At 40.4% G+C, this 72,089-nt stretch overlaps 1 long non-coding RNA gene across 1 annotated transcript; it reads left to right on the top strand.

Annotated features, from left to right (window-relative positions):
* Positions 1-9,826: 9,826 nt before the first annotated feature.
* LOC124619859 lies at positions 9,827-33,233 on the top strand. Its single transcript, XR_006980151.1, has 2 exons — positions 9,827-9,948; positions 32,783-33,233. It is a non-coding gene; the product is annotated as an uncharacterized LOC124619859 (long non-coding RNA).
* Positions 33,234-72,089: the final 38,856 nt, after the last annotated feature.

Genomic DNA, 72,089 nt, shown 5'->3' on the forward strand with positions numbered 1-72,089 from the left:
GGAAAATATTTCGAGTAAATTTCCCCACCATGTTATAGTTCTGGGCGGAGATTTTAATTTGCCGGATATAGACTGGGAGACTCAAATGTTCAATATGGGTGGCAGGGACGAAGAATCCAGTGAAATTTTTTTAAGTGCTTTATCTGAAAACTACCTTGAGCAGTTAAACAGAGAACCGACTCGTGGTGATATCATATTAGACCTTCTGGTGACAAACAGACCCGAACTATTTGAAACAGTTAACGCAGAACAGGGAATCAGCGATCATAAAGCGGTTACTGCATCGATGATTTCAGCCATAAATAGAAATATTAAAAAAGGTAGGAAGATTTTTCTGTTCAGCAAAAGTGACAAAAAGCAGATTACAGAGCACCTGATGGCTCAACGCAAAAGTTTTGTCTCAAGTACAGATAGTGTTGAGGATCAGTGGGCAAAGTTCAAAACCATCGTACAATATGCGTTAGATGAGTATGTGCCAAGCAAGATCATAAGAGATGGAAAAGAGCCACTGTGGTACAACAACAGAGTTAGAAAACTGCTGCAGAAGCAAAGGGAACTTCACAGCAAACATAAACATAGCCAAAATCTTGCAGGCAAACAAAAATTACGCAAAGCGAAATGTAGTGTGAGGAGGGCTATGCGAGAGGTGTTCAATGAATTCGAAAGTAAAGTTCTATGTATTGACTTGGCAGAAAATCCTAAGAAATTTTGGTCTTATGTCAAAGCAGTAGGTGGATCAAAACAAAATGTCCAGACACTCTGTGACCAAAATGGTACTGAAACAGAGGATGACAGACTAAAGGCCGAAATACTAAATGTCTTTTTCCAAGGCTGTTTCACAGAGGAAGACTGCACTGTAGTTCCTTCTCTAGATTGTCACACAGATGACAAAATGGTAGATATTGAAATAGATGACAGAGGGATAGAGAAACAATCAAAATCGCTCAAAAGAGGAAAGGCCGCTTGACCTGATGGGATACCAGTTTGATTCTACACAGAGTACGCGAGGGAACTTACCCCCCTTCTTGCAGCGGTGTACCGTAGGTCCTTAGAAGAGCGTAGCATTCCAAAGGATTGGAAAAGGGCACAGGTCATCCCCATTTTCAACAAGGGACGTCGAACAGATGTGCAGAACTGTATACCTATATCCCTAACGTCGATCAATTGTAGAAGTTTGGAACACGTTTTATGTTCGAGTATAATGACTTTTCTGGAGACTAGAAATCTACTCTGTAGGAATCAGCATGGGTTTCGAAAAAGACGGTTGTGTGAAACCCAGCTCGCACTATTCGTCCATGAGACTCAGAGGGCCATAGACACGGGTTCCCAGGTAGATGCCGTGTTTCTTGACTTCTGCAATGCGTTCGATACAGTTCCCCACAGTCGTTTAATGAACAAAGTAAGAGCATATGGACTATCAGACCAATTGTGTGATTGGATTGAAGAGTTCCTAGATAACAGAATGCAGCATGTCATTCTCACGGAGAGAAGTCTTCCGAAGTAAGAGTGATTTCTGGTGTGCCGCAGGGGAGTGTCGTAGGACCGTTGCTATTCACAATATACATAAATGACGTTGTGGATGACATCGGAAGTTCACTGAGGCTTTTTGTGGATGATGCTGTGGTATATTGAGAGGTTGTAACAATGGAAAATTGTACTGAAATGCAGGAGGATCTGCAGCGAACTGACGCATGGGGCAGGGAATGGCAATTGAATCTCAATGTAGACAAGTGTAATGTGCTGCGAATACATAGGAAGATAGATCCCTTATCATTTAGCTGCAAAATAGCAGGTCAGCAACTGGAAGCAGTTAATTCCATAAATTATCTGGGTGTATGCATTAGGAGTGATTTAAAATGGAATGATCATATAAAGTTGATTGTTGGTAAAGCAGATGCCAGACTGAGATTCATTGGAAGAATCCTAAGGAAATGCAATTCGAAAACAAAGGAAGTAGGTTACAGTACGCTTGTTTGCCCACTGCTTGAATACTGCTCAGCAGTGTGGGATCCGTACCAGATAGGGTTGATAGAAGAGATAGAGAAGATCCAACAGAGAGCAGCGCGCTATGTTACAGGATCATTTAGTAATCGCGAAAGCGTTACGGAGATGATAGATAAACTCCAGTGGAAGACTCTGTAGGAGAGACGCTCAGTAGCTCGATATGGGCTTTTGTTGAAGTTTCGAGAACATACCTTCACCGAAGAGTCAAGCAGTATATTGCTTCCTCCTACGTATATCTCGCGAAGAGACCATGAGGATAAAATCAAAGAGATTGGAGCCCACACAGAAGCATACCGACAATCCTTCTTTCCACGAACAATACAAGACTGGAATAGAAGGGAGAACCGATAGAGGTACTCAGGGTACCCTCCGCCACACACCGTCAGGTGGATTGCGGAGTATGTATGTAGATGTTCTTCTACATATAGAAAAATGTATGTTCATGTGAATGAATAGGAAACACAATCCCGTTGTTATTGTTGTTTTCAGTCCAGAGACTGGTTTGATGCAGCTGTCCATGCAAACCCATAATGTTTAAATACAGCACTAGTAATGTGCTGCTTAACACAGTTATGCCAATTAAATATCAAGGTGTACTGTTTCACAGTGATATGAAATGGAATGTGCATATGATAGTAGCAGGGATGGTGAAAGGTCGACTTCCATTTATTTGCAATAATTTTAGTAAAAGAGACGGCAAATAGAACCCTAGTGCAAGCAATTCCTGAGTGCTGATTGAGTATTTGGGATCCCCACCAGATCGGATTAAAGGAAAACATCAAAATAATTCAGAGGCAGGCTGCTATATTTGTTACCAATATCTTCAATCAACATGTGAATATTAAGCCTAGCAATACCAATGCATTTTTCATAATGTGTAATGCCAAGGGAGGATGGGGGTACTTAATGCCCACCATAAAAAAATAAATAAATAAACTACATTAACTGTTGTTAACTTTTATTAAAAATGTGGATTTTAAATAGTCACTGACATGTAAGTAGGGTCCACGACTTGTAACTGACTTTTCCCACAATTTTAGCAATATCAGCATATTTTCTGTAATATGTACACTGAACTAGGGGCATCTTATGACTGCCACCAAAAATTAAAAATACAAATTTCAATAGTTGTAATTGATTTTCATTCACAAAAGACTTGTTAAATATGAAAAGCTGTGTAAGAAGAGCCCTGAAACTGAAAATATGAATATGACATTTGTAGCAAAAATTCACAGTCACTAGTCTACTAAGACTTAAATTTTTGGGTTGTATTTTACTCAAAAATTTAAAATAGTACGGTGTCTGGTATAAGAAATCAGCAAAACCAATAAAAATTATTTTCTAAATTTTAAAATATGAAGCATATGAATAGATTACAATATTTTCAAAAGGTACCCCTATCCTCCCTTTGGTATTGCGAGGGCTGAGATGCTTCATGAACTCAAATGGGAATCCCCTGCGGAGAAAATGACATTCTTTTCTCAAAACACTGTCAATAAAATTTAGGAAACTGGCATTTAAAGTTGACTGCAGAATGATTCTACTGCCAGCAATGCACATTTTGTGTAAGGGCTGTGACACACACACACACACACACACACACACACACACACACACACACACACACCTGTGGCAACAAGATTTTTCACTTGTGATATATAGTCTGTGATTGAGACTGCATATCTTTGAATTTTGTAGCTTGTCTTTTGTTCTCTTTGGCACCGGCCTGCAATTAGACACTGCAATGGCATGAAGCAGTTATCGATGTATATTTTATAAATATTTAATACACATTAATTTTTCACTGGCGCCTCATTATATGAATATCTTTTATTGTGGTTAACATTCTCAAAGACTCGATACTCTATCCCAAGGAAGACTCACCAGTACATTTCCCATCCGATAATTGTTTTACTACAAATTTATCATCAGCATATGATCACTACCTTCTGCAACTGTTAGCTTATTCCTATTACACATTGTTGTCCTTTTTTAGATTTTATTACGCAAATCCAGATTTGCAGCTAGTAGCTACTAGCCACAAATCTGGATTTGCGTAATAAAATCTAAGAAACGATGACTGACTGCTGCACTCTATAATTTATAAATCTAAAAATATGCCTGTAACACAGCCATCTTCATCATGAGATTCAGGTACCACTTTTGGGGAGTCAGTAACGGCTGATACAGTACACTGGCCTGTCATGACTCACTGGAACTAGGAGAATGTCTCGACTGAATGCATTCTGGTGATCATGACTGGTTGTGATAGTTGCACAAATGAATCTTTAAACAAAATGACTGAGCTTTTTATGCACAACATTGTCCTCAGAACATCGAGTTACTTAACTGTCTCCTTGCTTTACTACCAACACAACAGTTGTTAACAGTGCTATTTTCAGGAGAAGCTAGTTGTCCTTGAAGCTTACTGGGAAGTGAATAAGTTCCGTATTTTTTTACCAAGACTGATGTTTCCCTAAAAGAATATATTATTACTATTTGAGTAACTTGAAAATTGGCCAACATTACAATTACCATACATCACATTTCTATTTCATGAATATATCTTTTGTATGCTGTATTGCAGCTACAAATTGTATAAAATGCATTGTAATGATACGCTCGCCATACAAAGAAATTAGTCAGCCCTAGAGAAATCATTACAAGCATCATTTAATACCATTTAATTCTGCCTCTGGACCTCATAAGCATCTGGATTTGCTTAGGAAATGAAGCCACAAGTTTGTGCATGTATATCACATCCAGATTAAGCCATTCACTGAGGATTTGGCTGCACAATTCCACCAAATTGGTGTTTTACCTGTTGTTCCAACATATCCCACAAATTTTATATGGGGTTCAAAGCATGTGATTTTGTAGGTGAGTTGAGTGGTGGGGAAGTGTTCAGAAAGCGAGTCACATATTCTTCCAGTCTGATGAACTTTCCTGTTACAGTCTTGAAAAATAGGGATGAGCACAGGCCTCGTTCATAGTGTTCGTGCATGTAGTTCCTGACAGACCTTGGTTCCATGCCTGCAGCAGTTACTGTATGCTTTGGAAGCGATTTTGACTCACAGGCCATGAAACATGTCTCTAGTCCCTCTCAGTCAGCATCTTTCTTTAATCATGATTCTGAGGTCGTGTTTTGGGGTCAAGTGTGTTACACAAACGCTTAAATGCACACTGAACAGTACACCACGAAACACAGACATACACAGCAACTTCACACCATGTAAGGTCGTGGGGCATGACCAAATAAGATTTCCCGTATTTGCCACTCTGTCACGTCCTTACAATTCGCTTGACACACTGATGTCTCAGTGACTGCTACTGGTCAAATGCCTAATGCTCACATAAATACAGTGCACATGCAGTTGAAATATGGTTCTACTGCTGTACCACCCGTAAAAACTTAACAGTTCATCTATGCGTCTGCAATGGGGTAGCTCATTTTTTGTGCAATGATCTTAACCACCAGAACTGCTTCTTTTAATCACACTATTATCATTACAGATTGACCCAGTTATGATCCTAGCAAACAAAGCTGTAACAGAAAGAAACCATTTTGTTACAGTGACCACTGAAGATGCTTCAGAACAAAGCAAAACGCGTTTGATCTTAATAAGATTTTCATTACAGTTGCAAAAGAGGGCATTTAACCATACAAGAAACAAGGACCACGTAAACAAAAATTAAAATAACCTCTCCATTTTAGTTTGCATCTTCGAGAACATCAGCACACTACAATAGACATAAATACTAATTTTTCAATTCTTCATAAAGCCGAAAGAGAAAGCTACTTGAGCATTTAGGAGGAAATAGAAATCTACCAGTAGATCGATCTGATCTAGAATGGGGGTAGTCTCCACATGACTCGTTTTTGTTTGTGGCACGTTCTTCAATCTTTCGGTAGCTGTTGTAGTCCCCACGTTCTAGTAGTACCGTAAAGGTAGTAGTAGTAGTTTATTCATCCAGAGACAATGTACATTGCATGGATTTCGTCAAAACATACATTATAAAGGGTGAAAATACTCCACACAATACAAATGTGCATAGTAGACTACACAACATCAGATCACATTGAAATAGCATGTACAACTTTGATTAATTACATTAATGTATGAGAAAGACTTTTTACATGGAATACACAATTAATATTTAAATATGACACATAATAATTCTAACACTTTTTGTACATATTGTTTATTTAGATCACAGCAACAGTAAGATAAAAATTACTATTGGCACAGAGTACATAAATCTAATTGTTTTGTATGAAGCTATTCCAGGTATTCGTTTAAACTATAATAGCTGTTGGTCATTAAAAATTTGAATACTGCTTCTTTAAATGAAAACAATTTTTTTATTTCTTTTATCTTTACTGTTAGTTTGTTATACAATCTACTTCTTTGTATGTTTGTTTGTTTCTGCGCCAAAGCCTTGTTAACTCTTTTAATATTTATGTCATTGCACTTTCTTGTGTTATAAGTATGTAGATTCGAGTTGGATTGGAAATTGTCAATATTTCTTTTTACATTAATTACGCTTTTTTGTATATAGAGGCACGGTAGGGGTAAAATATTTAGCTGTTGAAATAATTGCTTTGAAGGAGTTAGCCTTGAACTGTTAGTAATTATTCTAACAGCTCATTTTTGTAGAGCGAAGATGGTTTTGAGATTTTTCTTATTATGACCTCAGAAGGTGAGGCCATAGGTAATAGCAGAATGTATATAAGAAAAGTAAACAGTTCTGCTACATTCCCTACTACACACAAAGCTAATAACACATAATGCAAAGCAAGCAGAGCTTAACTTATGAGAGAGATACAGGATGTGAGATTTCCGGTCTAAATTTTCGTCTATATGTACACCAAAGAATATTGTGGTAGCAACTCTCGCTATTTCTTTATTTTGTATTCTGAGACCCAGATCAGAGTGTGACTTTGTTTTCCTGTAATGGATATAATTAGTTTTAGAGATATTTATGGTTAATTTGTTCATTTAAAACCAATTTTGCAAATATTCTATAACTCTGGTTGCAGATGTTGGCAATACCTGGTTTATGTCAGTTACTACAATGTTAGTGTCATCCAAAAACAGGGTGAATACCACTTACTGGAATTTTGATATCATCTATGTAAAGAAGAAATAGGAGAGGTCCTAGAACACTCCCCTGTGGTACTCCAATTGGCACAGTCTGAATATCCGATCCGTAAACAATACTTTGGTTTTTACTGTTTGTTGTTGCAATTTCTACTACCTGTTACCTATTATATATGGAGATATGACTGAAACACCTTTTTTGACACTCCTTGTATACCGACATATTCTAATTTGTCTAGCAGGATATCATGTTGGACAGTATCATTACTTCATGTTTACACATAATTGATTGTAAGGTAAGAATTTTACTTATTCTTATAAAATCATCTTTGCTTGTGGAAGTGTGAAGAATTGCAGTTGGTTGAAACATAAAATTTATAATTACCATTTATTACAGATGCTAAGTGCTACGTGTAATAATAATTGTATTGGGTAAATATCAAAAAATCTACGTCCTGTAGAAACCTCTTCAAAGAACTGGGTATACTAACTACCGCCTCTCAGTATATTTACTCCTTAATGAAATTTGTCGTAAATAATTTATCTCTTTTTCCAACAAACAACTCAGTTCATACATACAATACCAGGAACAAAAATGATCTACACAAGGACTTAAAAGCACTTACTTTAGTTCAAAAAGAGGTCCACTGCTCAGGAACACTAATCTTCAATAATTTGCCAGCAAACATAAAAAAATTTGTTAGCCTAAAAATAAAGATCGGTTTAAAAGGAGCCTGGAAGACTTACTAGTGGCCAACTCCTACTCCATTGACGAAATTTTTAATAGAAACAAATGATGTATTGTATTTATTCATACTATTAGTATTGTTATTTCAGTTTAAAAAATTGACATGTTCCACATCCACGAGGATCTCCTCAGCACGGATCTATGGAACGAAAAACTAATGTAATCTTGGTGAAGCCGTGGATTTTACGACGACACGGTAAAAGCATTCAACAAAACTTCTTACGTGAGCTTACAGTGGAAGACGTCAAGTGGTACATAAATTACTTAAGAATGGATGAGCATACATTCCTGTATGTGCTCAGTGAAGTGTATCCTCATATCACAGAGCACAATATTCACTTAAGAGCTGCTACATCTTCAGAAGACAGGCTCACTGTAACACTCCGATTCCTTGCTACATGAGAGAGTTATGTTATGTTATGTTAGGTTAGGTTAGGTCAGGTCTCGTGTCGTCTCCAATCTTCTTATTTTATTTTTTTATTCAGAGTGCCTCACGTTGTAAAGCACCTCATCAGCTTCATACATCTCTATTAATTTTGTAGTTTGTCGGCACACACCAATTGTATTTACCGGCAATGTTTATAAAAACCATGGAGGTTTACCTCCATGATAAAAACACTACAGACGACAGAATACACTGCTGACTGCAGCGATGCTAGCGCTCCATGTGGTAACATGTCACATTGCAATGAACAAAAGACAAGCGATTTCTTTGATCAAATCTACAGCGTGGGACGAAGTTCCTATTACACCATCAAATATCTTTGACAAAGATATTTGACAAAGAAATTTGATAGTGTACCTCCATGGTAATACCGGCCTACCAATCTCAAACTGCCTCAATTGCGCATGCGTGGCTCCATGAGAGTTGCAACCGTCAGAACGCGTATTTCACAGTTCACATCTTCGTTGTTTCATCTTTGGCCTGTGGCCACCCGTCGGAATTTGCTCGCTTTGCATTGTTCAATGTCAAACATTTCCGATTTCAGTCGTGCAACACTACACCTGGCACATATTTTTGTCATGCTTATCACTACTCGTTTCGAGAAAATATTCTCATTGTGAAGTGCAAATATTTACATATGTATCATGCCTGACGTTGATGTGTCTTGTGCTCTCTTGCACTGTACTGTCATTTTTTTTGAGGTTATAAGGTACTGTGCCTCCTCCATTATACAGGAAAGGAAACCACCCAAAATGTGAAATTTCATGGACTGTGTCAGTGATGGTTTGCGTGTATGTGTGCTTTTCTGCTTAATGGAGGAGATATACTAAGACGACCACAGCGCAAGAGGGCAGCACAACACTCAAAATATTGATATAGACAGATAGGTATATAGAAATTTTCGAAGCGCGTCCTGCTTAGCAAGAAAAAAGTACGTAAGTGGCACACTGTTTCATTACTTAAATAAAGAATGACACAATTGCAGCCTTTCCAAAAATCATCGATTGTGACGACTGTCGAACGTTTCTGCGCCTCACTTGTGGTCGTCACTTATTGGGGGAACAGTGATACAAAATGTTAACTGAAGTAGTTCGGACATATTCCTGACACCACTTTCCGTGATCAACATCCTGTTTTGTTTTACAAGTTTTGTTTATAATGGCAAATTTGATGAGCTTCTGTCATTGATTTTGACAAATTTTGCTGCTGGCTGACAGTATATAGCAGATAATTAGCGCCAAATCAATAAAATATTATGTAGGAAATGCCGATACATTTCAAATGTTGGAAATTACATTTAGGGACCGCTTGAAAATGAACCATGCTCGTTACCGGTAACAATAAATAAAAAAAAGTAAAAAGGCAGCTCTGGTGGAATATATAAATTTTATACATTTCTGTTTAAGTTGTTTAAATTGCTGGTGATATTTTCCGCTCACATATCCACTATAGATACTTGTATTTCGTTAGTAATACACGTTCGTTCTTACAGAAGTATCCAGATACACTGTAATAGGGTTGTGTGCTTGTGCAATTTGCCGTCCGCAAAGTGTCCCTGAAACGCGTGTTACATTGCTTTCAAAACTATGACCACCATAAAAAACAAAACAATATACAAATTTCGTTAACTGTCGACTTATGTTTACGACGTAATAACTTTTTTAAGTTATACAGGGTGGTCCCGAATTCATGGTACAAACTTTAATGGTAGGTACAGGACATTGTAACAAGGATTTATTGTATAGGAATGTATAGTCGCAGGTGACGCGGTGAGGCGTAAACAGGGGAAAGAGAAATGGAGTGATCGGTAGAGGGCAGTAGATGAACATGATGTATCGCAGTAGGGACAAGCGCCATTCACAGTTGTGCTGCCGTAGACGATGGGTGACTTTACGTATGCAGAAAAAGCAGACATGCATTACATGTACGGCCGTGCAAATGGTAACGCCAGAGCTGCGTTACGAATGTATCGCGCGGAGTATCCTAATCGACGAATGCCGGATCATAGAATTTTTCAACGGTTACATCGTCAACTTTGTGAAACAGGTACGTTCGACGTCAACAGACATGACGCTGGTCGATTAAGAGCTGTACGCACTCCAAGACTGGAAGAACGCATCTTGAACATAGTGGCTGATAGACCCGAGTCAAGCACAAGAACTGTTGCGCGTGACGTACATGTGAGTCATCAGACTGTATGCAGTGTGTTAAATGACTGTAAACATGACACTTGTCAACAACGATTTCAATAAAATCTTTCGTTTTCCTTTCGGCCGTTATTTCCCCTGTTTACGCCTCACCGCGTCACCTGGGACTATACATTCCTATACAATATATCCTTGTTACAATGTCCTGCACCTACCATTAAAGTTTGTACCATGAATTCGGGACCACCCTGTATACTAATTTGTCAAGTACAGTACAGGACCTGCAAAATATTGAATGAGATGCTCGTTGCGAAAAGTCACATCTGCTAGTAAGACTTAAAGGTTTGGTTAAGTTAAACTGAAAAACTTGGAACAGTAGTGGAACCTGGTAAAAAATTCATGAATAACATTAAAATAGTAAGATTTTTCAGAATTTTAAAATGTAAGATAGAGGAATAGGTTACAATACCGGTATGTTAAAAAGGTGGGCATAAGGAACATAGGGCACACCCCCATCACTGGTAATAATATGGCTAATGTTTGTTGCTAACGATCATTTGGTGTCGAGTAGGGTGCTTTCAAAAGGAAAGGTAACGTTATTCTATGAGGACTGCATAGACAGCTATTTGTACACAAAACTATAACTGCAAGTCAGAATTTGGTTGCAGCTGAATCCCCGTTCTTTGTGTGGCAAATCTTTTTATACATTTCCAAGTGGATTAGTTTGTCATCCTGTCGTCGATGCAGTAGAAGGCGTTTCTTGTTAGTGTTACTGTGCATATGAAATGTAGCAGTAATAATTTTTAAGTGCTTGCTTTTAGTTACATTTTATGAGAAACTGTGGAATTTAAATTCACCCATATATCCTAATCTGAAGTACCTGATATAAAGTCTTTGAAGAATTTAGTCCTAAATTCTGTAGGCTGGGATGAAATTTCTACAAAAATAATAAAGCCAGTCACCCATAGTATTGCACATCCTCTGTCCCTTACAATGAATCAATCTTTCAAGGAAGGATGTTTTTCCGATATTATCCAGAACAATCAGCATGGTTTCCAAAGAGTACACTGCACTGTGTAAGCTGTTAATGAACTTGTTACAAAAATTAGTAGTAGTCTACATAAAAAATATGAATGTATTGGGCATCTTTTGTGACCTAAGTAAAGCCTTTGACACAGTAGATCACAAACTACTACTTCACAAGCTACAAGCATATGATTTTAATGATAATTTGCTGAGAAGGATGTCATCTTACATATTAAACAGGAAACAAAGAATAGTAAGAAACTTTAGAGATTCTTCTCAAGTTGGAAAAAGGCAGAACAAGGTGTGCCACAAGGATCTGTCCTTGGGCAAATATTGTTATTGTATCATATAAATGACCTGCCGACTAACATAAATTCAGACACTATTCTTTATGCAGATGACTCTACAGCAATAGTCTGTTGCAAGAAAAGTGAAAATTTAATTAGTCGTCTTCATCAGTCTCTGGCTGAAATTGAGGCCTGGGTGAGAGATAATGGTCTGAAATTAAATCTAACAAAGATGCAAATCATTCACTGTACCACAAAAGAAGCTGTACAGGATATACTAGAAATATCATATGAGAAATCACCTTGCCACCACAAACTGTACCAAATTTCTGGGTATAATGCTGCACAAGAATTTATCATGGACAGACCATGTTAATGCCATGTGTCACCATCTAAATAGTCTAATATTTGCAATGAATGCTATAAGCAGTATAATAGAAACACCAGTCAGAAAACTTGTATATCATGCATATTTTGTATCTGTGATTAGATATGGTACAATTTTTTGGGGATCAGAGAAAACAAACTTACGGAGAGTCTTTAGGTTACAGAAAAAAATCATTAGAGCCATGGCAGGTGCAGAAAAAAGACAATCGTGCAGACCTCTGTTCGAGGCCCTTGATCTTATGACTGTTCCTGGACTCTATATCTATGAGACAATTAAGTTTTCTAAACATAACCCACAACTTTTTGGGGATAAGCTATTTAAGCATGATTATAAAACAAGAAACAAATATCAGTATAAGTTACCAACTCGTAGGCTAAAACTGCTGGAGAATACACCTTACTATATGGGTATGAGGCTGGGAAATAAAGTATGTGAAAAATTTAAAAATTTTAAACCAGAAGAATTTGCACGTATAAAAAATACCTAGCAAGTAAATAATATTACAGTGTAGAAGAACTTATGACTGACTGTCACAAATAACTATGCTTCATGTTACATTTTATTCTGTCATGCTAAAAAAGTATTTTAAGTAAATACTTATTCTTAATTTTATTTTATTTTCAACGTGACTATTTTAAATAATTTTGTTGCACTTAAAATTACAAAATACCTGTAATTATTCTGTATGCTTACAATTAGAAGTAGCTTTAAATTGAAAAGTCACCTATGTCCCAATCATCTGATTGTACATGACATGTTATGTGACAATATAGTTTCTGTTCTATTCAATTCTAAACATTTTTATAGGCCCTAATAGTGAGACACACTTTAACTCACTCCTTTTAAGCATGTTGTTACTCTTTTATGCCACACTCATCGGTTATTGTTTCCATTTGCAAGTGGGGATAGTAAAACATTGCAGGTAACGCATGTTGTCTTTTATCATAGTTGTGTGAGATCAGATTCTTGGTAAACTGATAGTTGCATCTAAGCTCCATGTAGTCAACTGAGGTAAATTGGCACCAGTCGTACAAAGTTCGAAATGTGTGAATCATTTCACATGTACCTGATAAACTCGTGTTTGATAATTTTGAATTATATTTTTGTTCCCATCATCAAACAGTTTTGTAAGCTTCATTTCCATAGCTGCGGAGGTACCTGCCATATATTACATTATTTAGCTTCTGTAGAACTATTACTGACAAAATCATGTATCATACTTTGCTTGGATTACATAAAATATACCTAGTTGAAGGTATTTGGTGCATTTTTTGTACAATCATGCATTCATTAACATTTTGTCATTCAGCCTCATCTTTATAAAGGATTCTCAGTCCCTTTTTTTATTTATTTTTATCATAGCTCACTGTCAGATTGAGAAAGTGGTAGTATTTTTCTTTAATCAGGCACTGTTGTACATTTATTGTGTTTGTAGAATTTAATTGATGAAAGGAGAAAATATAAAAATGCAGTAAATGAAGCAGGCAAAAAGGAATACAAACGTCTCAAAAATGAGATCGACAGGAAGTGCAAAATGGCTAAGCAGGGGTGGCTAGAGGACAAATGTAAGGATGTAGAGGCTTATCTCACTAGGGGTAAGATAGATACTGCCTACAGGAAAATTAAAGAGACCTTTGGAGATAAGAGAACCACATGTATGAACATCAAGAGCTCAGATGGAAACCCAGTTCTAAGCAAAGAAGGGAAAGCAGAAAGGTGGAAGGAGTATATAGAGAGTCTATACAAGGGCGATGCACTTGAGGACAATGTTATGGAAATGGAAGAGGATGTAGATGAAGATGAAATGGGAGATACGATACTGCGTGAAGAGTTTGACAGAGCACTGAAGGACCTCAGTCGAAACAAGGCCCCCGGAGTAGACAACATTCCATTGGAACTACTGACGGCCTTGGGAGAGCCAGTCCTGACAAAACTCTACCATCTGGTGAGCAAGATGTATGAAACAGGCGAAATACCCTCAGACTTCAAGAAGAATATAATAATTCCAATCCCAAAGAAAGCAGGTGTTGACAGATGTGAAAATTACCGAACAATCACTTTAATAAGCCACAGCTGCAAAGTACTAACACGAATTCTTTACAGACGAATGGAAAAACTAGTAGAAGCCGACCTCGGGGAAGATCAGTTTGGGTTCCGTAGAAATAGTGGAACACGTGAGGCAATACTGACCTTACGACTTATCTTAGAAGAAAGATTAAGGAAAGGCAAACCTACGTTTCTAGCATTTGTAGACTTAGAGAAAGCTTTTGACAATGTTGACTGGAATACTCTCTTTCAAATTCTAAAAGTGGCAGGGGTAAAATACAGGGAGCGAAAGGCTATTTACAACTTGTACAGAAACCAGACGGCAGTTATAAGAGTTGAGGGACATGAAAGAGAAGCAGTGGTTGGGAAGGGAGTGAGACAGGGTTGTAGCCTCTCCCCGATGTTATTCAATCTGTATATTGAGCAAGCAGTAAAGGAAACAAAAGAAAAATTTGGAGTAGGTATTAAAATCCATGGAGAAGAAATAAAAACTTTGAGGTTCGCTGATGACATTGTAATTCTGTCAGAGACAGCAAAGGACTTGGAAGAGCAGTTGAACGGAATGGACAGTGTCTTGAAGGGAGGATATAAGATGAACATCAACAAAAGCAAAACGAGGATAATGGAATGTAGTCGAGTTAAGTCGGGTGATGCTGAGGGTATTAGATTAGGAAATGAGACACTTAAAGTAGTAAAGGAGTTTTGCTATTTGGGGAGCAAAATAACTGATGATGGACGAAGTAGAGAGGATATAAAATGTAGACTGGCAATGGCAAGGAAAGCGTTTCTGAAGAAGAGAAATTTGTTAACATCGAGTATAGATTTAAGTGTCAGGAAGTTATTTCTGAAAGTATTTGTATGGAGTGTAGCCATGTATGGAAGTAAAACATGGACGGTAAATAGTTTGGACAAGAAGAGAATAGAAGCTTTTGAAATGTGGTGCTACAGAAGAATGCTGCAGATTAGATGGGTAGATCACATAACTAATGAGGAAGTATTGAATAGGATTGGGGAGAAGAGAAGTTTGTGGCACAACTTGACCAGAAGAAGGGATCGGTTGGTAGGACATGTTCTGAGGCATCAAGGGATCACCAATTTAGTATTGGAGGGCAGCGTGGAGGGTAAAAATCATAGGGGGAGACCAAGAGATGAATACACTAAGCAGATTCAGAAGGATGTATGTTGCAGTAGGTACTGGGAGATGAAGAAGCTTGCACAGGATAGAGTAGCATGGAGAGCTGCATCAAACCAGTCTCAGGACTGAAGGCCACAACAACAACAACAACAATGGTGTAACTTGATGTTTTTGGCTACCATTCCAAACAGTAGGAGAAAAAAAAAGTTTCCACTGGAAAGCATTTTGGCAGCATATGATTCCTTATCAATTAGATTGTGCTCTTTAACTGCATACAAATGCCATAGGTATTTTTCAGCTGAGTTGACTATACCAATGACAAATTGTACAAACTCCATTGTAGAAACAGAAATGACAACACAGTTCACAAATAATCATGTTTTCCACTCAGTACAGCTACACATAGTGCAGAGGTTGGGGAAACAAAGTGATAGATCAGATCTACCAGGAATGCAGTCCAGTTTATTTTGCACTGGAGCTAGCGACCGAGTGAGGTGGTGTGTTTGGGAGGATGGTGGCTCAAACGTGGGTCCGGCCACCTTGATTTAGGTTTTCCATGATTTCTCAAAATCGCTTCAGGCGAATGGCGGGATGGTTCTCTTGAAAGGGCACAGCTGACTTCCTTCCCCATCCTTCCCTAATCCAAGGAGACTTTTGACCTTGCTGTTCGGTCCCCTCCCCCTAATCAGCCAACCAACCTATAAGTCATTAATGAGTGTAAACTGTACCATTGATCAGAAACTAAAAGACTAGAAATTTTGTGTATGTAATTAAATTTAATTCTCTTATTGCTATCATTGATCTGGCCCCATTGCATTGATAAGTATTCATTAACAATATTTTATACTTGTGATTTGTGAATGAAAGATATCATTGCACTTCTGCCTGAAAAACTTTAAGAGTGCTATAGTACTGCAAAATTCAGGGCAGATGATAAATCCAGAAACATAAATTCTTATATACAGTGCCATCAGCTTACTTGTTGATTGTAAGAGTAGATGTTACAAGTGAAATGTGAAAACTCTGAGACTGATGTTAATAATCTAACAGACTTGTACCAAAATCGTGACAAGTAACATTTAAAATGAATGTAAGAGTTTCAGTTCTTAGACAGTACTAATACCTTTACAGATAAAATGAACTTCATGGTACCAACCAAACATGAAACAATAATAATTGAGAAATAAAAAACCATTTACAACTTAAGACCTGTATTGTTATATGCACTTACATTGTGGTGACAAGTTGTGGGATACCTCCTGATATTTTTGCCTGGCATAGTGTGGCATCTCAACATGGCATGGACTTAACAGATTGCTGGGAGTTCCCTGCAGAAATATTGAGCCATGATGGATGTGTAGCTATTGACAATAGTGAAAATGTTGCTGGTGTAGGACTTTTGTGCATGAACTGACCTCTCGATTATGTCCCATAAATGTCCGAAGAGATTTGTGTCAGGTGATCTGGGTGGCCAAATCATTAACTTGAATTGTTCAAAATTTCTTCAAACCAGTTGTAAATAATTGTAGCCCAATGACATGGCACACTGTCATCACAAAATTACATCACTGTTTGGGAACATGAAGTTGATGAATGGCTCCAAATCGTTTTGATACGTAGCTGAACATAACCAGTGCCAATCAGTGACTGGTTCAGTCGGCCCAGAGGACCCAGTCCATTCCATGTAAACACAGCCCACACCTTGCACAGTGCCCCTTGTTGACAATTTCTGGCTGTGGCTTCGTGGGATTTGTGCCACACTCGAACCCTATCATCAGCTGTTACCAAGTGGAACAGGGACGTAGCTGGCCAGGTCACAATTTTCCAATCATCTAGTGTCCAACCGATACAGTCAAAAGGCCAGGAGAGGTGCTGCAGGTGTTGTTGTCTCTCAGCAAAGGCACTTATGCCTCTCATCTGCTGCCAGAGCCCATTAATGGCAAATTCCACAGCACTGTGCTAATGGATACATTTGCCGTATGCCTCTCATTGATTTCTTTGGTTATTTGACACAATGTTGCTGTCTATTAGCACAGACAACTCTACACAAATGCTACTGCTCACATTTGTTAAGTGAAATTGTCACCCTCTGTGTTGCATGCGGTGAGAGGTAATGCCTTGAAATCTGGTATTCTCGCCACGCTATTGACACTGTGGGTCTCTGAATATTGACTTCCCTAACAATTTCTGAAACAGAATGTCCCGTGTTTCTAGCTCCAACTACCATTTCACATTCAAATTCTGCTAACTCCCATTGTGCAGCCATAACCACTTTGAAAACCTTTTCACAAAAATCACCTGAGTAAAAGTGAAAACTCCACCAATGCACTGCCCTTTAAACTTGTGTACACAATACTACCAACATCTGTATATAAGCGTATCTCTATCCCATAACTTTTGTCACCTCAATGTAATACAAATAGCTAAAATGACTGCCACATAACCACCAAAGAACAATATTTACAAAGAAACAAAATAATATGCCAGTTTTATAAATGCGTGTTATGGTATTATTTTGCACCCGATTAGCCCGTCTAGGGTCAGAATGTGGTAATTTCTACATATGGTATCATGAACTTCAATTTTTTTATGTATAGGGACAATAATGCGCCCACAGATTATGTCCGATGTCAGTTTGCAACAAGCACTCACAGGTGACAGAAGGCAACACTAGCAGTGGAGAGTGTATAAGGTGTGTTGGAGGGATGCGAGAATGGAGCGATTTATCTGGCGTCCGAAAGAGCATCACCATTGGCTTTTGGCCCAAGGGAGCAACCATTTCAGAAAAGGCTAAGTTTGTAAACTGTCTGTATGCTGCCACGGTCAAAATATACCATGCTATCTAAAACTGGTGCTGAGAAAACTGCGATGCACTACGAGGCACAGATGACAGGGGTGAACACCTGTGGAGATGTGTATTAGTGAATAGATGTGCAACTTTTGAGCAACTGATTGCTCAGATCTATATGTACATCTACATCTATACACTGCAAACCAATGTGAAGTGAATGGTGGAGGGCACATCTTATTGTTACAGTTTTGCAGTTTCTTCCTGTTCCATTCATGTGTGGACCATGGAAAGAATGATTGTTTGATTGCCTCTGTGTGCTGTAATTATTCTAATTTTATCCTCATGATTCGAATGTGAGGGATACATAGGAAATTGTAGTATCTTCCTAGAGTCATCATTTAAAGCTGGTTCTTGAAACTTTGTTAGCAACCTTTCTCAGTATAGTTTATGTCTGTCTTCAAGAGTCTGACAATTCGTTTTTTCAGTATCTCTGTGACACTGTACCATGGTTCAGATAAACCTGTGACTATTCAGGCTGACCTTCCCTGTATGCATTCAATATCTGCTGTTAGTCCTGTTTGGTGCAGGTCACACACACTGGAGCTATATTCTAGAACCAGTTGCACGGATAATTTGTAAGTGATATCCTTTGCAGACTGATATACCTTCCTCAGTGTTCTATCAATAAATTGAAGTCGACAACCTGCTTTACCCATGAATTTGCCTATATGATCATTGAATTTCATGTCCCTACAAAGTGTTTGACCCAGGTATTTATGTGAGTAGGCCGATTCCAACAGTGACTCATTGATGTTATAGCCATAGGATACCACATATTTTTCATTTTTTGAAGGGCACAATTTTAATTTTTGGATATTTAAAGCAAGTTGGCAGTCTTTGCTCCACTTTGAAGCCTTATCAAGATTGACTGAATTTTTGTGCAGCTTCTTTCAGACCTAGTACTTCATTACAGATAACTGCATCATTGCTAAAAAGCCTGAGGTTACTATTAATATTGTCTGCAAGGTCATTAATATACAACATGAACAGCAAGGGTGCCCAAGTTTCACTTGATACCCCATGTAATCGTACTTTTGACAATAAGTGTAGGCATGGTACTGAGTCAAGTGATTTCCAGAAATCAAGAAATACTACATCTACTTGTGTGCCTTGATCCAAATCTTCCAGTATGTCATCTGAGAAAAGTGAAAGTTTGTTTCACATGATTGATGTTTTCAGAAACTATGCTGGTTGGAGTGGAGGAAGTCATTCTGTTTGAGATATCTCATTTATGATTGAGCTCAGTATATGTTCTAAGATTCTACAACAAATCAATGTCAAGGTTATTGGATGGCAGTCTTGGGGACCACTTCTATTACCTTTCTTGTACACTGTTGTGACCTGTGCTTTTTTCCAGGGGGGGGGGGGGGGGGGCACAGTTTTTGTTCAAGTGATCTGTGATAGATTATAGTTAGAAGAGGGGCAACCTCTGCCCCAGATTCAGTATAGAATCTCAGAGAGTCCACCTGTCCCAGGAGCTTTGTTCAGTTTTAACAATTTGAACTGTTTCTGAACACCATTGACACTAATACTCATTTCATTTGTCTTTTCAGTGGTACGAGGATTTAATTGGGGACTGTTCTCCTGGTTTTCCCTTTGTAAGGGAACATTTGAAATTGGAATTAAGCATTTCAGCTTTTGCTTTGATGCCCTCAGTTTCAGTTCCTGTTTCATTTGCTAGGGGCTGGACACCAACTTTGGTGCCACTAACAGCCTTTATATGTCATCAGAATTTTTTGTCTTCTGTGGAAGATCATTTGACAGTATTCTGCTGCGGTAGTCATTGAAGCCATCACGCAACTCTCTCTTGACAGCCAAACACATTTCATTCAACATCTCTTTATCTATAGCCCTACACTTTGTTTTACAGCTATTATGCAGTAATCTCTGTTTCTTCAGAAGTTTCTTTATGGTGACTGTATACCATGGAGGTTCTCTCTCATTGTGAACTGTTCTAGTGGGTACATATCCATCCATTGTATGGTCAACTATTCTTTTAAACTGGAGCCATAGCTCCTCTACATGCTTCTGCCCTGTGCTGAAAGTTTCAATTTCCTCATTGAGATATGATACTTCTGATTTTTTACCTAGTTTACTGATAAAAATCATAGCCATTATTGCCACAACCGCATCGTGGTCACTGATACCATTTTCGACTTGGACATCCTCAAAGAGGTCAGGTCTATTTTTTTGCCATTAGATCCATTTCCCCCAAAAATCTCACTGCTGTCAATTTCAGGTTTCAACCCACTTTCTGTACCTAGTATTATTCAACCTTCACTGCTTTTCACGAGCCCTTCAAACTCTGGCACTTTGTTGCGAATGCTTTTGGCAGTTAACCATTAGGATGTTAATATTCTCACCTGGGGGGGGGGGGGGGTACTTCTTCTGACCTTTCACTGATACAAGGTCTGTTCAAAAAATTCCAAAACATTCATAATTTCATGCAGTGGCGTGTTTGGAATGACATTGGTTGGCACCTCTGCACACATCTGTGTTTAAATATATAGCTGTTGGAAGTTTCATTGTTGTATGTCTGTTAGTTATTGTTCAGTGCTGTATTGAGTAGAACATTGTGTTGCACACTTTGCGAATTTTGAGAGTTAGAGGAGCAATGTGTCTGTATTAAATTTTGCATTAAAGTCAAGAAATCCTTTACAGAGATGTGCCAAATGATGCAGGAAGTTACAGGTGATGAGTGCTTAAGCCATAATTGTTTTGAATTGTTCACACAGTTTAAAAATGGCTGGACAGAAGTTAAAGATTACTCTTGTTCAAGGATGCCCTTAGTCATCTACAGATGATGCTCATGTCAGGAATGTCAACGAAACTATGCATACCAATCAAAGACTGACTGACTGAGAGATAGCTAAAGAATGTGACATGTCAGTTGGATCATGTCATGATATCCTGACACAGCGTCTTGGAGTGCATCGTGTTGCCACCAAGTTTGTTCCATGGCTCTTGAGTCAGGACCAGAAAGACCGTCGCCTCGCTGTCTGTGAAGAGGTTTTTATCACGTAAATGAGGATGAGATGTTACTTAAGAGAATGGGTTGGCAAGGTTCTCCAAGACCAAAAAAAGCTTGTCAGGTAAGGTCAAATTTTAAAGCCTTGCTGATAGTTTTCTGTGACATTGAAGGATTAGTTCATCATGAATTCATGCTTCAGGGACAAACTGTTAATTGAGGATACTATTGGGACACCTGTGAAAGACATGCAGTGAGACAATTCATGGCTCTTGCGTCACGACAACGCACCTGCACATTCATCCAAGTTGGTGCGTGACAATTGCACAAAAAACGAAATCACTGTGCTACCTCATCCTATGCACTCTCCAGACCTGGCCCCTGCAGACTTTTCTTTATTTCCAAAGTTGAAAACCCTATTTAAAGGACAAAGATTTACAATGTAGAGATAAAATAAAATTCTTAGATGGCACTTCGTGCGATCAATCAAGTTCAGTTGTGGAGGTGAGTATTTCGAGGGAGACCTCACACAATAAGTAAAAGGTAAGTGTAGAAACATTTGTGGGAAAAGTTCCACATTTTTTGAACAGACCTCATACTTCTTGTTTTACTACGGCTATTATTATCTGGGTTGGATGGAGAGTCACATAATCTAAAAAACCCTTGTGCGCACTCCACACACAGTCACCTACTTGAGTAGCAGCCTCTGATGTGTAGTGTGATCCATTTAGGGGAACCATACAGTTCTCAACCCTACGGTACAGGTACAGGAAGTTGCAGCCTAGCTTGTTACAAAACGTTTGAGGTCTCTGGTTCAGTCCATCCATTTGACTCAGAAACATAGGGCCTTGATCAGTTCTGGAGACAAGGCTGGAAATTTGAGCTTCATTGAAACTCTAGAAACTATATGTGCATGGCTGGTCTTCTCAACCTTCTTGGATCATTTGTTCCATCATGTGCCTTAATCTGCATTTGGTTGCACTCTGTTTCTTCAATGGCTGCTGGGATGGTCTCTTCAAGATATACACACTGAGTGCACCTGTTGTCATTTGCTGTCCCTTGTTGCAATTTCCCTAAGGGGTACATTCATTTGCCATATGTTTGAACTATTGATGATCAATAGACTCCTACCCTTCTGTGTTTTCTCCCTCTTAAAACCAGACAAAATAAGATTACCCAAAACAGGTGAAGTGAGTCCCACTGGCTCAGTTTCAGTTCCAGTGAAAGACAGTGCCTCAGACTTGTTGGTTAGGGGGATTGATGCAACCTCTGTGTCCTCCCTCGTCCCCGTCCACACTTTACAGGACTCTTGGCTATGCCACTGAAATGTCACTCGCAGTCAAGTGGACGAGTAATGACAGATCACGTACTTTGCACAAATGAGCCAGGATCCACAGGAGTGGATAACACTTGATGTACCCTCGTACTAGTACCACAGGTACATGACTCTCGGGAGCTCTTTCAACACAACAGGTCGTAGCAGCTGCCAACCATTTGATAGTGGCCAGGGCGATTTCCAGTTTCTTATGAATGTCACTCCGTGTTTGAGAACAGCATTCACAGTTGGTATGCATTTTAGCTGGTGTGATGTGTTACAAGGCAGTGAACAAGTACCTTTAAATTAAAACCACTGATTATCTTTTAATCTCTTGAGCTACAAAGTTGTTAATTCCCTATAAGAACTGACGCAAATACACAAAACAAGATTTCTGTTAAGGCAACAGAAAAAGCCTTTGGTAAACATTTCTAATTTCCTAAAACTTTGTGAGCTTAGTTATAGTTATTAGCAAACTAGAAAATAGATTTAATTTATGATAAATGTGTATAATATATACTCCTCTTTAACGGAAATATAGCTGTAACACAATATGTTCATTGGAATATCTGCAACAGTAACTAAATCACAAATGCCAATTTACCAGAAACTGGATTATGCGCAGGATAATGACGGCCTCTGAAAATTCTCAAAACTGTACATGTTTCAAAATATATCACAATACAAATAGGTATTGATACAGTGAATGATAGATTGTGCTGAAGCAACACAAAAAGTTAAATATGCGAATTTAGAATTTCAAATCGATACACTTATTTTGTATAAACAGTCTCTCACAGAGGATGAACTAACGTGCTATCAACTTTGTCTTCTCAACAACTGTCCAGTGGAAGTTGCTGCATGTGGGCCTCTACAGCAGGCATCTTGTTCATGCACCCATGCTGACTGCTGTTCATTGGCAATGAAAGCTAGGTTTTCATGCCAACATGGCAATTGGACATCTACCAAATGGTGACAGTTGGCCACTTGAGCTCCGTCATACAGATGGCCATTGTTATGTATGGTCCTGCAACAATAGTCGTAAGGTTGTAGCTTGGAAGAGGAGGGAGCATTATGGTCTGAGGAATGTTTTTTTGTGGCATTCCCTGGGTGACCTCGTCATTCTGGAAGGCACAGTGGATCAGCACTAGCATGCATGCCTCCTTGCGAGTCATGTCCACCTCTACATGCAGTTTCTTTTTCCTCAGCATGAAGGCACCCACCAGCAGGACAATGCAACTTGTCACACAATTCACAATGTTCATGTGTGGTCTGAAGAGCACCAAGATGAGTTTATTGTACTCTCATGGCTACCACACTCCTTAGATTTAAACCCAATTTAGAATCTGTGGGACAACATAGTTGTAAGGTTGTAGCTTGGAAGAGGAGGGAGCATTATGGTCTGAGGAATGTTTTTGTGGCATTCCCTGGGTGACCTCGTCATTCTGGAAGGCACAGTGGATCAGCACTAGCATGCATGCCTCCTTGCGAGTCATGTCCACCTCTACATGCAGTTTCTTTTTCCTCAGCATGAAGGCACCCACCAGCAGGACAATGCAACTTGTCACACAATTCACAATGTTCATGTGTGGTCTGAAGAGCACCAAGATGAGTTTATTGTACTCTCATGGCTACCACACTCCTTAGATTTAAACCCAATTTAGAATCTGTGGGACAACATAGGTTGCCTTGTTTGTGCCATGGACTCTTTAAGTGAGAAACAGCACAGCTGGCCGCAGGACTGGAGCCAGCCTGGTTCCACATCTCTGTTGGTACCTTCCAGAACCTCACTGACTGTCTTCTTACTTGACCACACTGCAGAAGGTGGTTATTCATGCTTTTGACTGCTGGTCATATTAATCTGGCTGGAGATGTGTGGTGCAATGGAACACACATTTATATATTCACAGTAATTACAAAGTCAAAACAAACACATATTAACAACATACTTACCAGTCAAAAAACTCTAGTTTCATGAAAAACAAGAAATTAAAATACCATCCAATATACAAACCAAACAACAGAGTAGAATGAACACAATAAAATAAAATACCTACCCCATCTGCTTTACCCCAGCCTCATCTGCTTATTCCTAAAAAGAAACTCCTTTCAAAATAAACCATAATAAACAGAAAACATTTAATAATATAAAAATTCCCTCTTTCACCTTCCTAACCACTCAATAACGGAATCATTACTCATTTTCAGGAAGCCATGTGGATGAGTGATACCAAACATAAGAAGTCAAATAAATGATATTGCAGATCATCGACCTAGATTTTTCAAACACAGTTACCACACAACAGCATCAAGTCCAACTGTAACTTCTGCAGGATGTGACTTAACCATTTTGATAGGCTTTCCACATTTATAGCATTTAACATATACTGGTATTATACCATACTTCCAATTAAAAGCTATAGTGCTAGGCATGTCATGCAGCTCCTCCATCAAAATGTGTATATTAAACTTCACAGTTCAATCCATCACACAACTGACATGTGCAATGATCTCTTTGCAATTAGCAATACTCTCAAAAACATTAACCAAGGAATTGCCACCTCAAGTGGCACACCTGCTTTAAAATACTCTCTTCTCACCCACCAACTTTCAGATACACTATCCCTATATGACATCTTATGTCACATCATCATCTACGTCCGTTCTATGCAAACTGATGTTAAGTGCATGGGAGAGGGTATGCTCCATTGTACCAGTTGCAGGGCTTCTTCCCGTTCCATTCACGTATGTAGTGGGAGGAAAAATGATTGTTTGAATGCCTCTGTGTGTGCTGCAATTATTCTAATCTTATCCTCATGACCCCTTTGTGAGTGATACCTAGGGAGGTTGTAGTATATTCCTAGAGTCATCACTTATAGCTGGTTCCTCAAACTTTTTGTAGACTTTCTTGGGATAGTTTATGCCTATCTTCAGGATTATACCAGTTAAGTTTCTTCAATATCTCTGTGACACTCTCCCATGGATCAAACAAACCTTTGACCATTTGTGCTGTTCTTCTCTGTATACGTTCAATACCCGCTGCTGATATTTACCCCATACACTTGAGCAGTATTCTAGAACCGGTCTCCAGTGATTTGTAAGCAATCTCCTTTGTAGACTGGTTGCACTTCCCCATTATTCTACAAATAAACCAAAGTCTACCTCCTACTTTACCCAGGATTGAGCCTATGTGATCATTCCATTTCATGTCCCTACAAAGTCTTGTATTTCGGTATTTGTATGAGTTGGTCAATTTCAACAGACTCTTTGATATTGTAATCATAGGATACTAATTTTTTTCATTTTGTGAAGTGCACAATTTTGCATTCGAAGCAAGTAGCTAATTTCTGCACCACTTTTATGTGTGTGTGTGTGTGTGTGTGTGTGTGTGTGTGTGTGTGTGTGTTTTTTTTTTTTCACATCTCCTCCTATACCACTGGATTATTTTCAACCAATCCAGGTACACACATCCCTTACTGTCAGGCAACAATCGCTGTGGGGGTAAGAACCAACTACCTGTCATAGTTTAGGAGATATAACATCATAACCAATGGGATATGTGAAAAACTGCTGCATCATGCATGAAGTTTTAACACATTTATTCTTTACTACTACAGTCAAGTCAACTTAAGGAAATCCCTGAAATCTGGCAGCACTTTTGATAGCTTTCACCTCCAAAGTGCATACAGATGAAAATGAAAGCTGTCTATAGAGCTATCAAGAAGCATTGCCGTGGAAATATTTACAAAATTATGTTGAAGACATGCGAAGCAGCTGCATCCAGCATACAGAAACTGTCTGGTATCATGTTTCTTAATTTTGATATACTTTGTGTTATCCCAGATAGAAATGGTACCACACTGCTGTCGAGTCACATACCTGTTATAACCTAGACCTCAGGCAACTTTACTACTGTGACCATAAATGATAATTGATTTGATCTGTGCAAGTGCTAGTTGCTGGTAGTATATATTACTAACTTATGAGGGTCATTCAGAAAGTAAAGAGCGTTTCGTTTTAATGACAATGCTGATGTCAAAAGCTTGGTGGAGACAGAGTATGCAGAATGCATATAAAAGCTGGTAAAATGGTATGATGAGTGCTTAAATTAGAATGATGATTACGTAGAAAATCAACTCTTGGGTATAAAACTGTATGTAAAATACAGTTACATGTAATTATATCAAACAGAAATATCTGTGGAAAAAATTCTTTGTTTTCTGAATAACCATTATGTAAGCGTTACATTCATATGGAGGTTCAGAGATGTAGGTAAGTGTACTAGCAATGTAATTATAGAATGAATTATGTTTCAGTCATTGCCAACAGTCAAGGTATCGATATACTCACACATAGCCCTTGAATAGAGATACATAAATATTATTATTATGCCTTGTCTTGGGAAGACAGTTAAGTTACAATGGCCTCCACCTCCTACCAATTTTAACTTCGTCTTTGGGCAACACTCCTATTGACACTGATATGACTACTATGACTAAATCTCACCTATGTATTTGAGAAATTGCATAAAGCCCGAATGAGTAAGGTTTTTTGTCATAAGAGTGGGAATTTCAACCATGTGATAGAGTATGGTAGAAATTTAGTGACAAATACATATATTTTTGTAAGTTGATGTCAAGCAATGGTACATCGAATGTTGAACATTATGATAAATTTCAAGAACCTAAGTATTGTACTTTTATTTGTGCATTTGGTAAGCATGTAGCCACAGAACTAAATACTGTTTTTATTATTTTTTATTTCATAGTCTCTTTATATTACTTGCATTTTCATATATTTTGTACTTGTAAATTGAATCTATTAAATTGAAAAGTGCAAAATATATGACAATGCAGGTAATATACAGAGAGATTATAAGAGAAAAAAAACAATAAAAACAGAAAAATTTAATCTCCTCCTCCCATGAACCATGGGCCTTGCCGTTGGTGGGGAGGCTTGCGTGCCTCAGCGATACAAATAGGAGATGCAACCACAATGGAGGGGTATCTGTTGAGAGGCCAGACAAACGTGTGGTTCCTAAAGAGGGGCAGCAGCCTATTCAGTAGTTTCAGGGGCAACAGTCTGGATGATTGATTGATCTAGCCTTGTAACATTAATGAAAACAGCCTTGCTGTGATGGTACTGCGACTGGCTGAAAGCAAGAGGAAACTACAGCCGTAATTTTTCTCGAGGGCATGCAGCTTTACTGTATGGTTAAATGATGGTGGCGTCCTCTTGGGTAAAATATTGTGGAGGTAAAATAGTCCCCCATTTGGATCTCTAGGTAGGGACTACTCAGGAGGATGCTGTTATCAGGAGAAAGAAAACGGGCGTTCTACTGATTGGAGCGTGGAATGTCAGATCCTGTAATTGGGCAGGTAAGTTGGAAAATTTAAAAAGGGAAACGGACCGGTTAAAGTTAGATATAGTGAGAATTAGTGAAGTTTGGTGGCAGGAGGAACAAGATTGGTCAGGTGAATACAGTGTTATAAATTCAAAATAAAATTGGGGTAACGCAGCAGTAGTTTTAATAATGAATAAAAAATAGGAGTGCGGGGAAGCTACTATGAACAGCATAGTGAATGCATTATTGTAGCAAAGATAGACACGAAGCCCATGCCTACCACAGTAGTGAACTTTATATGCCAATTAGCTCTCCAGATGATGAAGAAATTGATGAAATGTATGATGAGATAAAAGAAATTATTCAGGTAGTGAAGGGAGACGAAAATTTAATAGTCATGGGTGACTGGAATTCAACAGTAGGAAAAGGGAGAGAAGGAAACGTAGTAGGTGGATATGGATTGGAGCTAAGAAATGAAAGAGGAAGCTGCCTGGTAGAATTTTGCACAGAGCATAACTTAATCATAGCTAACACTTCGTTCAAGAATCATAAAAGAAGGTTTTATACATGGAAGAAGCTTGGAGATACTAGAAGGTTTCAGATAGATTATGTAATGGTAAGACACAGATTTAGGAACCAGTTTTAAATTGTAAGACATTTCCAGGGGCAGATATGGACTCTGACCACAATTTACTGGTTATGAAATGTAGATTAACACTGAAAAAACTGCATAAAGGTGGGAAGTTAAGGAGATGGGACCTAGATAAACTGAAAGAACCATAGGTTGTAGAGAGTTTCAGAGAGAGCATTAGGGAACGATTGACAAGAATGGGAGAAAGAAATACAGTAGAATAAGACTGGGGATCTTTGAGAGATGAAATAATGAAGGCAGCAGAGGATCAAGTAGGTAAAAAGATGAGGGCTAATAGAAATCCTTGGGTAACAGAAGAGAGCGAGAATTTAACTGATGAAAGAAGAAAATATAAAAATGCAGTAAATGAAGCAGGCAGAAAGGAATACAAATGTCTCAAAAATGAGATCGACAGTAAGTGCAAAATGGCTAAGCAGGGATGGCTACAGGACAAAGGAGTACGTAAAGGGTCTATACAAGGGCGATGTACAAGGTGCGCTCCATAAGTAATATGACCAAATTCATAAAAAAATCATTTATTGAATATATTTGTACAAATGATCAAAAATTTTCAACATAGCACCCTCTTACATCAATACACTTCTGGAGGCGGTTTTTCCATGCCTGGAAGGCATCCTGGAATGCCTTTTCTAGAATGTCCTTTAGAGCTGACGTAACATGTGCCTGGATGCTTTCAATCGTGTCCCAATGTTTTCCTTTTATGACTCCTTTTAACTGAGGAAACAAAAAAAAGTCAGTGGGAGCCAGGTCAGGACTGTAGGGAAGCTGGGGAACCAATGGGGTCTTGGTCCTGGCCAGGAAGTCATTGACAATGAAGGCGCTGTGACTCGGCGTGTTGCCGTGGTGAACTTTCCACATGTCCTTGATGTTGCTTCGGCAGCGCGAGACCCCCCTTTTCATTCTTTTGAGCACTTCCAAATAGAAAGCTGAGTTCACTGTAGTCCCAGTAGGTACGAATTCATGGTGGACAATGCCTCTTATGTCAAAGAAGACAATGAGCATGATTTTAATCCTGGACTTGCTCATGCATGCCTTCTTGGGACGGGGTGATGATGGGGTGTACCCCTCTGAACTCTGCCTTTTCTCAGGGTTGTACTCAAAAATCCATGACTCATCTCTAGTGATAACTGAGTTTAAAAAATGAGGTTAATTTTCACACATTTCCAACATTTCTCGGCACTGAAACACTCAAACGTGCTTGTGTTCATTGGTCAATACTTTTGGGATGAGTCTGGCACACACCTTTCTTATGTTCAAATCTTCGGTCACAATGCAGAAAACGGTTGTTTTTGACATGTTTAGAGTTTGTGCTATCAATTGAAGGCTCAGCCGTCTGTCAGAGTTCAAACAACCATGCACACGTGTCACATTTTCGTCGACTCATGCGGTTGATGGCCGTCCACTGCGAGGTTCGTCGGTGATCTCCTCTCAACCCTCCAAGAACAACTTGTGCCATCGGAAAACTTGTGATTTGGACAAGCAATCAGTCCCAAAGGCGTGCTGAAGTAATGGAAATGTTTCAGTGGCAGACTTCCCAAGTTTAATGCAAAATCTGATAGCGTACCATTACTCTACAGAATGATTCATTGTGCAGTGTTACATAAACTCAAAATGGGGTTGACGGAAACACACATCCTGACACTCTGGCAGGTCGCAGCTGAATGAGACAAAGAGCGTTTTGAAGCTGACACCCCCCTCCACTTAGCCCAGCTGGTTACAACAGGCTGTGGTGTACAGTTGCGTCAGAAAAAAATTGGTCGCAATACTTATGGAACGCACTCTGTACTTGAGGGCAATATTATGGAAATGGAAGAGGATGTAGATGAAGATGAAGTGGGAGATATGATACTGCGTAAGGAGTTTGACAGAGCACTGAAAGACATAAGTTGAAACAAGGCCACGGGAGTAGACAACATTCCCTTAGAACTACTGATAGCCTTGGGAGAGCAAGCCCTGACCAAACTCTACCATCTGGTGAGCAAGATGTATGAGACAGGTGAAATACCCTCAGACTTCAAGAAGAATATAACAATTCCACTCACAAAGAAAGAATGTGTTGACAGGTGTGAAAATTACCAAATTATTAGTTTAACAAGTCACGGCTGCAAGATACTAACACGAATTCTTCACAGACGATTGGAGAAATTAGTAGAAGCTGACCTCAGGGAAGATCAGTGTGTTTTCTGTAGAAACGCTGGAACACACAAGGCAATACTGACCCTACAACGTATCTTAAAAGATAGAAAACCTACATTTCTATCATTTGTAGACTTAGAGAAAGATTTTGACAATGTTGACTGGATTACTCTCTCTCAAATTCTGAAGGTGGCAGGACTCAAATACAGGGAGCAAAAGGCTATTACAATTTGTACAGGAAACAGATGACACAAAAGGAAAGCAGTGGTTGAGAAGGGAGTGAGACAGGATTGTAGCGTATCTCCAATGTTATTCAGTCTGCATATTGAGCAAGCAGTAAAGGAAAGAAAAGAAAAATTTGGAGTAGGAATTGAAATTCATGGAGAAGAAATAAAAACTTTGAGGTTTGCCGATGACATTATAATTCTGTCAGAGTCAGCAAAGGCTGGAAGAGCAGTTGAACAGAATGGTCAGGGTCTTGAAAGGAGGTTATAAGGTGAACATCAACAAAAGCAAAAGGAGGATAGTTGAATGTAGTTGAATTAAATCAGGTGATACTGAGGGAATTAGACTAGGAAATGAGACACGTAAGGTAGTAGATGAGTTTTGCTATTTGGGGAGCAAAATAACTGATGATGGTCAAAGTAGAGAGGATATAAAATGTGGATTGGCAGTGGCATGGAAATCGTTTTTGAAGAAGAGAAATTTGTTAACATTGAGTATAAATTTAAGTGTCAGAAAGTCTTTTCTGAAAGTATTTGTATGGAGTGTAGCGGTGTATGAAAGTGAAACATGGATTATAAATGGTTTAGACAGTAAGAGAATAGAAGTTTTCAAAATGTGGTGCTACAGAAGAATTGTGAAGATTAGATGGGTAGATCATGTAACTACTGAGGGGGTACTGAATAGAAATAGGGAGAAGAGGAATTTGTGGCACAACTTGACTAGAAGATGGGATCGGTTGGTAGGACATCTTCTGAGGCATCAAGGGATCATCAATTTAGTATTGGAGGGCAGCATGAAGGGTAAAAATTGTAGAGGGAGGCCGCAGCATGAACATACTAAACATATTCAGAGGAATGTAGGTCGCAGTTGTTACTCGGAGATGAAGAAGCTTGCATATGATAGAGCAGCACGGGGAGCTGCATCAAACCTAATCTCTGGACTGAAGACCAGAACAACAACAAACTGAATCTGTTGTTATTACCCAGTACCAATGCTAAGAAATAAAAATTGCCTGACATTCTTTTGACCTCTGTTATGATTCATAATGTTACAGTGGCTTGCCTATCAGTGAAGCTCCTTAAACTATAGTTTGTTATTAAGGCATTTACCATAATATGTTTTATAAAATGCAGTTCTTTTGTCATGTTCATTGTCACACATTTTACATTCTTTTCAGTTTAATAAATTGTATGATTTATATTATTGTCAGTATGATGGAAAAAACTGTCCTTAGTTCCACCTCAGCTGTGGCTCTTAATGTTGCATGTTAGTGACGTTCCTTATAATGTCATTCAATTTGTAGACATGTATTAAAAATAAAAATATTTTGAGACAGTCATTATGGTCAGCATTCCGTGGTCAAGCATCAATGTAATATAAAGTATTACATAAAATTATGTCACTTGGTTTATACAAAGGTAGCAGATTTCTATCATGCTAGTTATTATTGTTGAAGTCCTATTGGTTTAACTATAAGATGAGCTGTACTAATCTCAGCTGTGGAATTTTAATTACATTTACATCTAGTTCCTTAAATTATTATTAGAATATGCAGATTTTATGTAAGTTATATAGCCAGTCATTAATGCACCTTGCAATCTTTGCCTCAAGCACCATGTTAAAACCTCCCTAGTGTCCGTCGGTCACCATTTTGCCACAGTACCAGCCACACATGTGTATAATATGTATATGCCAAACTTTGCATTTCTTATACATTTTAATGGGCATGTGCTGTCATACTATTCACATGTACCACATCATAGCAACATACATATCATGATCTCTGTTATGAAATGATGTAATATTGGTTGTGTCAGATACGTGATTGTAATGCATAACACTTTTGATAAGAAAATGTCATTTTACATTTAGTTTTTACATTTAATTTTTTTGGTGGATAGTTCTATATGCAAATACTGTTTTATTTTCACTGGGTATTGTCTATATTAATGTATATTTTCAGATTTATGACTAGCATTCCATTACATGGCCACAAAAAATGAAAAGTTTTTTAAATTATGTCATATATGGATGCTATCATTTTAAGAAAGATTTTAGTGATGTGTAAGCTGTAATGATACCAACATTATTCAGGAAGACTTTATGGTATGTAGTCTGTAATTGAAACTTCCTGGCAGATTAAAACTGGGTGCCAGACTGAGACTCAAACTCGGGACCTTTGTCTTGCATGGGCATGTACTCTGCTGACTGAGCTATCCAAGGACAACCCACGACTCATCCTCACAGCTCTGTAATTAATTTGTGTAAATGTTCTTGAACCCTGCTACAATATAATGTGCACTTGTATAAGTTGTTTTATGTTACTGACATGATAAAAAAAATTGGTTTTACATCTAAATGTGAAGATGGACATGTTGTTAGCTGGAACTAGTAATAAATCCAAATAAAGGTGATTTGATGTGTGATTTTAACTTCATGGATTTTTAATCCCTAATATAAATAAAAAAAGGGTTTTGTGGTGTTGCATTTTTTCTAATCAGATCGTTTTCAAAGTTAGCATGCCTATACTTGGTAAGTTAATGAAAATTTGTCATTCAATATTTTTTTATTCTTATCTCTTCCACCTAACAAAAGAACAGGAAAATAATTAATCTTATCATCAAATTTTAATTAGAGAGACAAAAGCGACATTGTCTTACAAGTTTAATTTTCTTCAGTTTAATGGATTTATACATTGTTTAGTTAACTTAATTTTTAACTTTGACTGTGTACTGCTCAGTGATTACACTAGTGAAAGAATTTAATCTTTTTTTCTGCAACTGGTTGGTAAATGGGTGGATTTACACACTTTTGGAGTGCTGAAGTCACTGGTGATTTCAGGTTTTCTCTGTCGCGTCACATTTCCTAAATACACAGCAGAATTACAAACAGTACTGGTGACCATTGACAAAATTAAAACAAAGAAGAAATACGTGTCAGAACTTTAGAACTCAACACTACTTAATACTTGTGTATAGACATGATATCAATACAAGGTCCACATTAGTTTTCAACATATTTTCAAGTTTAATGTTCTACAGTATTCAAAAAATGTGACAGTGATTCTCTTCTTTTGTTTGCCATTCCACCTGGGTTAGCCACACGGTCTGAGGCACCTAAACTGTATTTTTTTTTTCAGGTAAAATAAAAAGTAATGCTAAATTGGTGATACAGTTTTATTCCTTACACTTTTGTCCCTGCAACCGCTACACCAAGTGGAAGGACCCCCTTACACCCGGAATATTGGTCATCGGCAGGAGTTCCCGAAGTCCTCCTCCTAGGCCTTGAACATAATAATTTCGTGTAAGTAATTTTCAACTATTTTCTATCAGAATAGGATAATTGAAAAATATCACCTTCTAACAAATTGGTGACATGTTGAAGCAAATGTCATTTTTTTCGCCCAACAAAATCGAGATAAAAGTGCGCACCGAAAATCCATCCAGATGCTAAAGGTGGTCCCCCTCCATCTTCTTGGGGTCATGGTTGTCCTGCAGAATTATTGAAGCTTCTGTCATCTGTTGCTCTGCTCACTCATTATTCTTTTCGTCCACTTTGAGCAGAAGTTGTACCAGGCTGGTCTGATCTCAAGTTGGAGCACATTCATAATTTTTCTAATGCCTGTTACGTTGGCGCTGAAATTACATGTTGACTATTTTTTCCTCGCTGTGAATGGTTTTCGGAGACACTTTTCAGCAAATCACCTTGTAACTCGACAATAGAGTTTATGGCGAACTTGGGATGAACACAACTAAAAAGTAGACATTCCAGTGAACATTGTAAGCCAAAAAATAATAAATTGAGTTTTGACATTTTTAAAGAGGACCATCCCTTCAGTAGTAATAAGTCGATTCCGTAACCAGACTTATGCCTCCTGGCTTCACAAAGACACTAATCATTTTCAACACCACACGGATGAATACATGTTCACTTTCGCAGTTCATAGGAAGTTTGGCAACACAAATTAGTGAAAAGGTTATCTGTGGCATGCGAACACCTCAAGAATAATTTAATACAGTAACCTTGCAGATGAAAGATCCTTTCGGGCAATCACACTAAATGAAGGTATCCAACCAAGACTGCAAACCTACAACAGGTGCCTCTAATACCACTACGCTATCAAAAGTATCCAGACACCGCCAAAAACATACATTTTTCATATTAGGTGCATTGTGCTGCCACCTACTGCCAGGTACTCCATATCAGCGACCGGTAGTCATTCTACATTGTGAGAGAGCAGAATGGGACACTCCGCAGAACTCACAGACTTTGAACGTGGTCAGGTGATTGGGTGTCACTTGTGTCATACGTCTGTACCAGAGATTTCCACACTCCTAAACATCCCTAGGTCCTCTGTTTCCAATGTGATATTGAAGGGGAAATGTGAAGGGACACGTACAGCACAAAAGCATACAGGCCGACCTCGTCTGTTGACTGACAGATGCTGCCGACTATTCAAAAGGATCATAATGTGTAATAGAGAGACATCTATGCAGACCATCACACAGGAATTCCAAACTGCACCAGGATCCACTGCAAGTAAAGTGAGAAAACTTAGATTTTGGGGTCAAGCGGCTGCTCATACGCCGCACATCATGCCAGTAAATGCCAAACGACACCTCACTTGGTGTAAGGAGCATGAACATTGGACGATTGAATAGTGGAAAAACGTTGTGTGGAGTGACGACTCACGGTACACAATGTGGCGATCCAATGGCAGAGTGCAAATATGGGTAATTCCTGGTGAACATCATCTGCCAGCGTGTGTAGTGGCAACAGTAAAATTCAGAGGCAGTGGTGTTATGGTGTGGTTGTGTTTTTCATGGAGGGGGCTTCCACCCCTTGTTGTTTTGCATGGCACTATCACAGCACAGGCCTACATTGATGTATTAAGCACCTCCTTGCATCCCACTGTTGAAGAGCAATTTGCAGATGGCGATTGCATATTTCAACATGATCGAGCACCTGTTCGTAATGCACGGCCTGTGGCGCAGTGGTTACACGACAGTAACATTCCTGTAATGGACTGGTCTGCAAAGAGTCCTGACATGAATCCTACAGAACACCTCTCGCATGTTTTGGAGCACAGACTTCGTGCCAGGCCACACTGACCAACATCAGTACCTGTCCTCAGTGCAGCACTCCATGAAGAAAGGGCTGCAATTTCCCAAGTAATCTTCCAGCACCTATTGAACGTATGCCTGTGAGAGTGGAATCTGTCATCAAGGCCAAGGGTGGACCAACACCATATTGAATTCTATCATTACTGATGGAGGGCGCCACGAGCTTAAAAATCATTTTCAGCCAGGTGTTCGGATACTTTTGATCACATAGGGTATGTACACACTTGAAGTACCAGGAACGAGCGTCGTTTTTCAAAGCTACTGGCCAGTGTGCACTCTACCTGCTTAAGCGCTGATGGGTCAGTATGCCCACAGACTAGTGACCAGAAGGTTCCCCCGAACATCAAAGGGAGAAACGTCAAAGGTCATGTCGGTACTGGTTACAGAAACAACTTTGCAAAGTATAAGTGAAGGCTAGTTCACAAGATAAAGAAACTGAAAGTGACTGTTCAACAGACAACTTCCAAGTTATAAAACTTGAAACAACAAAAACAGAGAGGTTTGAAGGAATGTGTGGGATATTTGATTCTGACTGACTGATAACTGGACTAAAAAGAGGATGAGCCAGCCGCTTTGCAACCCACTAAAGCCTCCAGCCTGAAAACTTAAGGTGCAGTCCCGTGCACAAAATTTTAAAAGTTTTACTACGTTGTGGCAGTTCCACCTGCTTTTCATTTATTCGCCGATTGATGATTGTCCTCGATGTCGACGTACTGCGTTGCTACACTGGCTGAAAAATATGGGTTGTGGATTCCGACACAGACTACTGTAAATTATGTAGCTGACACAGTTGTGTGTCACAGTACTTTAATTTCACTATTCACAACCCACCAATAATAAACAGTTATATGGCCAGCGCACTATTGTTTAATCTTCGATAAGCCTCATTAATAGTTTGCAGGAGGAACTCCACATAGTCCTATGATAGCTTACTGTTGAACAGCTACGAGCAGTAAAACCTAATCACAAAGTTCACAGTTCTTGAAGAATAATCAGGTACGTAGGGAGCAGACACTGTCACTGTTTTTGTCTCGTGACCCAAAATCGGGCCCTTATATTGTTGTTGTTGTGGTCTTCAGTCCTGAGACTGGTTTGATGCAGCTCTCCATGCTACTCTATCCTGTGCAAGCTTCTTCATCTCCCAGTACCTACTGTCTTCAGTCCTGAGACTGGTTTGATGCAGCTCTCCATGCTACTCTATCCTGTGCAAGCTTCTTCATCTCCCAGTACCTACTGCAACCTACATCCTTCTGAATCTGCTTAGTGTATTCATCTCTTGGTCTCCCTCTACGATTTTTACCCTCCACGCTACCCTCCAATGCTAAATTTGTGATCCTTTGATGCCTCAAAACATGTCCTGCCAACCGATCCCTTCTTCTAGTCAAGTTGTGCCACAAACTTCTCTTCTCCCCAATCCTATTCAGTACCTCCTCATTAGTTACGTGATCTACCCACCTTATCTTCAGCATTCTTCTGTAGCACCACATTTCGAAAGCTTCTATTCTCTTCTTGTCCAAACTAGTTATCGTCCATGTTTCACTTCCATACATGGCTACACTCCATACAAATACTTTCAGAAACGACTTCCTGACACTTAAATCTATACTTGATGTTAACAAATTTCTCTTCTTGAGAAACGCTTTCCTTGCCATTGCCAGTCTACATTTTATATCCTCCCTACTTCGACCATCATCGGTTATTTTACTCCCTAAATAGCAAAACTCCTTTACTACTTTAAGTGTCTCATTTCCTAACCTAATTCCCTCAGCATCACCCGACTTAATTTGACTACATTCCATTATCCTCGTTTTGCTTTTGTTGATGTTCATCTTATATCCTCCTTTCAAGACACTGTCCGTTCCGTTCAACAGCTCTTCCAAGTCCTTTGCTGTCTCTGACAGAATTACAATGTCATCGGCGAACCTCAAAGTTTTTACTTCTTCTCCATGAATTTTAATACCTACTCCGAATTTTTCTTTTGTTTCCTTTACTGGTTGCTCAATATACAGATTGAATAACATCGGGGAGAGGCTACAACCCTGCCTCACTCCTTTCCCAACCACTGCTTCCCTTTCATGCCCCTCGACTCTTATAACTGCCATCTGGTTTCTGTACAAATTGTAAATAGCCTTTCGCTCCCTGTATTTTACCCCTGCCACCTTCAGAATTTGAAAGAGAGTATTCCAGTTAACATTGTCAAAAGCTTTCTCTAAGTCTACAAATGCTAGAAACGTAGGTTTGCCTTTTCTTAATCTTTCTTCTAAGATAAGTCGTAAGGTCAGTATTACGTCACGTGTTCCAACATTTCTACGGAATCCAAACTGATCTTCGCCGAGGTCAGCTTCTACCAGTTTTTCCATTTGTCTGTAAAGAATTCGCGTTAGTATTTTGCAGCTGTGACTTATTAAACTGATAGTCCGGTAATTTTCACATCTGTCAACACCTGCTTTCTTTGGGATTGGAATTATTATATTCTTGTTGAAGTCTGAGGGTATTTCGCCTGTCTCATACATTGTGCTCACCAGATGGTAGAGTTTTGTCATGACTGGCTCTCCCGAGGCCATCAGTAGTTCCAATGGAATGTTGTCTACTCCGGGGGCCTTGTTTCGACTCAGGTCTTTCAGTGCTCTGTCAAACTCTTCACGCAGTATATTATCTCCCATTTCGTCTTCATCTACATCCTCTTCCTTTTCCATAATATTGCCCTCAAGTACATCGCCCTTGTATAAACCCTCTATATACTCCTTCCACCTTTCTGCCTTCCCTTCTTTGCTTAGAACTGGGTTGCCATCTGAGCTCTTGATATGCATACAAGTGGTTCTCTTCTCTCCAAAGGTCTCTTTAATTTTCCTGTAGGCAGTATCTATCTTACCCCTAGTGAGATAAGCCTTAGCCCTCGTCTTTTTACCTACTTGATCGTCTGCTGCTTTTCCTACTTCATCCCTCAGAGCTACCCATTCTTCTTCTACTGTATTTCTTTCCCCCATTCCTGTCAATTGTTCCGTTATGCTCTCCCTGAAACTCTCTACAACCTCTGGTTCTTTCAGTTTATCCAGGTCCCATCTCCTTAAGTTCCCACCTTTTTGCAGTTTCTTCAGTTTCAATCTGCAGTTCATAACCAATAGATTGTGGTCAGAGTCCACATCTGCCCCTGGAAATGTCTTACAATTTAAAACCTGGTCCCTAAATCTCTGTCTTACCATTATATAATCTATCTGATACCTTTTAGTATCTCCAAGATTCTTCCAGGTGTACAACCTTCTTTTATGATTCTTGAACCAAGTGTTAGCTATGATTAAGTTATGTTCTGTGCAAAATTCTACAAGGCGGCTTCCTCTTTCATTCCTTCCGCCCAATCCATATTCATCTACTATGTTTCCTTCTCTCCCTTTTCCTACTGACGAATTCTAGTCACCCATGACTATTAAATTTTCGTCTCCCTTCACTACCTGAATAATTTCTTTTATCTCCCTTAATCATACAGTAAAGCTGCACGTCCTAGCGAAAAATTACGGCTGTAGTTTCCCCTTGCTTTCAGCCGTTCGCAGTACCAGCACAGCAAGGCCGTTTTGGTTAATGTTACAAGGCCAGATCAGTCAATCATCCAGACTGTTGCCCCAGCAACTGCTGAAAAGGCTGCTGCCCCTCTTCAGGAACCACATGTTTGTCTGGCCTCTCAACAGATACCCCTCCGTTGTGGTTGCACCTACGGTACGGCCATCTGTATCGCTGAGGCACGCAAGCCTCCCCACCAACGGCAAGGCCCAGGGTTCATGGGGGGGGGGGGGGCCTTATATATCATCTACTGTATTTCTTTCCCCCATTCCTGTCAATTGTTCCCTTATGCTCTCTACAACCTCTGGTTCTTTCACTTTATCCAGGTTTTTTTTGATGGCAAAACAAGAGGGGAATTAAAATTATCCCAGCTTGCTTCGTCGCAATGTATGTATCATCGTGAGCTGTAGAGGGTGGATCCCTGCTTAAATTTTCTTCCCTCCCTTCATAATACAGCACATAGTCAGTTACAATGTGATGAACTCCCTTATATATCATCACAATAATAGGTGCTGAAACTACACATTGTTCGAAGTTTAACTCACAGAAATTACAATTAAAACTTAACTAATTCAATTAACTGAATACATCAAAAAATTGCATCTTTTTAACAGTTCCTTCTACTACGAGGTGTAGGCCGAGTTATGTGTTTAAATCATGAAATTAACAAATATAGTTAAGTAAACAATAATTTTGACAAAACTGTTAATTACTTTGGAATTAATGAAGGGTTGGTTTTGCTAACATGTTTTTGAATAGAGCTAAATAGATATTTTAAGATTACTAGTACTTCATCTTCCAAATATTTACAATTATTACAAAATTTATACTTGTTTATATGTCAACAATAGAATTTAAGTTACGGTACAATCACTGATTTCGCCCTATAACAAACGATAGTAGCTAGGAATAGTCAAAATAAATTAGAAAATCAATTGCATACATAAAACTAAGCACAAAATAAGATCTGGTGTTATTTACTTTAAAACTGTGGGCCAATCTTTTTCTTTTATGGAAATGCAGATTATATTCTCGCATGTTAATGATAATTAGTTAAAAGTAACAAAACGAATTTGAGGAGGCTGATGGCAAAACAAGAGGGGAATTAAAATTATCCCAGCTTGCTTCGTCGTAATGTATGTATCATCGTGAGCTGCAGAGGGCGGATCCCCGCTTAAATTTTCTTCCCTCCCTTCATAATACAGCACATAGTCAGTTACAATGTGATGAACAGTGATTTGTAGGCCACATGCATCACAGATCAAGGGTCCTCTCCCAGGATTATGAAGCCACGAGCTGCTGAACTGGGCTCTATTCAGAGGAGGGTCAGGATGATTTCAGCACATCAGAGTATGAGGTACGCCACGGCCGGCTGGCTGCTTCTTCAACTGCAGCTTGTTGCTCATTGCCAGCCACTCCTCCCATGGTCACGGCTCTCTGACTCAACAGCGAGGAAACTGCCGGCAGGGGAGTGGCATGTTGTGTCTCGTCACGTTCCTTGCAGGCCTCCTTGGCTGTTTGGTCTGCATCCTCGTTTCCCCAGATTCCCACATGCCCTGGTACCCAGCAGAACGATGCATATTTTCTTCCATGTTGAAGAAGGAGCAGTTTGTCCTGTACTGTCGCTAACATTCCTTTCGCTGGGCACATTTGCTGCAATGCTTGTAGGGTACTAACAGAATTGGAGCAGATGAGAGTCTCTGATAATATCTCATTGGGATCGCATGTAATTCTGTGGTAAACACAGTGTTGTGATTGGGAAGATGAGTCTGGGGGATGTGGAAGGAAGAAGCGGATGAACAGCTAAGGAGGTTCCGTGCTTTTAGCCTTCAGTGTGTACTATATTAAAACCGCGGTGGCTTTCTAGAATGCTACAAAACAAAGACTTCAATACAGCACGAATTCCTTCTCAAAGTCTGTCTAATCTGAAGTACCCCTAGGCCTCTGTAGCAGCTAATGGAGATCAGCTCCAGTTCTTCCAAGCATCGCCGACTACAGGCCGGAGCACAGTTCATAGAGCATGCAGCTTAGCGCCACCTGACAACTGGAACTGAATTCAGAGAGTGACATCGGGCCTCCCTGAGGACGTTTCATAGAGCACCGTGGCAGTACCTCAGCAGCCCCTCTTGAGGGACTCGCCTATGGGGCCGAACATCACCTGATCTGATCCCAGTTTTAATAGCAATGTGCCATACTCACTATGCACCGTTGTCATTCCTTTAGACCTATTCATTTACACTACTGGCCATTAAAATTGCTACACCACGAAGATGACGTGCTACAGACTCGAAATTTTACCAACAGGAAGAAGATGCTGTGATATGCAAATGATTAGATTTTCAGAGCATTCACACAAGGTTGGCGTCGGTGGCGACACCTACAACGTGTTGACATGAGGAAAGTTTCCAACCGATTTCTCATACACAAACAGCAGTTGATCGGCGTTGCCTGGTGAAACGTTGTTGTGATGCCTCGTGTAAGGAGGAGAAATGCGTACCATCACGTTTCCGTCGGATTGCAGCCTATTGCGATTGCGATTTATCGTATCGCGACATTGCTGCTCGCGTTGGTCGAGATCCAATGACTGTTAGCAGAATATGGAATCGGTGGGTTCAGGAGGGTAATACGGAATGCCGTGCTGGATCCCAACGGCCTAGTATCACTAGTAGTCAAGATGACAGGCATCTTATCCGCATGGCTGTAACGGATCGTGCAGCCACATCTCGATCCCTGAGTCACTAGATGGGGACGTTTGAAAGACAACAACCATCTGCACGAACAGTTCGACGACGTTTGCAGCAGCATGGACTATCAGCTCGGAGACCATGGTTGCGGTTACCCTTGACGCTGCATCACAGACAGGAGCGCCTGTGATGGTGTACTCAACGACGAACCTGAGTGCACGAATGGCAAAACGTAATTTTTTTGGATGAATCCAGGTTCCGTTTACAGAATCATGATGGTCGCATCCGTGTTTGACGACATCGCGGTGAACGCACATTGGAAGCGTGTATTCGTCATCGTCATACTGGCGTTATCACCCGGCATGATGGTATTGGATGCCATTGGTTACATGTCTCCTGTTCGCATTGACGGCACTTTGAACAGTGGACATTACATTTCAGATGTGTTGCGACCCGTGGCTCTACCCTTCATTCGATCCCTGCGAAACCCTACATCTCAGCAGGATAGTGCACAACCGCATGTTGCAGGTTCTGTACGGGCCTTTCTGGATACAGAAAATGTTCGACTGCTGCCCTGGCCAGCACATTCTCCAGATCTCTCACCAATGGTAGCTGAACAACTGGCTCGTCACAATACGCCATTCACTACTCTTGATGAACTGTGGTATCGTGTTGAAGCTGCATGGGCATCTGTAACTGTAAACGCCATCCAAGCTCTGTTTCACTCAATGCCCAGGTGTATCAAGGCCGTTATTACGGCCAGAGGCGGTTGTTCTGGGTTCTAATTTCTCAGGATCTATGCACCCAAATTGCGTGAAAATGTAATCACATGTCAGTTCTAGTATAATATATTTATCCAATGAATACCCGTTTATCATCTGCATTTCTTCTTGGTGTAGAAATTTTAATGGCCAATAGTGTACTTGCTGTATTCTTTCACCTTCTAGTCTTGCAGTTTATAATCCTCCTTCGGTTTTTCTTTGTCAGTTTACGTGCTTAACTAGCTTTCCAATCTCCAGAGTTGTTCTTCCCCCTGTTTTATTCTCATAGACAAACGCGCTGCTCAAGCAGTCTTGGTAGACATGTTTAGCTGTTAAATTAATCATAGCCGCAACATGTATTTATTTCTTTCCTTAATGTCATTTCTTTCCTTAATGTTCTTATATGAGGGTCAGTCAGAAAGCAATGCATCATTTATTTTCTCTTTAAATTAAGTTTGTTTAATGAGTGCCAGTATTGCAGTCACTTGCAAAATTGCTGACATCGATGGTTGTATTAGACAGCGTGCTGCGACAGATTTCTTGACTTGAGAAAATGAAACGCCCATTCGTATTCAAGAAAGACTGAAAACTGTGTATGGTGATGGACCAGTGGGCATCAGCACTTTTAGACAATGGCTTCGTCGTTGTAACGAAGCTGAAGGCGAAACTCCGTTGGCTGACGAAACGCGGAATGGTGGGCCAGTGACTGCACTGACTCCAAAGGGTTTGATTATGATTGATTTTTTTTTTTTTTTTGAGCAGGGACGGGCTGTAAATTCTGTACAATACATCAGAACCCTCAAACAGCTTAAAGCACGTCTTCAGCGAGCTCGCCCAATAAAAGCTATGTCAGATGTTCTTTTGCATGACAATGCAAGACCACACACCAGTCGTCACGCCATTAAGGTGCATTAACGGTTTGGAAAGTAGGACCATGCATTTTACCAAATTGGAATGCACTCTCTTGTTAAAAGATAGACAAAAGCTGTGCAAAAGTATGGAGATTATATTGAAAGGTCATACATTTATTGTCAGTGTTGTGGTTTTCAACCTGAGTAAGAGTAGGCATTGCTTTTTGACTGACCCTTGTATCTGTAGGAAAATATTCTTTCCTGATAATATCCGAGGCCCTTCTTGACATTTTTCTTCCTCTTCTACTTTTGCAAGACCTTACCCTGCACTGCAAATATTCAGGCTCCTTTCAAGCTTTCAAAAAAGAAAACCACAATCCTCATGTAATTAAGTTCAGACATTCTCTACTCTCTCACTTCAAAACCCATCAACTAAGGCTCCAAGGGTTCCCTGGGCTCTGGCCACACAAATCTTGTATAATCATATATGACGCAGAAACATACAGTTGTACGCCCACAACTTCGCCATTTTCTACAATAAAAACACTGCAAGATACCTGGATTCTCATTTCACATCGAAAGAGAGGCAAATTTCAACTATGACTAGTTCGAACAAAATTAGTGAGCCTCTGCACTAACTGAGTCATTCCCAGTGAAACTCGGTCATAAATAATATTTGACCTCTAAAAAGAAAAAGTACTTTTGAATATCCGCCGAAGACCACTTTCCTCCAGCATTCACAAGTTACTCACTCATCTGACAACCTTAGTCCACCCATACCTGCAATAACTTAATTAACGTCTTCTGGTTTCAAAGGAGGAGGAGGAGGAGATTAGTGTTTAACGTCCCATCGACAACGAGGTCATTAGAGACGGAGCGCAAGCTCGGGTTAGAGAAGGATGAGAAGGAAATCGGCCGTGCCCTTTCAAAGGAACCATCCCGGCATTTGCCTGAAGTGATATAGGGAAATCACGGAAAACCTAAATCAGGATGGCCGGACGCGGGATTGAACCGTCGTCCTTCCGAATGCGAGTCCAGTGTGCTAACCACTGCGCCACCTCGCTCGGTTGGTTTCAAAGGAAACGAGCTCCATAGAGCCTTGGTATTGGACAAGATACCACACTTAAAGGAGAAGACTTGACGTAGAGTCAACAACATGTACCCCACATTACAGATACCTTCAGAGTACACAAGGAAATAACACATTACGCGTTACACAGTGAATCATGAGTACACTTAAGAGAAATTTTCTAATCTTAAAGACAAACTATAATTACCATAGGGGATCCAGGTGCTCAGTCTTCAGCAGAAACTTATTGTTCAAATGGCTTAATATTTGAAACATGAAGAATTGCACGCGACTTCCTTACCTTCAACATCTCGACTTCCACCGCATTTGTGTGAGAGAATCGTTTTAATCTCAAAGGACACGAGTAGACGAATATACACTACTGGCAGACTGCCTTTACTCTACAAGAAGAGATAGGTGGCGCCACAAGGAGAAAAACTATGAAGCTTATCACTAACCCAGCTTTTGGAACGTTTTTCAGTCGGAAAGTTGGAGTAGAAAGCAGCGTGAATGTGTGTAACTCCCCAAACGCTGCTTATATATTTACCACCGGTAAAATTTTGAGCTACTGAAACGTTATGGCTCGCTTGCCGTGCAGAGACAATAGTTATAATTCGGCGTAAGTTGATCCCTGACAGTTGCAGTGGGCTGGGCACGGCAGCTTCGCGCGCCTACCTCAACCAAAAACATAACGTGATTTTGTAACACTCTACGGCAACGCCTCAGAGTTGTCACAGGTCTGTAGGCGGCTTCTGTTTTCGCCTGCAGCCTTGAGTGCTTCGCAGTTGAAAGCTCGCAACAGTACTGCGAACTGTCAGGGATCTTCTTACGCTGCCTCGACTGTAGGTTTGGTACCTGCTGAAAGCTATAAACTATTCCTGGCAACGACTCACCATCGGCTGCATATCGTCAAATGACCAAGAGACCGTGAACGCCGCCTGTTCAGTCACTCAGGAACGCACACTATGTTGCTCACGTTCACAGCTGCTTATAAATTTACGTTAAAAGGACATTATTTAAGTTAACTAGTTTTTCTTAGTACCCCACATATTGGAATGAGCAGCTCCGATACTAGTCGCTTTCCGACCTTACAAACATTACGATAAATGTTAATAAAAGCGTGACATGGGGCCATCCTGCACAGTTGTTGAAAATAGGAAACACAAATTACATTTTAATGTACATAAGTTTTGTACATCAAATCGGAGCATACTTTCCTGCTGGTTTACATTCTCATTTTGAAATGTATTACTCAAGGAAAGAAGTTCTTGAAATAAGGATTTTCAGAAAATTAATGTTAGGAAGTAGACTTACCCTTCTCTGAAGCTATTTGATTTTAATGGCAATAGCTGTATTCGAATGAGCGTGGTATTCCAGAAAACTTATGAAAATAAAGAAATCTGAGATTGAACATCTGCAGAAAAAATTTGATGAGGCGTATACTCCCGAACGAGAATTATCTACTGAAAGAGTCCCTTTTTAGTGCGGAAAGGGCGGCACTCTAAACAACATATACCAATGAAACGTGCTCGTTTTGGGATAGAATCATTCTATTTGTGCGAATCAAACAGTAGCTACTTCTGTTGCTTTATAATATACACGGGAAAAGACACTGCATTAGAACCATAGTATATTGAATATGCTCTTGTAGCTAAATTTGTGTTGTCTTTGCTTGAAGGATATTTTGACAAAGGATATACCATTTTTACCGACAGATTTCATGTAAATCCCAGTTACTTCATTTCCTTATCTCTGAAAACAGACTGTATTGGCACAGTTATGAGTAACTGGAAGGAAATACCGGCTCCTTTGAGGGAAACAAAACTCTAGAATTTTTACAGAAGTTGATTTCATAGTGGCGATTTCATAAATTTTAGAATATAAAAAATTAGCGGGAAGTTGCATCTTAGTTAAAATTCTAGAAATTGAAATTGGCTGAAAATTGCTTTTAAGTGACATCGACTTCAACACTGCCCATCAACTCAGAATGCTTCCGGCTTGTTCAGATGATTGGCAGCGGCAGGAGTGACTCTTAGAAGTGCCTTCCTGCTCGGCACTTCGGCGTAGAATTGGAGTTTGTCGTTGGTCGCCCAGTCTTCATCAAAGTGGAACTCCAAAAGCTTTTCGACGTCTCCGAGTTTGGCTTCTGAAAGTTCTACACCTGCTGTGATTGCTGTTGAGCCGTTTCCTTTGCTGAAATCCCCCCCCCCCTCTCCCCCCTTTCAGGCTGCTCTTCCAGCCTCCAGCTTCAAAGTTACAGAAGGGCTCTCCACGAACTAGACAAATCTTCTTGATTTTGCTTTTCGTGAGCACAATTTTTAGGTTTTTTGAATCTGGAAATGCCACTTGCCAATAACTTTCAATAATTCTTCCAGTTAGTGTCAATACTGTATTGATTGCATAACATTGCGTTAATAATACTTTTCATGTTCTTACCTTTCTGATTTGGAAACATTTCTTTTCCACTGATCAGGACACCTCTTGCTTTTCCGGGAAGGATTTTCGCTCTAAGTTTCGTTCTGGTCATCGCCAACTAGAACGATGGGTTCGACTTCTTGCAGAATTCGTGCTATTTCAATTACTCCCACTTTTTACCATCTTCTGCATTTAAACCGTCCACAAAATCATTTATTTTCTACAAAACACTCACGAAAATACGTCAACGTCAACAAACATCCTGATCAGTTGAACTGTACGTACCGGCATATATTTCGACAACGCATCGGCAGCGAGAGCTTAATTGTTGCGTACGCGTTCGCTACAGCGCAACCATCCTAACTCTCAATAAGAAAAATAACCCTTCAAATCGTAACAAACTTAAATGTAGCTTTGAATGTCTAGATTGGTAAGTCTGATTCCAGTTGGCGTACTTTGCATCCGGACATGACACGGCAACTACCATGACTGTTGAACTTGGCGGGTTTTGCAAACGTTGGATATCTAGCGTGCTTTGCACCCGGAGGCAACGTGCAATTAGCGGCTGTTGCAACCGAACACGATTTTCGACAGCCAATTTCAACTGTTTTGCGCTCTGAAACAGATGTCATCGTGTCGGCACTGAAAAAATTATTACGGTATTGTTCTCAACTAAAAGTCGACAAAGAATGTATTTAGCTGCTTTTGTATCTGGGCTACTCAAATACGCAAAGGTACCCTCCTCAACAATAAACAGGGAAACTTATGACTATTAAATGAGATACAAATTACAATTACTATGATTTATTCCGATAAAATTATCCTTAAACCAATGGAAACCCGTTACAACATTAATCTTCACAGAACAAAATTATAGGTAAATAATTGGCAACCTGTGGCATTATTAATCTAATAAAAGGCTTGGCGTATCTGACTTGGGGGGGGGGGGGGCGGGAGGAGAGATACTAATAATCGTGCAAGTAAATTATTTACAATCGTAAAGTTCCCAGCGATTGCCATAATGTTAACAGAAAATCGATTGTATTACAGGAGGGAATATGTCACACATGTGGTTGGAGTTGAAAGCAACTATTCATGTTGGTAAAAATGGGAGTCTTCAGAGTGAAGCTTGGAACCATCGACCTTCATTAGCGGCTAAGTTCCCAACACATCAGTTCAGGTGACTAGGCAGCCGGCGACAGCTTTCAACATAGAAGTCGGCCGGCGGAGACTCCCGAAGATGCTGTCAGTGGCTGGAGATGAAGTGAAACTTCAATTTCTGATGGAGTGTCAATTAAAAGGAAACTTCACATTGCCGCGTCTTGCCTCTGTCATTGACTTTTGTTTGGCTCGGCTCTGAATCTTCCGAGCACTGACCGATCAAACCGCTTCTTACAAAACACGTATCCTCTTTCTCTGGCTGGTTTACCAATAACTTGCGTCCTACCATCCTCTACAGAAAAAAGCCGTGTAACTTTCTCTGTCTTTTTCTTTGATCAATGAGGTTCTTGCGTCGTCTCCATCCAGCGTCTCTTTCTGACTTACAATTTATTTGCGTGAAACAATGCTGACACATCTTACATTGTGTAAATTTTTTTTTTTTTTTTTTTTTTTTTCACAGAGTCAAAACGCTCGGCGATATCTCACATTTTCGAAGGTTGAGGACTGTGGGTCCTCTATCTGTCTTCGAGATGTCTTCTTCTAGCTTTCAGTGCTTTCTGGGGAGACGGCCAGCTTTGTACACTTCGGATACGTTGCTTGTGCTAATCGTTCTCCCTCCATTTCCAGGTGGCAAATGTTTTCGACATCAGTTTGCTCCAAGAAGAATGCTATCTGTGGTTTTATGCAAAGTCAGACGTCCTGCAGCCGTGCTCCAACGCAGTAACCATTAGCCGGTGGGCCATTGAGCCTCGGCCTCCCGAAGAACTGGCGCGGAGAGGTAGCTGACTTCCCTGCTTCTGGCGATCTGCATGTCTTTTCACAGTTCAGTTGCTTTCAACGTTTTCCCACTTCTACAGGGTATGAAAAATATTAGTTAAGAGTAAAAGAATACTAAGGCTGCATTAGTTATTTACCAAAAATCATTTACACTGCTGTCTACCATATCCTACGGTGTCAATTATTTATTCCAATCAACACAACACTATTTCTGGAAATACAGTCACGTAATATTGTACTTGCTAAGAAATCTGATAGCTTTAATAATTTAATAGTTATAAAGCCTATTTCATTCCATGGTAGGCTGTTTGGTACAGCAACTGGCTTTCACAATTATATGACAGTCTCAGTTGCATTGTAATTTTTTATTACAAATAACGCATTTCTACATCTACATCTACATCCATACTCCGGAAGCCACCTGACGGTGTGTGGCGGAGGGTACCTTGAGTACCTCTATCGGTTCTCCCTTCTATTCCAGTCTCGTATTGTTCGTGGAAAGAAGGACTGTCGGTATGCTTCTGTGTGGGCTCTAATCTCTCTGATATTATCCTCATGGTCTCTTCGCGAGATATACATAGGAGGGAGCAATATATTGCTTGACTCTTCGGTGAAGGTACGTTCTCGAAACTTTAACAAAAGCCCGTACCGAGCTACTGAGCGTCTCTCCTGCAGAGTCTTCCACTGGAGTTTATCTATCACCTTCGTAACGCTTTCGCGATTACTAAATGATCCTGTAATGGAGCGCGCTGCTCTCCATTGGATCTTCTCTCTCTCTTCTGTCAATCCTATCTGGTACGGATCCCACACTGCTGAGCAGTATTCAAGCAGGGGGCGAAAAAGCGTACTGTAACCAACTTCCTTTGTTTTCGGATTGCATTTCCTTAGGATTCTTCCAATGAATCTCAGTCTGGCATCTGCTTAACCGACGATCAACTTTATATGGTCATTCCATTTTAAATCACTCCTAATGCGTACTCCCAGATAATTTATGGAATTAACTGCTTCCAGTTGCTGACCTGCTATACTGTAGCTAAATGATAAGGGATCTTTCTTTCTATGTATTCGCAGCACATTACACTTGTCTACATTGAGATTCAATTGCCATTCCCTGCACCATGCGTCAATTCGCTGCAGGTCCTCCTGCCTTTCAGTACAATTTTCCATTGTTACAACCTCTCGATACACCACAGCATCATCTGCAAAAAGCCTCAGTGAACTTCCGATGTCATCCACAAGGTTGTTTATGTATATTGTGAATAGCAACGGTCCTATGACACTCCCCTGTGCCACACCTGAAATCACTCTTACTTCGGAAGATTTCTCTCCATTGAGAATGACATGCTGCGTTCTGTTATCTAGGGACTCTTCAATCCAATCACACAATTGGTCACCTGGTTAAGGCTTCCTGAGATTTCCTAAAAGAAAAGGAAAAGGATGCTACTATACAAAATTAGAAGTTAAGGGGCGTTCTTCTAAACTACGCTAAACTTCTAAAAATAGTTTAAACATTTAAAAAAGCAAATTAACACTTACGAAAGGCTATTGCATTTCACCAGCTGGTAGGGCAATTAGTCAGAACGATAGTAACAAATCATCTAAAGGTAAAACCGTCGAACAAAATACGCTGGAACAAAACGAAGTGTGCAAACGTAAAAGGATAAAAATCGGGGATAAATGTGTGTAGGTAAACATAAAGGGGAGGAAAGAGCAGAGACATATAAAGTACCGGAAAATATCTTAAAATAGTCAGAGCCTCCAGATCAAACGCAAGTGCATCGGGTGACCTGGATATCAGGTGACTAGACGGCCTAATAAGCGACCACATCGAATCTGCAAAACAAATGTTTGAATCATTGCATTCAACCAAATTAGATAGAAGACTTACTGGATCCCTTACAGTGGACTTGAAAACATCCATCGACGCTTGTCCAAATCTAAAAATGTTTATCATTTTGCATTAACAACTATTAATGATAAGTTAAAATCGGAGAAGACTGTTATAGCACGAGCTGTTATAGGAAGTACTTCCATAGTCTTGTACAAAACCGACTTCTTTGCCAAAACGCTACAGGTCTTCAATGTGAATAACATTCAGGAGATTGGAACTCACCCAACAAAACAATTTTCGAAAAAGCTAAATTCTTGTTTAGGTAAGTGTACATACTCTGACTGCAAAATTGAAAATAATAAACCCTAAAGCCCCACCGTTGCGTGCCCAAATAGAGAGTCGTAAGGAGAATCACGTGATCCACCCCACGTCTAATGTTATCAATAACCCGGGTGAACTAATCTCAAAATACGTCTCGAGACTTTTGCAGGAAAGTTTTCTGTTCGAGGAGAGCTTCCCAATATGTAACCGGAAGGAGTTAGTTGATTCATTCTCTAATAGTGTCTTCCCACCTAATTGTCTTCTACTCTTACTGAATATAAAAAGCTTTACACCAATATTCCAGTCAATGAATAGATCGCCCTTATACGAGAAAACTTAATGCAATATAGCCGATTTACATCTGACGGAAAAAAGAGATTTGTTCTATCCCTTCGCTACTGACGGCTTATAATTACTTTTCGTTTGCCGACAAATACTATAGGCAAACCGACAGCTTGGTTGTTAGCTCCTTAGAAGGTTTCATAGCCTACATTTTTGTTAACAATCTTGAATGCAGCTACTTTAGTAATAAAAAACAGAATACCGAACAAGTCCTTTTTTATCGTCGATATGTCGATGGCATTTTCATCATCTTTAGTGGACCGAGGGAAGAGATTAAAGTGCTAGTAGAATGCCTCAAAAAACTGCATCCCAAATCGGGATTCACCCACGACTTGATGGACAAATATAATGTACTTAACTACTTAGGTCTGCAGCTGCAACTCAATGCACGTAGTATACAGTTTGATATTTACTGGAAACCTGCTACGAGAGACATTCGTGAACCATTAAAATACGACATTACAATCTTACTTCCTCTAAGGCTATGATTCAACGGATTTGTGAGCAGCCATTATCTACAGCCTCCACAGAAAAAGAGCTGTCTAATGTTAGGTACATAACCATTCATAACCGCTGTAATCCGATGGTAGTTTGAGACGGATCAAAATAATTTTGATCGATTTTCGCGCCGTCAAGACATAGTTTCAACGTTTCAGTCTACTGTAATAGCAACCAAGAAGTAAGATAAGCCAAGCAAAAAGGATGTGATATTTCTCATTTCATTGTAAATAAAGTCTATGTTGATGCATATGTTCTAGAAACTCCGTACTGTGTACAGCCATGCAACTAATCGTACAGAGAAGACAAAGATAATCCGTGCGTCGTTGGCCGACAGCAGAGCTTGGGTGCGCCAGAGATCATCCTGGGTGAGCTAGCCTGTAGAAGAACAACCGGTGGCCACAAGATTTTTCTTTTTAATTGTTAAGAAATAATGGTAGCGGCCTACATTCGTTTGAACTAATGTTTTAGCTGTGATATTGAAGAGGCTTTCAGTTAGTCACCTTAGAGGAGTTGCGGAGAGAGAGAGAGAGAGAGCTTGGATCGGTAAGACAACATATTAGTTACTACACGTGAGTTAAGACAAGTTTACATGTGTCGTCGCCGACCTGGTGCAGATTATATCGATCATTTTGTCAATGTGGGATTTTCCGCGATTTTACTGAAAGAGTTCAGAAGGCTGTTTTGTGGATGAATTGTGTTTAAAACACAAGTTTTGAAGAGTGCAGTAGGCCTAACTGCTCTAGGACACGAAAAGTGTGATTATTTTCTGAATTTTGTGAACGGGGGTCTCACATTGCGTAACATTTGATGAAAAGTCAAGTGATTTTAACTTGTTATGGGCTTAGTCAAGAGTAGCTTGTACAGTGTTTGACATTCGTGAGCCCTTAAAATACGACGATACTAAAGTTTAGACCTTAGTAATTTTGTCTGAAGTGGTCTGTGTTGTGTTGTCTGTGATACTAATCAGTGCACAGGCCAATGGATTTGCGTCTTGCAAATGGTTATGGGACGTTTATGAAGGCACTTTCTAAGATAGCTGAGTGTGAGCCACGAGCGTACTTTTTTTTTAAATATAGAATCGTACTACGGAGTAATAAAGTTGTTGCATATGTGAAGTAATTGCTTACCGAGCATTATACTTGAAGTTTTTCTGGATCGGCGATTCAGGCACAGGAAAACACGAATTGAAGGTGAGTTATCATAGACAGCGTATTTTGCCCGTACGTATTGTTAGTGCCGTAACCATTGAGACCACGGTGCCCTAGTTGAACCCCTTAGAATCGTAAATTTCAACTGCTACAATTATTAAGGAATTGCAAATGGCTACACGAGAGTCGAACACCTAAAGAGGCTCATGTCCTGAAGGTCTGGAAGTTAAGTTGAGATATAAAGTGGTGGTGGTACCTAGGTTTTATTTTGTGTTTTTTTGTGTTTTTCATTTGTTAGTGTGGTACTGTTAGATTTTTTGCAGTCACTAGTTCACATTTGGTCATTGTAAAGCACTTACATTTCAAAGGAAAAAATAAACTTTCATTAGTAAAAAATAAATTTTAGTCCCTGAATTATCATTTACCCACGACTAAAATAAAAGATCTACCAATAATCGATTTGGGAAAGGAAGGAATTTAAAAGGAAAGCAAAAGCTACAGATCCGATATTTAACAAGTTGCGTAAGTGCACTCAATTCAGTGATTAGATCTGAACAATTGAATCGAGAACAATTAAACTAAAGAGGGAAATTTTTAAAGACTTGCGCCTTCTGGCTTAAGACATTAAAGAAATTTCATAAGAGGTTTGCACTGAAATGCTACGGTTAATTAAATACTGGAATTGGCGAGGATATTTCTAAAAGGTTTACCAACGGAATGAACTGATATGTATCTAAAGATTAGGCTGAATATTTATTAGTAGCAGAACAAATAACCTGAGGTAGTCACTAAATAAGTTTATTTACGTTGTCTTAATAATAACTTGTATCTCTGGAATTGGATGTCAGAATATATTACGAAAATAATTTGATTTTGAAACTTTTGAACACTTACGGATTTGTAACTAATTGATGGTATGTAAAGGTTAAAGTTTTAACTATCATGGTACTGAAGGTCGTATTTTAGTAATTATTTAGTGGAATAGTGCTATGTGGTAGCTTGTGTATCCATATGGCACATGTCTTGAGTGAATTCTTCACAAAAGCTGAATAGATACTCAAGAGTCTGAATACACCTGAAGAGTAATGCAAAGTATAATCAAACATCCCTGATGAAAATTATAATGAAGCAGACACTTCATTATTAGTGAGTTAGTTTGTGCAAGCTCTGCATTGTACATTGATTTTTCTTTTTTTGTGAATAAGCTTAAACTAAATAAGATCCATTTAACTGAACGTATGATACAGTGCTGTGAGGTAGAATTACCAATTCGATAAAATACGTGATAATCTATTGGTCATATCATTGTTCATGCAGTGTTTCTAGGAATCTGTGTTCGTACGAGATGCTGGACAGAATTCTATTGCGCCTCCCCACAAGTAATTATCAATTTTATTTAACTTATATTTTTTTCTCAGTTTCCTCGTGGACTGAGATGGCGTGGTGCCTGAATGTTTCAACAGGTGTTAGTTACATAAACACTTGTCGGCTGCAATTCTGGCACAGTGTTAGTTGACAATCTGTACAGAAAGCAGACTACACCAAATGAGGAAATCCCCCTTACATCCCCAGGTGCTGTCTCCAAATTCGTGAGAATCCCCTACACAGAAAATCGGTTGTATGACTTAGCAAATCTCTTACAAGAATACGATAATAATGTTGTATATGCCTCGATTAACAAATTACAATATCGATATATTCATAACGAAAAACCGTATAAAGCCAGATTTAACGGTTCTGGGTTATGCATGATTAACTGGAAGGAATGTGACGCATCATACATGGGGCAAACAGGTAAGATGTTCAAGACAAAATTCCATGGACATTTATTGTACAAAATAGGTCATGCCACACATCGCTCAGCATTTGACGACCACTTGAAAGTCAACCTTCACCTTCATCCGACCTTAAACAATTTAAGTATACTTCATTAAAGAGAAGAGGAAAAATTGAACTTACTCGAAGCGATGAAATTTTCTCTACGTTTAACTACCAGCAGTGGTGGACTTTTGAACGATTAGTTGGTCAGTTAGAAACAGACTGTTTATGAAATGATGATACTTGTTCTAAAAGCTAAAAGCTGTTTAATTTTTTTCTAGTTTTCTTCTTATATTGTACAGTCTGCTATTACAAGTTTAGTACTGTGATTACTTTCATGCTTTTAGTTACTTTGATAATATTTTATATTTCGTATTTTACGTACAAATATTTATAACCTCTTGCGATCCCTTATTTTTAAGGCAATATTGGTTTTATTATGTTTCTTAATCTTAGATTCTTTTAATTTCCAAAAATTTTGAATTTTTTATCATACAAGCTATCATATACTTTAGTTATGGTGCTATCACTTTTACTTATTGCCTATACCCACTTTTCTTCTACAAACATCAAAAAAAGTTTTGCATCACCTCGGTTTCGAGAGTTCCCGAAACCTGTAAGGAAAATTGGAATAGACATCTACATAAACATCATTTCCAACCTTTTTATTGCTCATGAAAACCACAGGGTGGTCGGTAGGTCATGTCGTCCATAAACAGTCCTTTTCAATCTATCCCAGGCATGATCGATAGGGTTCATGTCTAATCAAGCGATGTCGTTGTCCTGAAGGAAGTCATTCACAAGACGTGCACGATGGAGGTGCGAATTGTCGTCCATGAAGACGAATGCCTCGCCAATATGCTGCCGATATATTTGCAGGTTCGGTCTGAGGATGGCAGTCACGTATCGTACAGCCGTTATAGCTCCGTCCATGACCACCAGCGGCGAACGTCGGCCCCACATAATGCCACCCCAAAATAGCAGGGATCCTCCACCTTGCTGCACTCGCTGGACAGTATGTATAAGTCGTTCAGCTTGACCTGGTTGCCTCCAAACACGTCTCGGACGATTGTCTGGTTGAAGGCATATGCGTCACTCATCAGTGAAGAGAACGTGATGCAGTCCTGAGTAGTCCATTTGGTATGTTGTTGGACCTATCTGTACCGCACTGCATGGTGTCGTGGTTGGAAAGATGGACATCGCCATGGACGTCGGGAGTGCAGTTGCACATTATGCAGTCTATTGTGCACAGTTTGAGTCATAACACGACTCCTGTGGCTGCACGAAAAGCATTATTCAACACGGTGGCGTTGCTGTCTGAGTTCCTCCGAGCCATAATCCGCAGGTAGCGGTCATCCACTGCAGTAGTAGCCCTTGGGCGTCCTGAGCGAGGCCTGTGATCCACAGTTACTGTCTCTCTGTATCTCCTCCGCTTCCGAACAACATCGCTTTGGTTCACTCCTAGATGCCTGGACATTTCCCTTGTTGAGAGCCCTTCCCGGCACAAAGTAACAAAGCAGACACGATCGAACCGCAGTATTGACCATCTAGACATGGTTGAACTACAGACAAGACGAGCCGTGGACCTCCTTCTTGGTGGAATGACTGGAACTAATCAGCTATCGGACCCCCTCCATCTAATAGGCGCTGCTCATGTGCGGTTGCTTACATCTTTGGGCGGATTTAGTGACATCTCTGAACAGTTAAAGGGACTGTGTCTGTGATACAATATCCACAGTCAACGACTATCTTCAGGATTTCTGGGAACCAGGGTGATGCAAAACTTTTTTTGATGTGTGTAGTTTTACACTTTGGTGAGTTTAAGTTTGACGAACACTAGCTCTTTCTGTTGTACCACTCTACTAGTGTGGGGAACACAGTTTTTCTCTGATTCTAGTTTCAATGAGGTCATGTATTAGACCGTTTAGTCACTTTATATCCAAGTCATTTGATGTGCCTGTGGCTCTATGCTGCAGTTCCCCTGACAGCTCTGACTATTTTGTGATATTTTCTGTTACTTTATTTGTCTGTTCTCTTTCATCTCCTTTATGTTTGCCTACATAAATTTATTAAATGTTTTTATCTTTTTAAGTTTATATATTTAGTTTTGTTACAGTGTATTTTGTTTGATGGTTCTTCTTTTAGATGGTTTATTACCATCTTTCTAAGTAACCTTGCTACCAGTCAGTGATATGTATAGCTTTTTATGAGTGTTAATTTGCGTATTTAAATTTTTAAAAGTTCAGTGCAGCTTACAACCATGCTCCTGAGCATGTAATTTGTATAGTTATATCCATGCTTTTCCTTTTCTTTTCGAAAATCTGAGGAAGCTTTAACCAAGTGAAACTCGTTATTTGTAATAAAAATAACTTTGCAACCAAGATCATCTCTTTATATACTGTACTTTAATAGTTACACTCCTGGAAATTGAAATAAGAACACCGTGAATTCATTGTCCCAGGAAAGGGAAACTTTATTGACACATTCCTGGGGTCAGATACATCACATGATCACACTGACAGAACCACAGGCACATAGAAACAGGCAACAGAGCATGCACAATGTCGGCACTAGTACAGTGTATATCCACCTTTCGCAGCAATGCAGGCTGCTATTCTCCCATGGAGACGATCGTAGAGATGCTGGATGTAGTCCTGTGGAACGGCTTGCCATGCCATTTCCACCTGGCGCCTCAGTTGGACCAGCGTTCGTGCTGGACGTGCAGACCGCGTGAGAAGACGCTTCATCCAGTCCCAAACATGCTCAATGGGGGACAGATCCGGAGATCTTGCTGGCCAGGGTAATTGACGTACACCTTCTAGAGCACGTTGGGTGGCATGGGATACATGCGGACGTGCATTGTCCTGTTGGAACAGCAAGTTCCCTTGCCGGTCTAGGAATGGTAGAACGATGGGTTTGATGACGGTTTGGATGTACCGTGCACTATTCAGTGTCCCCTCGACGATCACCAGTGGTGTACGGCCAGTGTAGCAGATCGCTCCCCACACCATGATGCCGGGTGTTGGCCCTGTGTGCCTCGGTCGTATGCAGTCCTGATTGTGGCGCTCACCTGCACGGCGCCAAACACGCATACGACCATCATTGGCACCAAGGCAGAAGCGACTCTCATCGCTGAAGACGACACGTCTCCATTCGTCCCTCCATTCACGCCTGTCGCGACACCACTGGAGGCGGGCTGCACGATGTTGGAGCGTGAGCGGAAGACGGCCTAACGGTGTGCGGGACCGTAGCCCAGCTTCATGGAGACGGTTGCGAATGGTCCTCGCCGATACCCCAGGAGCAACAGTGTCCCTAATTTGCTGGGAAGTGGCGGTGCGGTCCCCTACGGCACTGCGTAGGATCCTACGGTCTTGGGTTGCATCCGTGCGTCACTGCGGTCCGGTCCCAGGTCGACAGGCACGTGCACCTCCCGCGGACCACTGGCGACAACATCGATGTACTGTGGAGACCTCACGCCCCACGTGTTGAGCAATTCGGCGGTACGTCCACCCGGCCTCCCGCATGCCCACTATACGCCCTCGCTCAAAGTCCGTCAACTGCACATACGGTTCACGTCCACGCTGTCGCAGCATGCTACCAGTGTTAAAGACTGAGATGGAGCTCCGTATGCCACGGCAAACTGGCTGACAGTGACGGCGGCGGTGCACAAATGCTGCGCAGCTAGCGCCATTCGACGGCCAACACCGCGGTTCCTGGTGTGTCCGCTGTGCCGTGCGTGTGATCATTGCTTGTACAGCTCTCTCGCAGTGTCCGGAGCAAGTATGGTGGGTCTGACACACCGGTGTCAATGTGTTCTTTTTTCCATTTCCAGGAGTGTATTACAAATCTTGCTAATATTACTTGTACTACATAGTGTAACATTCCATTGGAAAACTTTTAAGTGCGTGCACTTTGCACCCAACTGACTTTACACAACATTGTTAAGACAACTTTGTAGCTAATATGTTGTTGAAAATTGTAGAAGGTGAAGTATTGCAATAGGTAACCAAAATTTTTATGTTGTCATCTCTTATTCAGAATTTGAAAAATGGCTCTTGTAAAGTTCTGATCAGAAACAAAACAGACCAGAACAACAAGTAAATTTTTGAATGGACCAAATTATAGGGAGGGTCATGGTAGCATGGAAGAATTTTGTAAAGATCAGATAAAGAAGTTGGCAGACTTAAACAAGCCATTTGATGAATTAATGCTGAAACATGCTTTGAAAAGAGGTTGCCAGCTGAAATACAATGGGACTTACTGTATTGGCCAGATGACTATAAATAACTTTGAAAATATGTGGATAAACTACATAGAATTATTGAAAAGATGGGGAGACAACACCATAACAATCTCAGTTATAAACAAAGCCCAAAGTTTGGGAAATACTAATTATCACAGGAAGGAACACAATAATTACAATAGTGATTGCTTCATTCAAGGAACCATAATAACTATAACAATAATAATTTTCATTCAAGGGGACACTATAGAAATGGTTGGAAGAAAAATAGGAATAGGGACTTTGACAACTGAAGTAGGAGCTGGCACAATGACACAACAAGACAAGATAATGCTAACTATTCAGGAAATGAAGAAACAACATGTGCTCCATTATCAGTCCATGAGGTTGGAGCAAATGAAGTAAATAATAAATGAATCAACTGTAATAGTAAATAACGCAAAGATTCATGTGAAGTAATTATTAATTAGTATAAAGATGTGTTCTTCCAATCAATACAATGTCTGTTGAAAAAGTGGTGTATTGTCAAGCTAAACTGAAGGATGGAGGAAAGGAACATTGATATGTTGGTGAACAGAATTTTTAATTAATTAGAAACTAGTCAAATGTCAGAAAATGAGCAGATTATTGATTTGTATGATGATTTAGGAACTGAGAAGCTGATGGAAGAACCAGGTAAGGAAGACTTTAACACTGTTTAATTGAAAATTATTTAGATGTAACTTGGTGTGTGAGTGATCTTCAAAAAGTAGGAGAACAAGACTTTGATGATGTTCGTGATAGCAGTAGGGATTAGAAGCACTAGGAATTGATGAGGATATTGGTGCTTGAAACAATGTTGTCGAGATATCCATGAATGTTGTTGAGATACCTATACACATTATTAAAGAACTGTATAATATTAATGACAGTGCAACAGCTAATGAGTTTCTTCATTTGATATCTTGTGAAAGAGCATGTGTGGATTATGCAAATATTTCAGTTATCAAACAAGGCAGGGAAGGAAGGGTACCTGCTGAAATAGGAAAAGGTGAATAATTTCTTTACGATTTTTGGCTAAATAGTGATGGTATTAGAAAAGATCGAAACTTCAGGAAAATGATTATCAGTGTGTATGTAGCTTTATATCCAAACTGGTCACATAATATTAAGTACACTATTGCTGATGTACTGAAAGATAACTACCACAGTGAAAAACAGTATCAAACAAATGAGTGTAGTTGGATTAATAACATTATTAATGAAAATAGTAATAATGATGTTTGTGTTAGTATAATGAAAGTGTGTCATACAAAGACAGTAAAAATAACAGTAAATCTGGAGGAAATAGTTTTCAATAAATTGAAGATGACTTATTACATGCAGATTGTAGTGTCCTGCGGTCAGAAGGAAAGAACTAACGATCAAGTTTGAACACACTTTATTGAACTAATAGCACCTTCTTGACGTGCACTAATTCCCAGACACAAGAACAACAAGAAGCACAATCATTCTTGTGATGGCCAAAGCCAGATAAAAGTTAGATGACAATGAAAAGAAATAATAACAACCAAAATACTATGCTACATAATTCCAAAGTGGCATTATGCCCACCAAGATACAAGTTTCTACAGAGGAGTACGACGAGTGTCTACTGTACTAGAGCTGGCATAGGTATTGGCCAGAGCTGTCCTACTTGTAGGTACACACTGCTGGTCTGACTGCTGGCATGCTTATAACACCGATTCTGCAGAATGCTGCACATAGTCACATTAGTTCCAATTGGTGGATCCCTGTCACATGGCTTTTCATGAAGAAGTGCCATGTTTATACAGAAGGTCTGTTGATGTTTACATTCACTGGCGGTGTTTTGATATGAGCTCTTGAAGGGAGGTTGGCACCCCACTTTGCTTGTCTGTTGTGTAGGCCCTCTAACTGATAAGGGACCACTATGACATTTCTCCCTCTGGAAAAAGAATGCACAGCACCACAAACGTCCATAGGAGTGGTCGATGTCCATAGGTTTGTGGTCTTCAGGGGCTCAAGGTGGCAACACAGCAGGGGCACATGGTGGTGGAGGCAGCAGGTGATGTGGAGGCGGAAGCAAAGTTTCCACCACAGGGCAGCCGTCAGCAGGCACCGTCAGCTCCCCTGGAAGTTGTGGTCCACCAAACGGGAGCAGAGCTGTTTGAGGTGCTGGTGGGTAGCAGAACCATCAGCCCTCCAGAGAGATGCCATTGCCTAGCCACAGAGCTTGGTGAAGACGGCAGGCGCCCAGTGCACCCATGGATGAGAGAAGATCTGCACACATGCACCCAGACCTCCTGCCCAACGTGGAAGGAGTGCGCCATAGTGCAGGCAGGATGGTTAGAAGTCTTGGGAACAAGGACAGATAAGGGAGAGCAGAATGGTCGACCATGAAGAATCTCCACTCTACTTTTACCAGCATGCAAGTCAGTGTGGTATGTAGCCAAAAAAAGAAGCATGGCCTCCTTCAGTGGTTGATGGCTCAGCAGCTTAACGAGTTGGGTCTTGAACGTCCACACAAAACGTTCTGCCTGGCCATTTGACACACGGTGAAACTGGGACAGTGTGGATGATGGAAATCCCATTAGCATCACAGAATTGCTTGAACTAAGTCAAAGTAAACTGTGGACCATTATCGGTAACGATCGTTTTGGGGAGTCCCTCGACAGCAAAGAGGCACCAGAGAATTTTGATAGTCTCAGCAGAAATGACATTTCATCGTGCGGGATATGTAAGGGTATCCTAACCTGGAGTCGATCAGAATGAGCCACTAGGATCCATGAAATGGCTCTGTGTAATCCAAGTGAAGATGTTCCCACAGAGCAGCTGCATCTGGCCATGGAAATTACTGGCGCGGGGGTGCTGCCTGACGTGTTTGGCGTGTGGTGAGGGCTGACATGAGGGAGGCAATGTCTTTATCCAATCCGCGCCAGTAAAACTGTCAATGGGTTAGCTGTTTGGTGTGGACGATTCACCAGTGGCCAGCGTGTAGGAGGTAGAGGACACTGCACAATGCATGCGGTATGACCACCCAGGGAACGCCCGAATCAATCTGCAAAAGGATGGCGCCACTGCGGAAAAAGAGACTGCCGATGATCCCAAAAATGCTGGACTTCCGCATCACGGACGCTACGACTGCTATTCGGACAACCTGCAGGGATTTGGCGGCAGAGAGCTGACAGTGCCTGATCCTGAGCCCACTGGACCGCAATGGCACCCAACGGAAGCGCGTCAAGAGCTGCGTCCGTGTTAGTTTCCACATGGAAACAAATCAAGGGGGAGGTGTCAAACTCATGGTCTGCTCCGTGAGGCAGCCGGGAAAAGGAAATCGACGTTTGCGTGCCTTTCAGAGGTGCGATAGACAATACCAAGGTCGAACATCGCCAGAAAGAGCGCCCAACACTGGAGGCAGCGTGCTGTCCAGGTGGGCACTGCGGCACCCGTCTGAAACAAAGAAACCAAAGTTTTGTAGTCGGTCTGCAGAGTGAAATGATATCCATACACGAAATCGTAGAATTCTGTTAGGGCGAAAACCAACGCCAAAGCTTCCTTTTCAATTAGATTATATTTGATTTGAGTGTCAGTCAATTTTTTGGATGCAAATGACACTGGCCTCTCAACGACGTTTACCACTTGTGGGAGGACTGCATCCAGGCCATAGTCCGATGCACTGGCAGCAACGATGGGCAGGGAAGGGTCATAAGCGGCTAGACAAGGAGTTCAGGAGAGAGCCGACTTGAGACTTGTAAAAGCCTGCTCACATGCCACATCCCAAACCCTTGTGCAACAACCCGGTCAGGGGCACCAGAATCTCTGCGGCGTGGTGTATAAAACGCTGATAATAGTTAATTTGACCAAAGATGGGTTACAGTTACTTCTCGTTGGTGGGAGGAGGCAGGTTTTGTATCACCTTGACATACTCTTTAGAGGCGAATAGGCTGCGGGCATCGATAACTTACCTCGCTTGCAAAAAAGTCACACTTTTCTTTCTGGCAATGTAGGTCAGCTTTAGAAAAAACCTGAAACAGCCTATCCAGCTTGTCCGCGAGGTTCACCGCTGACGAGACCAACGACGATGACATCGTCCAGATAATTTGCCGCACTGGGCACCTGACTTGTGAGGTGTTCCAAATAACGTTGGAAGATGGCGGGGGCGCTGCCAATGCCAAATGGGAGGCGGTTGTACCGGAAAAGGCCACACGGGATATTGGTGACTAGGACCTGCTGCAGTTCCTTGTCCAACGGCAGTTACAAATAAGCATTGCACTAATTAATTTGGGCGAAAACGGTTGGGCCTGCAAGACGTGTGAGTGTGTCATCCACCGATGGGACAAGATATGCATCGATGACGGACTGAGAATTTACCGTGATCTTAAAATCGCCACAAATGCGTAAAGCACCGTTCAGATTCTCGACTAACGCGACAGGCGTCGCCCAGCGACTGTGTGAGTCAGGAGAAAGGATGCCTTCGTCTTGTAAGCGGCGAGGTTCCACCTAGAGCCTGTCTTGGAAATCAAAGGGGACTGGGCGGGGAGGGGATCGAAACCGCCTGTACGTCGTCCTGCACCAACAAACCCAGACGACCAAAAATGTCCAAACCCAGAAGGTTAGTAGCGCTGGAGGAGCAGACCGCCAAAAACTGAGCAGTGAAGGAACGACCGTTGTAGGAGATTTGTATTGAAAAAATGCTGTCGACTAAGATATGGTGATTACTAAAACTACGCAAGTCGCAAGTGTACGGAGACAAAGCTGGCGAGCACAATCTTGGTATGTAGCACCATCCACAATAGAAACGTAAGATATCGTGTCAATTTGGAAGACTACAGGAATATGCACGCCCTCCAAGGTAAGGAGGAAATGGGATCCTGACTGGGGAATGATGGAGAATACGTGTCCGTCAACGGAATGCGAGGCGTCCAGGTCCCATGGTGATGATTCGTGACGAGCCTGTGCGTCAGCAGGAAGCGTCGCATCTACACGGTGTTTCCGCGAAGCCTGACACACAACGGCGATATAGCCCATTCGGCTGCAAGCCATGCACCTTGCTCGCCGGCGGGGGCACTCCGACCGTTCGTGAGTCCAGAAACAGTCTCGACATGACGGAAAACGGGCAAAAGACTTTCCGTCGCGGAGTGTACTAACGGGCCGACGAGACTCCCGCTCGGCGCTAGGCAACTGGCGACCCACGAAAACAGCCGGATCAAAACGCGGTGGTTGTAGCTGGTGTGACTGTTCAAATGCTCGAGTGATCGACAGACAGGCATCAAGGGACGGTTCCTGTAACTTCAAAATATCAGTCCGAAGAGCGTCTGGTGCGTGAAACACCAACACATCGCAAATCAACGAAGAGGCAAAAGACTGCTTGCAGGCAACGTTGGCCCACCGGAATTTGCAATCGCGGGAGAGACGCTGGAGCGTCGTAATCCACTCCTAATATATCTGACCTGGGGCTTTCGACAAGAAAAGAAAGTCTGGGTGGAGGTGACGTGTATTTGTGCATCAAAGTACTCAAAAAGGTAACCCTTAATATGGGTAAACGAGAGATCTCGAGGTGACTGCTCAGGGTTCAATTGTTGAATTAAACGATACACCTGTAGACCGACTGTTGCTAAATAAAAAGCCCGACTCCGATTTTCGTCGTGGATCCCATGTGCTAGTGAATGTCGTACTAACAGTTCGACATAATTTGACCTTCGTTCGACAGACCTATCGAAAGCCGGAAACGTCGGTGGAGCCACGTGCAAAGTGTTCAATTTACCCGCGATGTAATCAACTCTATGAGCCACATCTTGCGAAGCTGGGGAGTGAGGGGGATGTTCTGACTTTGTGAGCGCTGCCTGAATCTGCTGTAGAGTTTTCGTCAAGGACTGAAGAAATTCCTCTAAGGTAGCCATTTTCAGCGAAAATGGAAGTTTTAGCCTCGTCGCCAATAACTGTAGTGTCCTGCGGCAGCAGGAAAGAACTAACGATCAAGTTTGAACACACTTTACTTAAGTAAAATGCCTTCTTGGAGTGCACTAATTTCCAAACTCAAGAACAACGAGAAACACAATAATTCTTGTGAAGGCCAATGTCAGATAAAAGTTACAAGACAATTAAAAGAAATAATAACAACCAAAATACTACGCTACACAATTGCAAAGTGGCGTTACGCCCAACAAGATACAAATTTCTGCAGAAGATTACGGCAAGTATCAACTGGGCTAGAGCGGGTGTAGGTACTGGCCGGAGATATACTACCTGTGAGTACACACTGCCAGTCTGACTATGCTGGCGTGCTTAAAACACCGATTCCGCAGAGTGCTGCACTTACATTAGTTCCGATTGGTGGATCTCTGTCACACGGCTTTTCACGAAGTAGCGCCGTGTTTATGCCGAAGGACTGTTGACGTTTACATTCACTGGCGATATTTTGATATGAGTTCTTGAAGGGAAGTCGGCAGCCCACCTTGCTTGTCTGTTGTGTGGGCCCTCTAACTGATAAGAGGCCGCTACGATACAGATTATAAATTCTGATAAAAGCTACGAAATTTGTAGCCTTTTTAGTAAAGTGAAGATTGGTTTTTGAGAAGGCAGATGCCTTAGAGACAAGACAGTCAGGTTTCTGGAATATCAGAAGCATTAAATAGAAAATTGAAACATGGAAAGGATTATATTAGGTTGTCTGTAATTAGTGTAAAAATAAAAGGTGTAACATGAATTCCTAGTTAGCAAGTAAAAAAATCAGATTTTATTAGGTTTTACTATTGAAGGTGTAACTTTTACACATGGATGTTTAATTATACCTGACCCCAATGAGGACTTTATTTGGGGAAGACCTGGATAGGAAGTGTGAGCGCGGGTTTTGACTATAGAGGACAAAAGCTGTGCATAACAACGCCAGATGGGAAATATAATTGCACTAATTTTATCAAATCAGATATACCTTGTAATGACGAAATTAATAGCATAAAAGTTTTATAAGAGGGAGGACTTGTAGACAAAGATATACCAGGATTAGATGCAGATGAACTGGAGTCTAAAGAATTTAACACAAAGTTTTCTGGAGGAGGTGGACTTGTTGACAATCAAAACCATGAGTTGTAATCTTTACTGAGTGAATGCTTTACAGTTACGACCACATCGGCCATTTTTTCATAAACCCATATGGGGTACCATTAGCCAAGCGAACATCAGTTGAAAAGGAGCTACAGAAAATGGAAGTTTTTTTTTTGAGATTATTGAGAGAAGTGTTACTCCATATAACAATCTACTTTTCATTGTTCCAAAAAGTGATGGAAAAATGAGTTTAGTTTTGGACTCTAGACATGTGAATAAATTTTAGTACAGAGAAAGAGACCATTCTGAGAACATTGATGAAATTGTACATAAATTTAAAAATCTTCAGACTGTATCAAGCTTAGAGTTAACATCAGGCTTTAACCTGGTTTCTTTAACACCAGAATCCAGAAAGTAAACTGCTTTTCTTTACAGTGAACGATGTTATAAATATTTTGAGCTACATATACTTAGCTTTAAAAAGTACACATAATTTGAACTTTATTTGTTCCATGTTTATTGAACGTTAGAGGGGAATGTACGTCAACTGTTTTCTTCCATCCTTTATTTACCAAACTCTTCAACACTTCTGCTGGAAAGTTATCGATTCTACACACCTTCCAATCCTTCAACTCCATCAGCACCTTTTCTACTTCTGCTTCCAAGATGCTGTACGTCTTTCCATTTTCTGGCACACAATCCCGTCATCAACCCTGATTTCACTTCGTATTTGATCCATCTTGTACAGACATTCTGTATATTCTTGCCACCTGCTAGAAACCTCCCGTGGCTCTTCGATTAACGTGCTGTCCAGTGTTTGGTATTTTCGTTTTAGTTTCCCTTCATTTACTTTCATAACCTATCCCACTAGACAATCTGTACAGCATTTCATACATTCCCTCTCTCCATTGTCTCTATTTCCTCGAACTTCTTCACTTTTTCTTCTTAGTCCATTGTTCAGTTTGCTGTATCTCTTTTTCCCTTCTTCATTCTCCACATTTTTCCAGTTTCTCTCGATCCTCCATGTTTTTCAACATGGTTTTCGCTATCCACCCTTTCCTGCTACTTATGGACTCTCTAATTCCTAGTACTTCTTTGGCAGAGTCCATGACTCGTTCTCGCATTTTTTTCTATTTGTTATCTATGCATTCTTCAACTCTACCTCTTTCCCATTTTTCCATAATCCTCTCTTCCAACTCTGAACCCTTACCCACCTCTTTGAGTGTCTCCAAGTTTAACCTTTCTTTTGCTTTACCTTTCCACACTTTCTTCCGCTTCACTTGTATTTCTCCCACTAGAAGGTTGCGGTCTGAATTTACTTCTGCTCCTGATTAAACTTTGGCGTTATTCAGACAGTTCCTAAATCTTTTCTCCATCAAGATATAGTCCAATGGATACCTTCCTCCATTCAAATTTGAGATCCAAGTATGATTTTTGTAGTTTTCAAATAGTATCTTGCCTAACACTAGCGAGTTTTCTTTGCAAAAGCTAGCCATTCACATTTCTGGCTCCTTATACCTAACTAATTTCCCTACTGTATTTTCTTCTCTTCCTTCGTCCACCACTGCATTCCAGTTCCTATAATGATAATGCAGGCATTTCTATTTTCTTTCTCGATGAGTTATTGAATCTTCTCATAATATTCTTCCGCCTCCTCTTCTCAGTGCTGGCTGGTTGCCACGTATACCTCTACTAATACCACATCTTTCGAACTACCCTCTACTCACGTCATCATCAATTTTCCGTCAATGTATTGCACCTTATTTGGTGTATGCAGGGCTGCCCACTGCATATTTCGGCCATCACAATTATTTGTACGTTTCGTGGGGCCAGGTACTGACTGTGTCTCACCTGGGAGGTTGCTTGTAAGTAGAGCCTCCTGCAGCCACCACATCGTTCGGGGGCTGCAATCGCGCCTCTAGATGGGTACAGATCGCTGTGTACAGCATACCATCGCAGGACCCTACTTACGTCCTCACAATCACGTGTCCTCTTGACACGCTGATGTATCCCTCCGCCAGTTACTTACATCAGCGATCCACCTCTGAAGCTAATCACTTTGCTGGCTGCAGAGGATCAAGAGCTCCAGGTCTCCACGACGGACCCCGCCTGCCACGGCCATTGCCGCTGCTCGCTAAGTAGTCGTGCTGCCTTGGCCTTGAGTCTCATCCACGGCTGCTCCACAGGGCACGCTTCCCCTTGGTTACCAGTGGCTGCCACAATCATAGTTCTCCCCTCCCCGCTCCTCGAGGCATTGTCCAGCACAGAGAATTTTCTATTACCAATTTTTGAAGTTATTCACTCTCAGAAGTGTACTCTGTTGAGTGTCTGTAATAAACAGTTCGTATTTCGACGAGTGCATTTCGCTACATCCAGCCACACCACCCAGTGAAGGACAGAACACCTTCATTGCTTTATTTTTCAATTTATGCCCTGCAAATATTCCCACTAAGTTTTCATCGTTTTGATTTTCCCTGGATGGAAGAGTTCATAATTTCTACTTTAAACCTCCCAGTTTCCACCTCTTATCACTTCACAGTCTTCTTTCTTATGCCCTGTTTTGCAAAGGAAGCAAGACAGGAGATATTAGACCCTGTAGGTAGACAAGGAAATCGCTGGCTCGAGAGGTCAAGAGGCTTTGGTTGCGAAGTTCGCATGGAGTTACGTGTTTTGTGGTGATCGTTGAGAACTGGCGAACTGTGGGCACAGGTGAGAAAGCTGCAGAGAGAAAGAACGGAGACAATCTCTGGTTCTGGGCTGGTCAGGGCAAGACGAACTATGTAAGTTGTGCTGATGCGCTGCGCTTCATAACATTTGGGATGGGCAAGGTGTATTTGACGGCTTTCTAGTCACTTCAGCGTTCACATTGTTTAATTAGTGCTTTAAATTATTCTTCTGACATTCCACTGTTATATTTGTTCCTATTCTTTAACTTACTTGATTTATCTTTATGATTACGACCACATGTGGCTATCGGGCCTTTGTGAGGTATTGTGGTCTCGGAAAGACTTCTACAAATGGTTCAAATGGCTCTCAGCACTATGGGACTTAACAGCTGAGGTCATCAGTCCCCTAGAACTTAAAACTACTTAAACCTAACTAACCTAAGGACATCACACACATTGATGCCCGAGGCAGGATTCGAACCTGCGACCGTAGCGTCGCGCGGTTCAATACTGAAGCGCCTAGAACTGCTCGGCCACCGCGGCCGGCAGACTTTTACAATGGTGTATCAGCTGAAATAATGTTTTCCCATGTTCTCTGATAATTCGTGCACTTAATTTTTCGTAATTATGCACGCTTTCTTTGTGACTGATTCCACGTGGTACGAGACAGTGCTTCAGGCAGCTAATGATTTCAGTAAACCCCCGCGGTGTCTCTTCTTTTTCATTAATTGTATCAATCGTGTTTTCTAACAGTTGCCTTGAGTCACGTATGTGAGTTTTAGTAATGCAGCAAGCTTTCTCTGTGATTAAATCCACCTGGTGCTTGACAGTGCTTGTTGTAGCTTTTGAGGTTCTTCTGTTCTTAAATTATACTCTGATCTGATTTTACTCCATCATTTTTGCCTGTATCATTTCTTAAATTTTACCGAGTTTTCTTTGTTAACCAACTCACGTGTTACGAGGTAGACTTGAGAATACCACGTGGCTTGTGGATGGGGTTTCACTGTGCACCTTTTTTGTAACCTTTTTCAATAGTTCTAGAAAATCATTTCCGATCTTCCGAAAGCTGAACTGACGCGATTTAACTATCGTTCCTTTATGAAAGCCGCACGGTATGCATGCACGTCGCTGGCCAAACTTGTGGTACATACCTCCTGCGGGTTTCCATTATACGTATAGTATGAGCAGATCGGTCATTTCTCCACGAATACCTCAGACTACTATATAACCAAAGATCCTTTTATCAACCGTGTCCTCCAGTCCCAAACAGGGGAAATCAGCTGAATTATTTTTTCATTCATTTCATGACGTTGCATAACCCATTACGATATTTGTAATGCTACATGTTTGGACACCAAGGTACTTAAAGAACAAGTTTAGTTGTAACGAGTTACAATAGTATGTATGAAAAACATTCACAATGAAAACTTCTCTAAGACTGATATAAGGTTTTCATGCAGAATATGACGAAAAGTATGCTATTAATTATATTCACAACAGTAAAATTCTGTATGACCGATACAAGATTTTCAGGTAGGTCATTTTGTAAAACTATTTGTAACGTAATTCGTCATATTCAGTTGAAGTATTGTAAATAAAAGTATGTTCCCTTGTGACAACATGTGTAGGGCATCACTATTTTAATTTTGTGAATGAGATTAATTTGTGCACGAAAAGCTATGTGTAACGTAAAAGGAAATGGTAGCTCAGGGTTGAGCTGAGAGTGAGGGTACTTTTCAAATTCTTATTTAACATAATGGCAGATATTTTACATTACGAGCAATGTTAAAAAAAACCTTAAGAGCAATAGTTAAAATTCAGCAAGTGGCTGAATAACAACAAATATTTGGTAATTATATATTTTTAAAAAAGCTTGTAAGAGCAATGTGTTAAAATTCAACAAGTGGCTGAACAACTAAAATGGAAGAACCACTACAAGTAATTAAAATCTAGTACTAGGTAACAGGCCTCGAAGATAATAACCGTAATAGCAAAAGCAAATAGCGTAATAAAATTAAACTGGAACAACCTGCAGAACGACAATAATTTAAAAATACATATCACGTGCCCACTGGTTTCGCCAAATAAATTAGTGAGAAGGAATTAGAAATATAATGAGGAGAAAGGAATTTCAATTCCTAATTACAGCAGGAAGAGAGAACATTTACAAATAACCTTCCATAAACATATTTATGCCTTGTACTCAAAACAGGTGTTATGGGCAACAACAGTAACAAAAATATACAATATTCGTAACTCACTCATTTCAAAGGGAACCACAGCGGTAATTACCACAACACTAAATCGAAGGCACCAAAATATGCCAAGGATTTGCTATACTTAGATGTGCTTTCATCACCTGGCAAAAGGCACAATAACAGAACCCGGTGTTTCACTCAGTACCAGTGCACAACTGACTGAAATGATTATGACACTAGCGCTCAGAATCAGGGATAATCTGTTACAAAAATGCTTAACAGCCACGGAATAATAAACAGTCACTCTTGCACAGACTAAGAACCTGTGTACACAAACCAATAACACTGACTGTTCGCCGGCCGCGGTGGTCTCGCGGTTCTAGGCGCGCAGTCCGGAACCGTGCGACTGCTACGGTCGCAGGTTCGAATCCTGCCTCGGGCATGGATGTGTGTGATGTCCTTAGGTTAGTTAGGTTTAAGTAGTTCTAAGTTCTAGGGGACTGATGACCACAGCAGTTGAGTCCCATAGTGCTCAGCGCCATTTGAACTGACTGTTCTTTCCTATGAGCACGATACCAGTCAAATAAGGGAGAGAGTTAACAACTTCTCCCGGAAATGGGGATGGTGCTGTATGAAAACACACATGCTCAAAACGCTGCCCCCAATTCGTTGCATGGCTGATGTTCACTGTAGTTTTCTACAGACGTCTCTCTAATGCTTCCCTACTGATGCTTTACTTTCAACTGAAATGCTGCAATCCAG

The sequence above is a fragment of the Schistocerca americana genome, chromosome 6 (genome assembly GCF_021461395.2).
Source record: "Schistocerca americana isolate TAMUIC-IGC-003095 chromosome 6, iqSchAmer2.1, whole genome shotgun sequence".
NCBI lineage: Eukaryota > Metazoa > Arthropoda > Insecta > Orthoptera > Acrididae > Schistocerca > Schistocerca americana.